Source organism: Patella vulgata, chromosome 2 (genome assembly GCF_932274485.2).
Source record: "Patella vulgata chromosome 2, xgPatVulg1.2, whole genome shotgun sequence".
Taxonomy (NCBI): Eukaryota; Metazoa; Mollusca; class Gastropoda; family Patellidae; genus Patella; species Patella vulgata.
The window spans coordinates 53,133,194-53,204,931 of record NC_065880.2 but is presented as its reverse complement, the minus strand read 5'-3'; the positions used below and the strand labels follow the sequence as shown (position 1 = coordinate 53,204,931).

General features: G+C 34.1%; 1 protein-coding gene across 1 annotated transcript; it reads right to left on the bottom strand.

Annotated features, from left to right (window-relative positions):
* Nucleotides 1–18,109: 18,109 nt before the first annotated feature.
* On the bottom strand, nt 18,110–43,818 carry LOC126812355 (protein lin-28 homolog). The gene is made up of 4 exons (XM_050538722.2): nt 43,498–43,818; nt 26,784–26,890; nt 23,153–23,325; nt 18,110–22,173 (listed from the first exon to the last, which is right to left on the bottom strand). The coding sequence occupies exons 1-4, from the start codon at nt 43,514–43,516 to the stop codon at nt 21,972–21,974; spliced, it is 501 nt and encodes a 166-aa protein (XP_050394679.1). The 5' UTR covers nt 43,517–43,818; the 3' UTR covers nt 18,110–21,971.
* Nucleotides 43,819–71,738: the final 27,920 nt, after the last annotated feature.

Here is a 71,738-nt window from a genome sequence, read left to right as displayed (position 1 = left end):
GTAATTTGACAGAAATTTTTAATACTTCAATTTTCATTATCTATTTTTGAACAATTTTAGCAAGAACAACCAGTTCTTTCTCTAAATGGCGCATAATGTGTCTTTAAAAAGCGTTGAATTATGATCATTATTGGTAGACGGTTGCCGCCTTAGGGGCATCCTCCCACACCCCAGCGCCAGAGCCGCTCAAATAAAACAACGGCATCTGTGTGTTCGTGAGAAAATTGGTGGGGTTGACAAAGATATAAATCGAGACGCTGGCCAAATCCACAACCGACTTATATTGTATCTATTGATAAAAGGATACAAAGTGTTTTCTTTTTAACTTATGACAATTCCAATTCTGGCGATCTTTTTTTAAACCGACAGATGAGTCAAAGATCCAAAGGCATCTGAAAATCGTCGGCACGCGAACTACACGCGACCGGAGTTTGACCCCCACTAGAACACCTGTCTAAACAGTTAGAGAAAGGAGAAAATATTATCTTCAGTAAAGAAAGTCTTTGTGTGCATACATGTCCGTCCACGCCATTAAAATCTAATAAAGATTGTATTTTCTCTTATTGACATATTGTATACTGTGTATCAATAATCCATATCCTTTTTTTTGCAATTGTTGACATGCATGGTGATATCGTGGCTTTTATTTTCCTTAACAGCTTGTCTGTAACTTTACTTTGTGTTAGGAAAAGTAAAACTTGGGTATGTTTGAAACTAAAGTTTATTTTTTAAGCATAGTGTGCTCTTTGATATAAAATCAAAATATTAAAAGAGAAACTGATCTAACTTAAAATTTGTTATTCCTTCTACTTGAGAAGCATAATAATATATGCCTGAGTAAAATAGATGCAGTTGGTCAAATTATTTGATAATTTTAATTTGACATTATTAAGTGTACTTAACTGTTTGACAAATTGATGTATATAAAAAAAATCACTTATGTCCTATCAATAAATTTTTAAAAAAAATTGTTGTAATTAATGTTCCAAAGATAGCAATGACGATGTTATAGACACATGTTACATTATAGAAGATATACTTCCATTTGTATCCAAAGCACTGAGAATCTAATTTTCCCTCTCAAATATACCGCTAAAGTCTCCAAGTTATATTCCTTAAATTCTGGACGGACAGTTGTGAGCTGGTCCAAACACAAATTAGCTTTCGGGAGGATTCTTCAGGTAAACAATATTTCAGCTGTACTTTTACATTGCTTGATATCGCAAAATGAAAATAAATCGATAAATAAATCTTCATGGGGAAACGGGCACACCCTCGTTCACACTGTTTGGTTTATTTTCCAGCAAAGGCCAAATATTATTGACCATATAATGATAAATATTTAGTTCCTTAGGAAGGTTTCCGAGGGTTGCCGAAGAGGGTGAAATATGAGTTGTTAGTGGAAAATAGAATTTAAGCAATATTAGAGAAAAATGTGGTCTACTGATGGCCTGGGTGCAATTGCAGAGGAAGTTTAACAGAAAAGCGACTTTAAAATCGCAAAAGATTTCAGGAACTCACTGACTATATAATGATAAATATTTGGTTCCTTAGGTTTTCGATCCAGGCGTTGGTCGAGAAAGTTCCTCAGGGATTTTTATCCTGGTTTCCCTTGTCAGTAAGGGACAGAATCAAGTCGTTCGGGTGGGACGAAAACATTGGCCTGCACGTAAAAGAACCCTTGGAAGTAATTGGAATTCGAGTAGGACAAAATCTCCATCATAGGACACTGCATGGCGTATGCTCGGTTTAAGAAAAATAAGACGTTAAAACCCATTTCGTTTCGCTGCCTAGGCAACCAAAGGATGCATCTGCTGATAGCTAAGGATAGAACTGCAAACAATTCTAACAGCAAACTTTTGGCCACGCTCCCTTGACCCCAAGCTGTTTTACCCGTGACCTGCTGTTACAAATTCCTGTCCCCGTCCTCTTTGCAATGATGTCTGATAATGTGGCGAATTTGGAATCAACGCTATAGGTATCATAAATCCCCGATAACAATGCTTAATATTCTATTTCTGGATAAATAATGTTTCTTATCCTTCTATTTCTTTCATCTATTATATCTATTAAACCGTGGTTAATTAAACTTGTTAATTTTTAACAGACTGTGGCTGATAATTTTCACATATTTCAGGCCACATCACCACAAAATCTTTCTTAAATTGAACTTAAATTGGTGTGTTTCAATGTATTCACTTATACTTTTTGAAATCATTCATCATTTGTCTTTGAATAAGAATACAGCGTGGTCGTTATAGTCTGTTGTTAGTAATAGACTTGTAGCTTGTATATAACAGCTTTTATTGCATAGCAAGTCACGCCACTGTAAAGTGAATGCTAGAAACACTTCCATGGCAACCAGAATATAAGAATTAGATGGAAATAAAAGCTTTTATCACTTCGTGTAAAAATAGCGTGTCTCCATTGATCCCGCCTTTTTGCTGGCAGTAAATCCCGCCCTTTCTTCTGGCTGTTGTCCTGGGTTTATCGATTTTTGGCGCCAGGTCGTTACATCTTAGTTGTGATTGGCAGACGAGTATCTATCACATAACGTACAATCACGGTCACTATACTAGCCTTGCTGTTGCCTATCTTAATGTCCATATATTGTAGCTTCTAATCCCGATCACTTGAGACAAGAAAAAATTTAATCTCTAGTCCGCATATAACCTTGGGTTATTTCTCTAATTACTCCAGTGTCACCAGATACGTGGAGATCCACGGGAATCTCTAATAATCTATCGTTTCTACATTTTTGACAGAAAAAGTATAATATATATATATATTTATACGTAAAAGTAAACGTGTCCATTCTAGATAATTATTTTATTACTGACATGTTTCACATAATTTTCAAAGTAATGTAGGTACACATTACTTTGGAAATTATGTGAAACATGCCAGTAATAAAATAATTATCTAGAATGGACGCATTTACTTAATTTTACGTATATTATCTACTTCTAATAGAATTTTCTAACTACTTCTACATATATATATATATACATATAGATATAGACAGATACTGCCGCCTTGTCTTTAAACTTTCTGATTTGTATGAGTATGAATCTGTTTATGTTCAAAACGTGATTTGAACATTACTGTAGCTTTTAATCCCAATAATTCTTAAGGAGTTGGTCAATATTCAGCTTATGTTGTCCTTTCTCGGAATGGACCTAAAATTATAGAAAGCAAAGCCAAAGCCCCACTTCATTGCTTGACATTTACATATAAATTTACTTGATAAAGTTGAGGCTTATTTTTCTGTCTCGATTATGCTTTGTCTAATATCTTATATAATCTATGTAGAAATTAAATAGCCAATAAACCCATCATTTGATCATTCTGAAATGTATGTTTCAGGTTCAAAGTAATATATACCCGCCAAGTATATGCAACTTTTAGTATAATGTTATCCAACTGGTGTTTAGATATATCGAATTAATAGGTCTTGTATTCTTCCACCAATGGGATCTATATAAAACACAGAATTAAGATTTAAAACAATTGAATAAAAGAACCCATATGGCAAGAAAAACCGCAACATTTCTTCTAACAAGATGAAGAATTTGAGACAATTTTCTTGTAGTATTTAAGTAAGTCTTGTAAATTGTAGATTGATTGTTCGTTTCTAGATATATATCTAACTATCTGTCTTCTGTCTAGAATGGTGACAGTATAATAAGCCAAATGGCTGTCCACGGAGCTTCTGGAAAATCTCTTCAATCTGTTACTTGCCCCAGTTTACTCTGGAAACGTCTTTCATTATCGATTAGTCACACTGTGTCCAGGCAATGACCATTTATATCCAGGTCAAGCGGTCAGTGGCCGCGCATTGGTCTTGAAATAAACATACCGGGGCCTCATTTGCATAAAGGTCCTGGAAGGACGTGCAGTTCTCGGAACATATATTCTTACTCGTAAAATACGTTATCAAATATCATCACTATAGATTGAAGAAAATCGCAGACATCTGGGATTGAATTGCATCTATAATTAATAGCAACAGATATATTATATTAACTTAATTGAGGAATATGATTCCATTAATTATCTATAGATTATATTGTAATATCCTTACAACGGTTTGATATCATTAAAGACTCTTACTATGGAACGAGAATTTTTGTTGACGAATATGACATGTATCGAAATGTTATAAATAGTTTTAGAAATTAAACTGGATCACAAGTAGATCCCTTTTTCTAATCCAATCAAATCATTTTTAACAAATCATTTAAGACGAACTATAAAAAAACACTTTTAACACACTCGAAAATCAAAGAATATTGCAATATAGCATAATCAAAATTAAAATACTCTTGGGAGGGTTTTATTTCTTTTTTTGCGAATAATTATTTTTAAAAGAAACTCTAACACAGAAACAAATATTTTTTGGGAACGAACAAAAGAAACCTCCACAGTATAGATCTCTTAATTGTATTTCGTGGACGCTGGTCAATGGCTAAAATCGACTAAATCTCTCGTTGCCCGATTTAACCAAGGCTATATCTATTGTTTCAAACCAACTGACCTACAGTAATTGTTTCCGGTAAAAGCCGAACACAGTGGACATGGGACGTGAAGTGATAACAATATGTACAGGAATTCGTCAACATGTTGCTGATTTCCACACATTTGTGTACGTGTTGGATTTTACAACCAGGATTTATTAAATTCCTTTTTGATTCTAAAAATTTTAAATCCAGTTATTTATTGAGATATATCAAAAATTTATATCATATTCTTAGTAATTAATTCGTTTTGTGAGCGAAAAATATTTCTTAAAAAATATTCACCAGTACATAAATATTGAAAAAGAGACCATTTAAATGCCTGCATAAATTATTGAAAAATAATTTTGTCATTTATATGAAAATTTAGATAAATTACCTAGGTCGTTACACGCCCTTTCCAGGTACAGTGTATATTGAATCTTTATGTACGCTCATATTTCATCTAAATATGTAATTATATAGATCTGTAAATAGAACTAACGATTTTCTAGCAGTTTAAATGACGTGTTTGTGGAAATAGACGGGATTTATAATACATATATGAATAAGTTTAGGCATGTCAAAAAGCAATGTGAAGATTTACAAACACAAACCCTGAAACCATTGAAAAGGCTAATGAAGGGTTTGGGCTGTTGGATAGGTCTTCGTGGGAATATGATAGCTGTGTTCCTCTCATTGGAAACATTGGCCGCCAAATGACCCTTGCCGTTCAATGAAAAGTGGACTATACACAGGCTAGCCAAAAAGTTTTTAATGACAACTGTTCACACGATGGCTTTGAAAATAGCTAAACCTCAAATTCTCCTCTCACACTATTTATAAGATTGTTCGGACATTGTATGAAATTTGGTGTAGAATTGGGCAGGCTATGTTAAGTACTAATTGAACACAGTCTGTAGAGTAAGTGCCGTTAAATTGGGAGTTAATTGGTTGTATGAATTATTAATAGAAAACAAGATATATCAGACGCATCAGTGTGAAATTTGTATACCAGCGTAAATTAAAAAAACATACGTTATATAAATAATTGGACGTCTGTTTATTTGTTGTTGTTTTAAAAAAAAAACCAAAAAAAAACCCCCAAACAAACGTGTGCAAATAAACGAAAGTCAGCGTTTTGTAATATTCGAAAGAATTCTTAATAAATAATATTGTAGCTTTGACATTCTTATTACATATTAAATATAAAACATATCATAGTTGTATTATTATTCAGAATAGGAATAACCCGATAAACGAAAGTCAGCGTGTTGTAATATTCGAAAGAATTCTTAATAAATAATATTGTAGCTTTGACACTCTTATTACATATTAAATATAAAACATATCATAGTTGTATTATTATTCAGAATAGGAATAAACCGATGGAAATTGTGTATATTTTATTATAAACGTATTTAATTTAGAGATGAAAAGTCTCGTCGTGTAGATGGTATTATTATTTAAATGTTATGAACTAATATAAGAATGCTGTCTACGACAATTTTCTATGATATGGATACAGTTTTGGTTCGTCCAGACAAATTTTTACTGCGAAACAAACATAATATGTTCAAATTAGCACGTTTGCTTAAATCTCCGAAGTAGCTTTTCCAAGCCCTAAAACCTGATAAATCGCGAATCCATTAAAAATCTAACTTTTAGGCCTACAGCTTGACCAATGAGACTATTGTATTCGGAATAATGGGCATAATTTAGCAATGATTCTATGATTTATGTTGGTTATGCTCTTATCACACGGGGAAAGATGTCACCATGGTGTGGTATAATGAAGGTCATTAGCAATGCTGCTGATAGAAAAGAATTATTACATAGCGTCTAGACGTGCACATACCGCCGCCTAGTGGTCAAGCTCAGTAATATTATGTCCATTTCTATGGCAACCTGAGGATAAACGATGAGAAATGATGACACAAATTCCTTAACTCAATTTCCACAGATGTTAATGAAGCCATGTCCAGTTCTAAGTAATATCCAGTCCGATTTGAGTGATGGGGTGAGAATACCATAGTAATTGTTCATATATTCCATTCCCTAGCCCGCCGCGTGTTTTACCATATGCCATTGGCATTCCATGGTTTCACGTTTTGATTTAAGTTTGATGGTAAAAGCGTTGAAAGTATGAAGAGATTCTAGACACTTTTTTGGTATTTAGAACGGCTAATTTGTAACATTCTTCAGCCAACTGACCTTTGCTACGGTCCAGAGAGTGTAAATATGTACACAGAGATGACCTGTTTATGAATGGAATGCCCTTCATTGGATGCAGGTTGCACACATGGTTCACTTCTACGATCGAAAGAAAAGAATGTACAGATTTCGCTTTTAACCTTTTAGTATTTAAGTAGTTGCAGGTATAAACCCAGCATATGCTCAACGCATGCACAATCTAATCCAGGTTCTAATATCATCTAGCATATTATAGAACTTACGTGGCATACACAAATACTTAGGCTTATTTTAACGAAATGGCTTTAAGATATTTTACAAATTTTAAGAGAACGGTTGCGTGTTTGCCTTCTTAGGAACTTAATGCACAAGCCAAACATTTTATTAATTGGCGATTTAAAATTTATCAATTTTTAAAAAATCTGCTTTGGACTAGATAAATATAATGCATTTGCATAACCCTGAATTATATTAAGTTGTGAAATGTAGATATAAAGGGTGTGCAGGGATGCGGTGTGATTGTGCTGAAAACCAAAGTGGTAAATCTGAAAATAGTTCATTAGTTAATAGTAATCCATTGATATTGAAATTGAAATTTTCTGGGTTAGGAATCTATGCAGTTAATTAGCCCAGAGATCTATAAACTCTAAACAATGAAGCCCCACAATCCTGGTGAATATTGATTAGAAAACATGAAAAAAAAATATGAATCATAAAAGCTGTAATTTTTTCTAAAGAACCGTCCACAAAGACTACAGAAAAAATTGTCACGAAAGATGTTAAAATTATCCAATCATGAATTATTTATTCTCGTTTCTTTAGACAAAATAATGAACTAGTTTTGCTTACTGACGGTAAAGATCAATATATTGTAGAGTGCGAGTAGGTGTAGATGAGATGTAATGGTCGTAGATGACTTGCTAGAGATTACAGAGCTTGGCCAATAATGCTGCTCAAATGGTCAATAGGTCAAGGGTCAAGTAAGTGAAGTAAACTATTTACCTCACACACTGACTATTGTTGATCAAATATTTTCTTTTCCTCGGGATATTTTCCACTTAACGAACAATTTCAAGCTAATTAATTTAGGCCAAATTAATGATAACTTTAACTGTTTTAATATGCAATATATAAGTCTGATGAGACCTTAAGTTGATCAGTAATAATTTGTGACTATTTTAGGATCCTGTACTTTGAAATCAAAATCCCGAGGGAAAGAATTTTAGGGATTTCGAAGGCAAACACTCAGTAGGACTAAAATGAATGAATGAAATGGGGTTTAATATCTACTTTTATGGCGGGGTAATGTAGACCAGGCCTAAAATGAGTGTTATTGATTCGGCGTAGAACCTCATAAATATGTTTTTGTCGCACAACGTATAAATATCGTCTTATTAGCCGTATCCATTGGAAAATAAATGATAGATTAATTGAGCTTATTCAGTAAGATGGAGTTTGATTAATGGCAAAGCACAACATGGAGGGTAACTTTATCCAAAACAGACTTGTGAACTCTACATGACCTCTCTATTATTAGTCCAAATGACCGGAAGTCGTTAGGCAATATGGCGATGAAGGGCTAATGCAGACGATTCACTGAATGCAGATAAAGGCTATGACAACATGGCCGATTGTCAGTTTTATCTTACGTCTTCAGATTTCTCGTACATACATTTTAAATTTAAAAGCTTTAATGATAAAAAAAAACTATTTTTGGAATTATTCTATTGCCTAGATATTTTGAAAAATATGATAAACTCCATCCCTCTCAAATTAATTTCCAGGTCAGTTCATAATTCATTTCCCCTTCAGCCAATCCTCATTCGATCCCTGTAATGTAATCGATCGTTATTCGAACTTTAGACACAATTGTCGTAAGTGTGGAATGTCTCAGGTTCGAATACAAGTAGCAATTGCCCAATGCTTCGTAACTTTGAAAACGTTTTGGTTACTGTCCATGTGCAAGTAGACCCCTCTTTATTTGGCCCTGTTGTTTGGAAAAAAATTTGCCCGTGATGTCACCAAAACTTCTAATCAGTATATGGTATTTCAATATCCACTATCAATGTTCTGTCAGAATAATAGCTGGAATATTACAGATGTAGACAAAAATGCGTCTACAAATTGCGCAACACCAACTAATGACATAGTGATTAACGATAATACAGATACAGGTATTTAGAATTTAACCTTTCGAAATAAGCGAAGTTAATGGTCATCTCTGTTTAATTTGTATAAACTTATTATATGGATTATAAGATCGGGTTATGTAAGACAGTTTAAAACACATTTGTACAGGTAAGTCATAAAAAAACATTCGTTTCGTGGGAATATTTCAGGTGAGAAATTTTAAAAAAAAAACTCCCCCATGCACAAGAGTGGGCCTTGCTCTCATTCATGGCAGGCATCCGACAAGAATCGGATTTATTGCAAAAAGTGATCAAGGAAAGATATGTTATAGATATGCATACATCATAGGCCTGTCCAATATTTAGCTTCTTGTCGGGATTAGTAGGTCCCATATGTAGCGAAATGTTAGACTTGAATTTCAGACGCGGTAGACAGTAGCCCAGGGCAACCAGGCCAGTGGTTTAAACACAAGCACAACAATTTGTTAACTACTTAGAATCATCAAACGATAAATAACCCGAACCCGCCTCGTGGACGACACTGTCTACCAAATTTGTTTGAAATGCATCTAGAGATTCGGAAGAAATGTCTAAATTTGTCACTTTCTATTAAACTGGTTCTCCTGGTGTCTCAGCTCAATGTCTACTTTGCAGACTTCAAAACATCTTGATGGTCAAATGTTGAAGTAATTAATTAAGACGATTGCATAGGTAACCGACTACAGCTGGGACCAACGGGGGAGTGTGAAATCCAAAATGGACGTGTCATTTAAAATAGTTTATGATAATGGTGTTATATTTTTTGAACAAAAGTTAAAACCAGCTCTTTATTTCTATACACTTTCTAGCCGATCAAAGTCCCCTGTCCTACGTTAGCTGAACACATGTTCGAGAGAAACAATCAAACAGAAAACACATAAGGAAGTGGATAAATGGACAAGAATCAAGCGAAAAATATATTTCAACCAAAGGCGGGATTATTTTCCTTAATAAACCTTTTTCTGTGAAGTATATTTGGGTAGTAATGTTGGTGGGATCTACCATTTTGACTGTTTCAGAGACTCGGTCCATGGTCACTAACAGCATACCGTCCACAAGCAGTGGCTGCTTCAGCTTGACACGGAGAGAATGTTGACGTTCAGTGAAAAGTGTAGACTCGGTCGTATCCGTCAACAAAGGAAAGGAAACACATCCACCACACACTAAGAGAAAACTGATCTTTGTCAATATCTTACAACCCTGAACTGCCGTAAACTTGGTCTCTCAGTGAACCTTACACACCAACCCAGTGTAAGGTCCAGGTACAGACATAGTGTAATAATGTGCTGAAAGACGAAGTCACCATTCCCACTGTGTCTCCGAAACAAAAGGAGAGGGTCATAACCAGGGACGTTACTGCCCGATGCGAACCAAACTCGAACTCATCTAAGATCTGTTGATCCTTAATATATAGACAGTACACAGCCTTGGTATATGCATTAATGCTTTGACACTACTTGTAAAGAGGAGTACAATTTCCACCCAAATCGGACGCATTCGCGAATTTTGTGTAATATTTTTAAAGTTTATTCAAACTCGAATAAAAAATGTTACGTCTAGAGGGCCAAAAAGAAAATTGTGTGATTTTCGTGCAATATTCGAGAAAGTTACTGTCTGTTTTCTGTAAAAATCGAACCCATCCAAGATCTGTGGGATACAAAAATTTCATCAAAATCGGATGGAAATGGTGACCTCTGTGAACGGGTGGATGGACAGGGGCGACGACATAACACGTCCACGTGAATATGTGGGCGTATAACAATTTATATCTAAAATATTTCAGATAATATTTCAATGATTTTAAAAGTGAAAGTCTTAACACAGAATTCTCTATTGATTTAAACTCACGGGATAATAATTATTCTTACAAAACATTAATCTTGTGTGTGCCACTAAAACTTGGATGGCTAGCCAAGAATGAATTTTAATTGTGATGTACTACGAATGACATATTATTTTATTATTTTGTATAAGATTACATAGATATGAAGCAACTGTTTATATTTTCGGTTTCGTGAACTTGCCAATACTGTGATTAATATATTAAATGTTATTTTTACCATTAATGGTTTTATTTCTTATGAAATGCTTGTTTATATCAACGCTTGTTCTCGACAAGTGCGTAGAGGTAATTCCATTCTAGATAAATGTTATTGTACATTGAAACGAGTCTTTTAGGTCTTCCCGACTTCGTTAGCATTAGGTAAGCCCTACTGGTCAGTTATGCGTGGTCCTATAATTGTTTCGTGTTTCAAGCATTAATCACTGAAGCAACCTTTCAGGCTCTTATAATATATCCGAAGGACAACTCGGTGCAATGAAAAACCTAATTGAAATTTGTTAAAAGTAATACCCCATTGATTCTCCACGATTTTTAATGATGTCTCAGGAATAAATACCCTGTCATACGTAGCCTCAGAGAAACCGAAAGTTGAAACTTGAATAATAGGGGTTGGTGTGACAGATTCGATCCCTGTGTTGGCAGAGAAGGTTGCGGTGTGGTTTACTTTTGTTAGTGGCGGAGGGCCTGGCGAACAACACCATCTAATCGTTTGCCCAATCGTCATTAATCAAAATTCGACTGGGTTCATTCTTGTCCCAAACTGTTAAACTGTGGTGTGAAATTATACAATAGTCACTTATTAGCAGGTGTGTAACTAGCTGTAACTTCCAAATCAATTACATCATCGAAGCATTCAGAGATTTCATATGGTTCTTACTTATACCACAATCCCGCCAAGTTTAAGTTTTTATAAATTCCACATTTTTTCTTATCGTTTGCCCAATCGTCATTAATCAAAATTCGACTGGGTTCATTCTTGTCCCAAACTGTTAAACTGTCTCGCGGGTTGTTCCAAACAATTCCATCAATAAATTTCCCCGCATCGTAATCACTAGATTTCGTGAATTGAAAGTCAATGGGGCATACATTTGCTATAGTAAAATTCCAAATTTCGATAGGGTTCCTCCTCTGATCCAAATGAACAATACCTTCAAGTTTTAAAAAAGCAATTTCTGAACTTTGTCATGCCTCGCGTTCACAAGCTTTAAAAGTCAAAATATAAGCGGAATGACAAACCGGTAAAGCGCGTTCGAACATAAATCATGAGATAAATCTGAAATGTGCCATCGAAATAATATGATTTCGGGTTGAGTTATTTCTTACGATCAAATGAATAGCTCTTGCGAATTAGAAGAAAAATCATCCAAAAGAAAATTTATATTGACAAACATACGATTCTTCCACAATGTAGAATATATAAAAAGGTGCGATGGTAACAATGGCTCGTAAAAGCGTTCATTAAAAAATTGTAAAATGACCAAGGGGCAAGAAATAATGAAATTCCGATAGGTTTGGAAAAAATAAAAGACGATGGAAACTTCCAGATCAGATGAAAAATCAGGGACGATTGGTTGTTTGTTTGTGATACGGGTCCGCCACCTCAGGCAGGCTTTATTGGACCATATTGAAGTTGCTGTATTCAACGGTTGAAATAGCAGGAAAACGCGTTTGCGACAGTTAAATTGTCAAACTTTTCTCCCGACGGTACCCCACCTCCGTGAACTGTAAACGATTGATTGGTTGATGAGCTAGGCTGGTTATTCCACTTTGAAGTTGTTGTATTATTCACGAGCTGGAGTGGGGGGGGGGGGGTCAGTCATCGAGCCTGTACGCCTGTGACCAGGGAAATAGAGATAAAGAACTATCATCAAATGTATCGCCGCCGGAGAAACATATGAATAATTTTTATCCAGAGAAAAGAGTTGAGCTTTACCGTAAAATAGCCTTGCTACAAAACCTCCACCTTGACGTGAGCGGAATGTTCCTCAAGATTGGCCTCTTTGTTCGCATCTAAACAGAGGCCTTATTAAAATGCCAGTTGATGTATTACGGTTTCTTATAAATTGTTTGATTCTTCAGATAGATATAATATTGAACAAAAATATTAAATACTAGTAAACAACGAGATGAATGTTACAAAAAATTTCAACTGTTAGAATGACAGTAGTCTTGCTTCCTGATGAGCGCTTGACAGAAACGGTAGGAATATTCTTATTAAAGATATATTGAGGGCATAAAATTGTTGTTTGGTTTTGTTTTTTCATTTCGGTGCATTTTACAATCCGCAAATTATAACATAGTGGCCATTATGCAGAATACACCCAAGATGGTGAAAGGATGGACACTAACCAGCGACTATTGTAGAAAGGTTTGTTAGGTACGTAAATGAGAAGTGGTGTCAAGTTTCCAGAAAGACTAGGCAAACCCTTCTTGGTTCAAGAAACCCGTTTGGTTCATAATTAGATTTTTCCTGTCCATAAGTAATATACTGTCAGATAAAAATAAGTTTTGTGGGTCGAATATATGACCGAATTATGTTCGAAGGAATATATCTTAAAATGTAACATTTTTGAATCAAGAATATTCATCGGGTTTTTCTTTATTATTTTCCAAGGACAGGATACGTTTAATGCTGCGTATAAACACCAACATGTGAAGAAATTGGCTATCTACGTTCCAGCCTAGACTTTAATGGACGAAGAAAAGGGGTAATTAAACCCACATGCCGATGGAGAGCCACCGTAGCTCAATAAGTAAGAAACTGGCTCACTAGCCAATAAAATCCGTGGCTTGATAACAGTGTAAGCTAAAAAAGGTTCCACGATTCATCAATTATTCGCGATGTTGTTGGCTTGTTACCCTGTCAATAATAAAGATGAACGCCTTTTTCATCTACCATTGTTAGCCAATCTGAATGACACTTTGATGTGTAGCTTCAAATTATTACAGTACATGATATCGCGGATAAGTTAGTCACATAGTTATTGTTCTTGATCAAAACCAAGATATCTTGTGAACGTGTTTGGATATTGTACAGTTATTGCCCTTAATTTCTACGTCAGAGGGCCTTTGCTACACAATCTTGGCTATCCAGACAATGTGATCTGAATCGAATTGATCATATCTGGGACATTCTTGGGTGTAAATTCCTTCAGGGGGGTGGGGGCTATCAGTGTAGAATCTTGAAGTTTTAGAACAGGTACTTAACCACGAATGGAACAGATTTAGGCAGGTTCTGATCTTGCATCTCATTCCGTCAGCAGACTGACCGAGGCTACACCAGATTTTGATTTGTTCATTGTTTTGACGACTCTATGGACAACTTGAACATGAAATGAAATGAACCGAACTGTAAGATTTCCTATTGACCTGTACCAACCATAGTTTTCCGCTTCTAGTTTTGAACTCGACAGATGAGATTAAATGTGCTTCTTCAACGCAAGTGTTTGTCTTTCTTTGCTGGTTCAATACTTCTCCGAGGTCGTTCGAGAAGACGGGATACCTCCCAGAACAAAATGACGTATTATACCAGCCTATAAACGGGATCCCGCAGTTCCGTTCCGTCAAAAATACATAAGGTGTTACTGTGGACAAGAAAACCATCTTTGAATAGAACAGACAAATTCATTTTCGTATACAAACTTGCAGTGATTAATCGACATTAAAAATTCGAAGAGGAAAAGACAAAAAACGTCGATGCCCGGGTAAATTGTTCTTGATTGCGTTCAAAGTAAATTGATGAAATATAAACTACATCCCTTTCCCTTCCGTTGGACCAGCAGATAGTCCGGTCGCGGTGGGCGTTAGACCTAACCTAACAAGCACCAGATACCATAGTTTAATAATACGTCGCATATGGTAGTTCCTCAATTCGATTTATCAGATGATACATCCTTTTATAAATTTCTTAAATAAAACTTGGAGAAAAGAAACATATTTATTGACGTTTACTGATTACTGACTGTGGTAATAGTGTCAGATCTGAAGTTTACTTCAAGAATCCGATCAATAAAGATCTATAGAATTCCAACTAATCCTTGAATACATCTATAGATTCTGAGTCATAACCCTTTCATGTATGACTTATTTGCTGCTAAAGTAAAACAGAAAGATCATTTACAATTACTTTACACTAAACGCATGTGAATATTAAATTCCATTTAGGGTAAAAGCATAGTAAGAATTTTTTTGGACACTATTGGTGTAATTGCAAAATTGCAATAAACAGATTAGTTACACTTATTATCGTAAGTCAACTGGAGAAATATCAATTTTTTTAATGTATTACAAAAAATGAATTTACTTGAAATGATAAATATAGACTGTAGAGTGTTCACAAGAAATTGTGGACGACAAACTGACGGACGAGAGCGACGGCAATATACGACAGCATTTCAATGTGGGCGTATAAATATGAAAACCCCGAACTTTGGGCACTCCCCTGCAAAGACACTATGTCTTACCCAAATCAAACTGGACCAAACCTATCTCCTATGGCTTCCTCTGGTAAGTTTCTTAGGAAACACCTGTCTACGATATCACCCATGGTGGAAGTGGACGTAAAACTCTAGGAACGAACGAACGAACCAGGTGCGTACATATCGATTTTGTTTGAGACCGACTGATGCACAGGCCCTTAATACGAGTGACTCAGCCACGAGCCGAGCACGACAGATGCGAGCTTTCTAGGGGAGTCCGAGGGGCATGCTGCCCCAGAGAAATGTTTGGTTCTAGAATCCCTGAAATGCCATTTCCTGGATATTTGGGGAAGATTTTGCAGAATTCTGATGGTCAGAAAATACTTCTTACATGAGCAAAATTGAGTACTACGCATGGGAATGCATGCTATTAATAAGAATTTTGCAAGAACGTATCAACAAAGATATGAGCCATGTCACCATATTATATTTTCATCAAGCATCCACGCTAAGTCAAGTTTGACCACCGATCGGCGATTTTGTCAAGATCCATAATGTCCGTCATTGATGCGTTCCTGTTTCATTACTGAACGCATAACAGTTTTGACTAATTTGAGCTTTGAAAATCTGGTGCGTATTGTAACATCGAATTAATGCAATCATAGGTATACACAGATATATTCATACATATATTAAGTATTTGGGATTTTCCCTTTTATTTTGGTATTTCTTGTTTACCCCATTAATTCAATTAGTCGCTATTTTTTTCTACACCCCCACATTTACGCCCCTGCCCCCAAACCGACCAGTGGTAGCAAGTTTTAGCTTAACCAGTAACAGTACAAGCAATACGTTGACGGCAACATGGTTTGTGATGCATAAGGTACTGTGCATCCATGATCAGCTCATCCAGAACGCACAGTCACCGCAATTAACATCGACTAAAATTACAATATTTTTTAGATCCCCTTAAGCAGTCAGAATTGTGCCAAGAAACCATGTTCAGAAAGTAACGTTAGTCCTACTAATACCTCATTTTCTGTCGCGACAGAGCCCATGGACGTCAAGATGATATACATTCGAATCCCAAATTTCATTAAATATTCCCATTCAGTTGCCGTATCAGTTGAAATTTGAGTTGTACTTTTGCAGTGTATTCCAAGGTTTGAAAGTCCAAATGCTGTCGGTAGAATTACCATGTATATGGTTCCTTCATAATTATATACCGTAGTTTATGGGCCGTTATCTTGGATGTGCTTCTATTTTAAGATGCCAGGTGGGAACTTAAATGTAATCAACAAGAGTAGTAGGCGGGATTATATGGTTATATATACATCACAAAATTGCTTCATTTACAAATATCACTTAAGCTGTTTAAATTTACAAGTGTACTTTAGAAGATTTGTGGGCTTAATGAATGTTTTAATATCACCTACCAGATGTTAATCTGTGCATGATTTGATTGTATAGAAAGAAAATACTAGGTCTATTATTATGACTAATTGTTTTAATCTTAATATTTTCCAGAATGGCAATATGAAACGCTAAAATCTATTTATAAATAGCTGACTGTTGGTGTCCAGTTGGTAAACATTTCAACAAAACACCCGTCCTACGAGACCTTCTAGCTGCCAAAAGACTCGTATTTTTCTACTTTCAGTTTAACCTGCTTTCAACTTTTATAACATTAATAACATCAGAGTGCATTGCATGTGGGAATAAGTTACTTGCTTAAAGTGGGGGATCACTCAAGTTATTTTTTTTAACAATATTGAAAGGTTTCGTTGAAAACGATATTAATATCTTCTGTTATAGTACATTATTTTGTTAGATCAAAATTACTATAGTTTCCTTCTTATAAGAAACGTCTTTCTAGCATCCATAACTCCAGATAAAATTGAAGGCAAATAGATATTCCACTAAATCCTAGTACCCACTGGAATCAGTCCAAACAAATACCAATAGATCGAGGTACGCCAACTAGATCGAATAAAACACTAATAGTTTGACGGTAACATTGTTAGCTCGAACGAAATTGTTGACGATTGCTTATAATGTATAATGATATGGCATCATTTGCCTTTCCAATTTTTTTCAAAAAACATTGTAAGCACGTGTGCTTTTATGTGTAAATCAGTTCTAAAATAAGACAAATGACATTATTTTAGTTCTGTAAATTATTTTGATGCACTGCATGACCATCAGCTCTATTAATTAATAAGCCCCATTATGTATAACCTTCAGTAGTGCGATTCGGTATTCGGTTTGCCGGATCTAGATGGAACGTCTAAAACATGATTTCTAATTGCACCAATCCAGTGGAATTCGGCTTTGGTCGAACGTTATCGCTTTGGTTCCATTGGCATTTTGTATGGCGAATATTTATTTTATCCGATCGCCACTAAGCAAGTTAATACAGTTTTCTCATTGAAACTGGACATCTTAAAAGGAGCGACATTAGTCACAGTGAGGGTAACATCTCAAGGTCGGACTAGCATCACACCCAGTCCAACACACTTTGCATTGTGGCAATTACACAAGATTTGATAAAGGACCATAACTCCGACAGTAATTATCGACATCGTGGAAAATCAACGAGTTTCAGCAGATAGGATGATAACTTTTTTTCACAAGTCTACAAAGTAAAGAAGGTCAACAAGCAATTGACGGCAGTTATTCTGTAGAGTGTTCACAAGAAAATGTGGACTAGCATTCGGTTGTATGAATGTTAACATATAAAATGTCGGGAGATGACTCTGTCCTTTATTTTTTAACGTCTGCATCTTGGTAATTTTCATACGTTGATATGCCTGTAGCCACCAAGCAATTTACACTGGATACTTTGGGCCTAAATGCTTACACTAGACAAGCGTACATTGGTGATCGTTTCTTCGAGAAAATGTCCATGGTCATTTTGACTGCTTGACGAAATCATAACCCTATCAATTACTTTTTAAAATATAAGAATAAGACACCATTCTAGCTATTTTACACTTTAATAGACAACTCGCATTGTTTTAAATATACAACCAGTAATTTGCCAATAATAAGACTAGGGTGGGGACCTATAATAATTATAATAATAATCATATCAAATAATTGGTATAATTAAAATAGTATAATTGATAATGTAAAATAGTAAGGTGTGAACAAATTGTTTCCAAATCAGTGGTCCAAAACTTTAAAGATTCAACGCCTTATGGTTCATTTTAATATTATTTGTTGAATATAGAGAATTAACTGATTTATGATGCGAATAAAAATACACCCACAATACATAAACAACGCTAATTAAATGACACGTCACGTTTTCTTAAAATTATGTCAATTCATGCATTCAATGATAATTTTATATATCTATGTAAGTATAATAGTATGTATGTATTTAATAATAAAAATATAATATATATCATGTAACATTTATTATTACACGCATATGATAATCCAAAATATTTTTAGATAAAAAAATTGATAAAATTTGATATATATGTAGTGATCAAATAATGGCTTTCAAATTAGTTCTTAATAAAGCAGCCAGTCAATTCGATAATTTCGTTGAAATAATACAGTTTTGTGTGCGTGAATATGTCACAAGCTAAAAACTAAAGTTTAAAAAATGACAATATAGAAAAATCAAAAATGATATAGGATATAAAATAATATTTGATATGATACTTGAAAGTAATAATTTATGGGAGGCATGAAATAAACTACTTCATCTAATTCTAGTCTTGCAAGTACCATTAAGTTGATTTTTAAGTATACGTGGAATATAATGATTTTAATTTTATTTGATGCATTCATGCATTGGTTATAAATTCAGTAAAATAAAAAAAACGATCATGCAATAAGCTAGTAATAAAAAGGGGTAATAAAAAGAATATTATAATATTGGTAGTAGTAATGTTTTGGGATCCCCACCACAGTCTAAAGTGACATGGAAATGTACATATACTTAATGCTCCCTGAGGTGTGGTTTCGCCTTTAACAACAAGCAACATCTTTCAATGAATGAACTTTAGGTTTCGCCGTAGACAATTATTACATAACTCATATCTCCAATGCCCATTTTTATGCTAAACACACAAGACATGGCAAAGTGCCGACGATAGTAAAATTTAGAATAAATGGCTATAGCCCACTAGGGAAAACTCTATCATTCTATTTAAATTAAGAAATTGTATGATCGTGTTTGATGCCTATGTAAATGACCAGACTAGTTAGTATTAAGAAACCAATATATCAATTTACAGAAATGATTAATCGACAGTTATATAAAACAACTGTGCTAGGTAAAATTTTGTTGGATCTTTGCTATCGTCAACACTTGTCCACTTAATAGAAAGTAGAGTTTAAGAACGCCATAAAAGATCTACTAGATTAACTACATATACAAATAATATAATCTTTCTTTTGCTGGGTCTTTTTATATTTTTTTTCATAAAAAAAACTAGAATTATTAAAATTAGACTCCTGACTACTCGTCACAACCCGTTGTTAGTAACATTTCCTCCGCGACATTATTTAATAATATCCTTAAAACCCGTTTGTCCTTGATAACAGCCTTTCTTGATTTATTCGCATTAAATGTATTCCTACTCAGATATTCAAAACTGTAAACTGGCTTTTCGAAAAACAAAATAAAACCCCCCAAAACACGAAAAGACTCCGAATATGTTCAGCTGTTATCAGAATGAATGTGTCGTTTTGTGCGCTTTAATTCCGAATGTTTAAGTGGGTGTACTTTGGTCTCAAATAACAAACATGGAGAGGACAAACGGATTTTAATTTCTCCTCAGTTTGACTGATATTGCAAAATTTTCAATGATGGTGTGATTTGCTGCTCGCGTTTTCTATGACTGAAGTAATACGCCTGGTCGCAAATGTATTAGTATGTCATAAGTACAAAATATGAGTAATGTTTGGTAAAAGTTTTGAACATACATACAAATGACGTAATCGTAGGATGAAATTGACCGGAAATATGTATAATCAATATAATCGACCTCGGTGACACTCTTCTTCTTAATTGTAATTGGTGGATTTTAAATCTCTATGGTCACAATGACCCATGTTAGTGTATGTGTGTGTGTATAAAAATATCAAGACTTCCATATATGGAGGTAGCTTTCATCTTTTTAGAGGTATTTGTATATTTTAACAACTTACAACAAAAAATGAAAAATAAAATTACTCTTGTTTCAAGATCTTCGCCATTATACTCCCTTAAGGTGGATAATACACAACGTAAAATACAGTCTTCAGAAGACGTCGCCAAAACGTTAGTACAACCTAACGTTCTCAAGATAACTCCGTTCAAGTTCAATTTACAATTTTATTATGAATTATTGAGATAACATGCTCAGTTTATCTCCGGTTACTTTTTAATGACATTTTTTTGAGATAACCTACTCAATATATCTCCATTTTTCACCGAGATAAGATTCACGTGTGATTCAAAATTTCGACAATGAACGACATTAATACGATGTAATAATTTGAGATCAAGTTGATTTTTAAGAAAAAGAAATATAAAAAAAATTTAACTTCTCGTTGCGGAAGACAATTTTTGTTCAAATACGCGAGGGACTTTAATTTTTTGTGGTTCTGTGGGATATTTAATATTGTATTTGGTATCCAGCTTCGTACTCATACAACTTTCTCTGTCGTCCACTAATGTAAAATATTTCCACTTACACAATTAGTTATATATTGTAGCAATGACAGAAACCTAAATAAAAAAGCACATAAAAACAAATGGTCTCAGTTGATTAAGAAAACAAACGAGCTCACTGAATAATTACACCCGACATTCACATGACAAAGTTTTGGCATTAAAAATAATTAAGGTATTTATGGTAATTAAGATGTTAATTTGGGAGAATTTTCTTTAACTCAATATGTGCCCAGGAAATACGACATGGTCGTAGTTATTCATATAAGTAGACACGCATTATCAAAAATACATAGAATTTTTAATACATAAACACAAATTAAAGTGAAAACTAGAGGTAGGGAAAAGTGGGGATGGAGCAACTAACTAAGGCGAACATTGCAACGGTGCAACCATTTTTGTAATTGCAAATTCAGTACCATTTTGACTAGGGGAAATAAATGTACATGTTATTTTTTTTTTTTTTAAAAATACAGCGACACCACCACAGGACGCCACTACAAGTATCACTACATTATAACAAAATTTATTTCAAAATAAAAATAATACGATATTGTCCTAATTAACACAAAATGGTTATTATTGTTTAATGAAAAATGACCACGGTCATACTAAAACTGCAATTTGGGTGCTGGAACTGTTAAAACTGTACCTGATACAGATAAAGAGGTATTCTGTGGTATTTATGTCACAATTATACGTCATACTAATGCTCACGCTCTTACAATGGACTTAATAACGAAATATAAGAAGGGGAAAAATCAGATAAACAATGGCCAACCATTAAAAATATCACTTGATCGGTGCTGAGCTTAGTGAGGTAGATCGCCATCCCGTTATGCCTTTGGCGCACGAGACAATGAGGAAGTGACGTCACTGTAAATGAAGTCCCTGTTAAGCTCAAGAAGAGCTCTTCGCTGGTTCGTTCCAACAATGTTAACAGGAAGACAGCTAATATCCTTTTACAAAAAAAAACACCATATCAAGAGAAAAATTCGAACAGTCTATCTCTAAATGATAATCGCACAAACGTTTTGTGACGTTTCACGTCAGTCCTATAAAACACAGTGACACATGAATATGACGCCGAAGCAGGCCGCAATCTCATGACGGATTGTCCAGAATCATGCCTTTATCCTGCCCATGTTTTGTCCAAAATTTCCCACAATTGCGATTGCGTCAGATTGGTCCTAAGCCATCGTTATCTGTTCCATTGGTTTCACTCCCCTTGCTGCCGTTGTTGCTGTCAGTGCGACTTTTGCGCATAGGGCAATCGGCTATCAAATGACCCGAAGACTTGCAGTTATGACATCGTTTTGGTAAGGGTCCATGCGGGCATTTCACAGCAAGGTGAGTTCCAAAATCTCCACAATTATAACATCTGAAATTCAGATAATATCACATTTTTTAATCCAAAAATATGTATATTTCAATATATAGATCAATTTTAAATGCATTGTGGGCATTGGTTTCATTTTGTGAAATAATATATTAAATATATTTAAGTTTAGGAAGCCGTGATCTGATTTAACATTGGCCAATAAAAGTAGCAGAAATATCTTGTGTGCTGAGGTGTCTGTTGACCATGTCAAGACAGCCACGGCTAAGAAATCCAATAATTATATAGACTCTCTCGTAGAGTTTTCCAATATCTTTAGTTCATGATATATCAGAAAAACACCGAGAAAAGGTCATATTGGACAGAAGCTTTTCATCTCTCAATCAAATTATAGTCTGTGTCCAATAGAAATATCGTTTAAAGCATGTGATGGGATAAAAAGAAAAGCCACGAAGAAAATGTTAATAGATATCTCGATTGGTCAGCAATGACTTCTTAAATGACATATAGCTCTAAAAGCAGCAAATCACGGATCGACCCAGTGGTCATTTTTGGACAAGGAGGAAATCTACAAGGAGATTCTATTATTAACTTTCCCATTATAACTGGTCAAGCAGATCGCTGAAGGCCCCCTAATCAAAACAGCCAGTTTGTCCGGATTCATTACATAGATTGATTGGGTGACCGGGCTTCTTAAAGTTGCCATGGTTACTTTTGGCTCCCTTGCGCAAGTGTCGTGAGCATTACTACATATATACACGGGTTTCTTTGTTGACCCATGGTCAGCTTTTAGAGTCGGTAAATGACTGTGTGCTAATAACTTGGCCAGGTGCAAGGCTATGACTGATTTATTTACTCTCATGTTCAAATAATCAAGCTAGACACTATTTTTGACGACATGACGTTATTCTAACGGATTGACAACATGGCAACAAAAGATCAAAAAGCTCTCCCCCATGCACTCTCTCGGCCTGGTCCGGTAACCTATTAAAATATATTGTTTACACATTAAGTCAACTACCTTATTTTGCGGAATTTCTTCCTTGACATAGGTCTTCGGTCACTTCCTTTACATTCTCCACCACTTGGACCCGTTACAAAAGTCGCTTCAACACCCTTTCCAGAAGGCTTAGCTTCAAATTCAACCTCTTCTCCTTCACCAAGACTTCGAAATCCTGATTTGTACACCACAGACTGAAAATAAACAAAACATTTAATTTCTTATTCAGGTAGAATTCAATAAATAACCTATAGCAAAAATGATATTTCTTTTTTTTTATAAAAATGGTGAAATGAATAGGTACTACTCCTTACCGAGAAAATTTCAGCATCATGCAATGGCAATCCTCATAAAATATCGGTAGGTCAATGACTAAACAGTTAAATTTAACAGATCTATCCTAATCACTAAGGTCAGATTATACTTCTTAGATTATACTTCGTTTGCGTAGCAGTAAAACCTTTAGTTTGTCTTGTTTCAATATTTTAGTCAATACAACAATTATGTAATTTATTTTCTAACTGCAATTGTTGTTTATTTCCAAATCAGTATCATTTCAAGTTTATGTATATCTCATCAGAAGTTCAACGTTCTACAAGAAAGTGCCATAGATGTCCAAATAAAGGAAGGTGCCAAAAGTTACTATCTGGGGAATGAACTCATCACGCTGTTTATTCCTATCACCTATTCCACCATGAAAGATCAGGTAATCTATATTGTCTGTTTTCGTTGTCATGGTAATACCCGATCCATAATTAGCCGTTACCGTCCATCAAATTTAAGAGATTCTAAAATTAACTTTTTCGATCCGTTTACACATCACAGTTTATTTTAGGAAGAGAAAACACAACCTGTATAACTTTCATTAAAATATCTTTAATCTGTACCATAAGAGATTCTAGAAATAACTGTCTGGTGAAATGTATTTGAGTTGAGAATAAACCATCAATTAAAAGACGAGGTCTGCCTTTTTGTGATCTTTTAATTAATGGATTATATCAAGCATGTTGCTATTTATATATTTTTGATTTTGAATATAATTCAAGTATGACACTCTCATAGATTGTATATGAACAGCCTAGAATGCTCTTTTCCTTTTCAATTAAAATTATCGGGGTCATCTTCGACTAGAACGGAAAGAAAAAGATATAACTATCTGTTTAAAGGGGGTTAATATCAAAATTCCTTCTTTATGATAAATGGGTACAAATGTGGCCAAAAGAACCTATGGGGTCCTTGTGTATGACCACTCCTATACCTTACTATTGCAAGCGATCAATGGCCGAAAATATACAATGGACCCTTGACCTTTGGCCCACGTGTGATGCGAAATTCCCTTTAAAGTCGGTACGTGGATACCCCGTCCCTAACATCATCGATTAAGCAAGATGTTACTATGCTACAAGAGTGTGGTCATTGGTTGAAAATAGGGTTATTATAGTGGGATCATCCTGTAGAATAATATTTGATATAACCGGGTTAATAGTTTTCAACCTTTCACGCTCTATTCAAATTTTCCCCCTACTTCCATATTGCTTACTGATTATTATACAGTTTATTTAAATGTTTCATAAATTATTAAGAGAAGTTTCCTTTTTGACTCTAGTTACTTCTGGTTTAAGTGGGTCACACATGCTGGGCTAAATTCCAGCTTATTCATTATAGTATTTTGCACCTTGACGACTGCGGTTTTTACGGGAGTAATTGGATGTAAAATGTAGCACTAACATTTAAATATTATCTGAAATCCCAACAAAAGACAATATTCTCGGCATATCACGGACGTTTGAAATTATTATATCTCAATTGAGGTTTTATTTTAAGAAATGGTTATGCCACACCTGTGTCAATTATTAACATTTTGTGAAAGTGATTAAAGGTATAATATTTTCTTTTAAAAAAAAAGCATTATATCTTCTTTTTTTAAAAAAAATAAATGTCGGTTTGGCGATATTTATCATCATAACATCATGGACAGAATTAATAGCAAACTATATTTTTTTTTGTCTCGTAATGTTTTCATTAATTGTTGTATTCAACTGTTTAAAAGGAGTGTATGAAAAAGAAGCAGAATTAGTGTTACTATATTTGTCTAAGAGGAAGACACATCGAGGTATAAAACCAATAGAAACCAACGGAAACTTAACTAATCGATTTAAATAATATCTGGGCTTTAAATAAAAGTAACCCTTCGGGTTGTGTATATGGTTTTAAATCAAATACTTAACTTTAATTCTAGTATGTTTGAAATACATTGAAATACAGAACTGCACATCCTATAGGTTAACAAATGATTAATGCAAGCATTAATCAGAAGAAAGGCGTGCCATTTATTATTGGGTGCACACGATAAAATAACTGCACGCCAACGGGTCAATAATCGCTCAGATTCGGGAGGAGTTACGAACTGTAAAATCAACACAACGCAGCTATTGTGCAGCTGCATCGTAAATGCACATCGGTTTAACGCGTGCACCTGCTAACTTTTATATGATAATCAAAGCATCTCTCGCAAACACGTCAACTCCTGGTGTCTTAACAGGAAAAGCGTTGACTTATGTGAAGATTATGACATGAGATATTCGGACAATTATGTTCAATAATCAATAAATAATTGACTTTTTCACGCTGAAACGTTAGAAAGATATTATACGTTTGTTTAAATACCCCAAGCCCAACAATTTCCAAAGCACGAGTGCCGTACTTCACTGGTTGATGAATGTTTACACGAAAATCTGAAGAAATGATAACTGTATTTTTTCTTGGTTAACCAAGAGAGAGTTGGTTTCAGAGAATGATGAGAACCACAATACAGACTTTGCTAGTTTAGTTTATAATAATCTTATTGTTCGAGACACTGTCGCCTCGGGCTGTCTATGATTACTTTCTTCTAATTTAATCCATCGCCACTATTGGCTACTAGCGAATTTATTAAATATTTATTGAAGTCCACCATGAGATAATTTTATCCTTCAGTTAGTGTATACCTTAACCAGTCGGAACTATAGGGGTAAAATAGTTAAACAAGGATCAAGAGCTGTTCTAAAGACAGTAATTGGTATATAGGACATCTGCAGCGTATAAAATGATATCGTTGGCAATTTAAAATAATTAATTTTAGTAGGCAGATCAAAGATTATATATGATCATCACATTAATAGTATTTTACTAATAATATTAACCCTTTTTTTCTAAAATATTTATTCAAGCCCTTTCTCATATTTTTAGGTAGTTCATTCATAAATTTCACTTTAATGGTTCAATAAATATCCTTTGGTAGAACTACAATTTTTATGTCACGCCCAATTAAAATTAGATAATAAAAAATGTTCTTGTGTGTATCAAAAACCCCTTGAAAACAGAAAATAAAAACACATGCGAAGGCTTAAAATGAATGGAAACTTTTGAATCGAATTAAAGACCTTCAATGAGTCGATTAAAAAAAATATCGTTTGGAATAATGTCTAGAGTTGGACAATAAAAACAGTCCATTGTAGAACTGACAATTTAGGGCTAAAGACAACAATATTAAAAGACAACTGGTCAAACTAAACGTCTAGCTTATCTGCGTATTTATTATAGGAATATATACAGCGATTTCCTAAGAAAAAATTACAAATTGTTTCTCTAAGCTAATAATAAAGAATTTTACCTGGTGTACAAATACGTCTTGTGTTCCATCGTCAGGTGTAATAAATCCCCAACCTTTGGCTACATTAAACCACTTACAATGTCCTCTCTTTCGGCCTCCTCCCCCTCCTTAAAAGAGAAGAAATATAAAATCTATTATTAATATCCTAAGCCAAATTAAAATAAATAACAAAAATACGCAAATCAATGCGAATTGAATATTCTGAATACTTCATTGAATTTTAAAAAGGTAAACAAGTATATTTTTTTTAAGTTTTATGAACAAAAAATATCTATATCGGTTTCAGAGGAGAAATGAGAGAATTATTTTTTTCTCAGAAAATATGAAACTAATCTGTTAATTAATTTACAACTAGAAATATGCGACTGCTAATACATGACCCCGGCCCTTTGAAATTAACAACTATCAATTTCAAAACGTATTTCCGCATTGCGTAGGTAGGTAGATCAATGATAGGTATAGTTTATATTAAATGGTAGACTATAATGACTTCTAAGTACTACCTATATCACCATATAAGATTAGTTTCGTCCGTTGGGCTTTAACAGATCTGCAATCACTCTTTATCTTTACGTAAATAAAATTATTCTAGCAATGAAACGGTTTATGTTTCGTTAATCAGTAAAAGGCATGTGGAATTCTCTGTTAAACAGACCATTGGCAATGAAGTTATGTTAATGAAAAATATTTCACAAAAAAAAAATGTATAGCGGAAATAGCCTGCCAACAACAAAAACGCCGGAAATCTAATATATAGCTTTATTCTCGGGAAAATAAACAATACAACACTATTTGACCGAAAAATAACCTTTCAGCTAGCAGCTTAAGTTGGCCATTGTCCAGTTCAGACCCTGGTCTGGTCAAAATAGCATTTAGGATACAATGACCACATGTATGGTATCTGAGTGTAACAACCATATAGAAAGCTTTTCTTTATTATCAAAGAATTTATTCTAGGCACTTCCCATGGTAGTAATTGACAGTTTTTAAAATAAAATATTTCTGTTTTGATGATCCATAAAAATACCAAATGCAATCTATGGTAACTTGCTGAATAAATAGAGTACACTATTAATTAAGTCAATTTTGATTAAAATACGCGTAAAATGCTGAATAAATTATAACCAGCACAGATTAACTAATGAACCAAATCCATTAAAACACAAATATATAATCTCTAAAAGGGATTAAATAACAAAACCTTGTGAATTCAAATAACTTGCCACAATAAATTGTTCAAAAATTTAAAAATTGATTAAGTGAACCATGTACTGAAAACAGTTCAATAATACCAAATATTCTATTTTAAAAAGAAGACATATGTAGTTTAGAAGTGAAAAAATTAAAAATCTTACTGGGAAAAGTATTGAATATAGGATCGTCCGTGAACATCGAACTACGACTTAAAACAGGGTATAGTACATTCTGATTGAAATATCGATAATAAAGTTGGTTGTGTGTACGGCGTTAAATAAATTCAAAATGGCTCTCAAGGGAGCCGCCATTGGCCTAAAGAACCGAGTTCTGAATATGCAGTATTGGATTCACAAGATAGATCTCGGATAGCGTGCTATAGATGTAAAACTCGTCTAACTAATATGTGCTGAAGCTGAACCATACTTCTTTTTATTAAGATGAAAGTCCACATATTGTTGGATGAGAAAATGGCGCGATTGTTTCCAGGCGTGACTAACAAATTCGTCAATTAGCAGGTGTACTTCAAAATTATGATATTGAATCTATAATGTTTTATATGATTGTATTGAGAATTTAATTTTACAATTCTTGGACCTATTTTAATCCTCATATGTTACAATTGAAAGTTTAACTTAATTGGCATTAATACACATTCATACTTGCGCATAAAATAATTTCACAGATAAGAATGGAAAAATGATTCCAACGATTCAATTATTATTTTGCAAATTTTGCAAATAAATCTCACACTTTATATTGTAGCCGGCACCACTATGAGGGCTATTGTAGCACCAACCTACGTTAAATTAGTGGTTTTTTTAACAAGTCTTTATTCACCTCAATATAATATTTATCTATTAGATAAGTTAATTTTAATATTCTATATAGACATACAAACATGCATATTGCAAATTAAACTTTACAATGGTAATACGTGTATTTTCCCCCTTTTTATTCGATTATATAAATCTGGAAAAATAAGACCTAAACCGACACTATTTGAATGTTTTCTAAATAACTATATTTATAGGTAATTATTCAAACCCCAACATATTGTTAAACTATAATAATTCTTATTTTGATAACTATTCAAGAATTTAAACAATTATTTGAATATTATATTGTTCCCACATATGCTCAGTACAATGACAATAATATTAGCTATATATTATTATCAGTCAGATTCCTTCAAGGATCGGGGTTTAACATTAGAAGTTATCTTACAGTATTAACCTCCAGGAAAGTATTCATCGTATAATATTTGGATACTCCTAGGAGAACAATTCGGGCACTATTTTCTGAAATTATATGCTAATTTTCTTTTATTTATTCGATCGAGGATATTATTCGTAGGAAGGAAATGTTGAACGGGTTTATATCTTCCGAGATATCGATTTTCCCTCAACCCGCGCAAAGTCTAAAATAAACACAGTTCTATCATAACCTATATATGTAACGTAACATAAATTCAGGTGTAAAAACTGATCACTGATCAGCATCTTATCAAGTGATCTTCACATTATTACATGTAAAACTAACATATATCACATTATCCCATCTAATACTAATATTGCCACACCATGTATTCACAAGAAGTATAAACATAAATCAATTCTAGCCAACCCAAAATAACATATAGTTATTAAATCGTATCATAAGCGTTTATTAATATCGATTCAAAATAATATACCCAGAAAACGTCATAGAATAAAATAAGACAAGGGACACAGTAACTTACATTATAAAAATAATCATTCAATCGATTAAATTTCAAAACGGAAAAAGTATTGCTATAGTATGAATATACTGCAGTTAAAAACTAATGCGATAAGATCCATATTTAAAAAAATATATAATCAATTGATCTTCTGAAAGCAGCGCATTATCCATTTAATCATTCAAAGAAATACAATTGGTCGATTTAAAACATTTAATCCAAACCGACACTGCTGTAACCAAATTGTGTAGTTGATGATAATACGTGTAATAATAAATTAAACATTGAGAATATTGGTGATATTACTAACTACCTGGACACTCAATATTACAAGTATACAGACTATCGATTATTCACTTTCCATAAATATTGATCAAAAGATAAATATTTACAATTTTAGATTTTTAAACCCACCATTAAGGAACAAGAGCTAATGTTCTTATTTTAGGCAAGTCTGAAAGCATCATTCTCAACAATTTTGATTTAATATAACTACCACAAATTAAAACTGGGATCGATCAATAACTCAATAAAGGCAAGAAGGGTAACATCCCTGAAAAGGGAGTTAATATATGAGCTGAATCCTAGCTGGGGGCATGTCACTACAAAAGCATAACAATGGCCATTAAATAGGTCAAACTGGCCTAATTCTAATGACCGGCGTACGTGCCGAGTGGTTGGACGGCATTAGTGCCAATAATGGCTTAGCATGTGGAGCACATGCAGTAAGTGATTAATATAATTATTAACGACAATCTTAGTGGACAGTGGCTAAATGTATCTTCCTCATGCTTCAATGACACACAGTGATTTTTAGGGATTTGTTTTAATTTGACTGTCAGCGCTGAAACTAGTTGGCTTTGTCATAATGTCTCATCTTAACTCATGACACGTTAGTCTGGCATCAAAACTTATTGTTCGGGCATGTTGCAGACCATCACATTAAACAATTAAAAAAAAGAATAATGAAACCATCATGTGGGACGAATTCATGTTAAATGAGATAGAGCACTACCATCATGTTAAACCTATTCGAAAGTTAGTTGACCTTTGTCCAAACAAGACGACGTGCCCGTACACGACAGAACCTTTTCGATACCCCTATTCGCCAACTGTTCTTGTTCTGAAAAGCCTTTAAATATTAAATGTTATAAATTGAAATCTCTGATAGGATATCTTTACTAGGTAGAATTCAGTTTCTATGAAATCCAGGCCAAAACATTTCCCCAGATAGCTTAAGTAGTCACGGTTGTCGTGCAAAAGGCATGATACGTTATCACAGCTCCCATATTTTTTTATAATGTTTTCTAAAATACAGTTATTTACATAGAACATCAATTATTATTGCAGAAAACTAGCAGCTAAATCCCATTTGTATCTTAAATCAGTGTGTACATTGATCTTACATATCAATGGAGTTCATAACATTTTTGCCACAATACGATCTAATAAGACAGACAATTTACAATATTTAAAATAAAGATATTAATCAACTCTAAATCAGTGTTTGCCTTATCAAAAAGACATAGCAGGGAGCCTTGTAAAAAATACTATGTTCTACTATGCAAAAATACAATAAAATATGTTATTAAATCAAAAGTGGTATCAGGTATTCTACAAAAGGTACACCGCGTACATATCATCAAAACAATACACAACGTACTGGGTTATAAGGATGCTTTACTGCATCACTCATTCTGATAAATTTGTGGAGGGTGAGTGGGAAGGTGTATCTTTAAATGAGCACCGATGTACGTGTACCCACACCCCTGCGCTATAAAAATTTATCATAGCTAATGAGTACTTCCTACCAACGTGTCAATACCTCACAAATATATACATTTTTACACACATACGATATTATTAACATACGTTAAGTATTTCAATTTACTAAATTTAAAAAGACATCAGTTTTGGCCAGTACATGGTTGTCAAACTTGTAATGAAAACTCATCGAAGATATATGATGATAAAGTGCAATGTACCTGCTCTATAAGTGACTGAAGACATCATACCGAAAGACAAGAGTTGCCATTATACTTTCCTTACATATGAAACATCTTTACATAAGACGCCATAAGCTGATTGAAATTCCTGGAGATTGTAGACGCTAGGATATTGATTGATTTTTAAGACTCGTTTCTTCTGCTTCCAAAGCACACTTTCGGACAAAATGTCTCAGACGGGGCGGGGCTTCTTTGTCGCAAAATCCAAATGAAAATGGTGACATCACACTGAAGACGTACACCTTGAAATGAATTTACAAAACAAATTAACTTGAGGTCAGAACTAAAATATTACATACCATTACCTACATGAATATAGTCAATGACCTTCACAAAACAGTAACTGTTATTAAATGAAGACGAAATTCTTACACACATGAAACTGAACAGTTTTTAAGATAAATTATGAAATTGAGAAACTATACCCTTTGTACTACCGTTGACCAAAAACACATCCTATATACCAATAACCACCATAATTCGGTGTTGTACAAGACCCATTTCGGACATGCGCCATGGATAAAATAAACATGCATTGTCGTGAAGACAATTACTGATAATATATTTTGGTTATATATATGGACCTACAACTACAAAACATAATGTCGGCATAAATAATTCTTAATACTGACATGAGCTGCCAATATCTAAAGTCTAGACGGGTTAGGTGTTTCAAGGTCAACTTCCTTTTCTAACAAAAAGAAGCTGACAACCCAAAATGACTTCTGCCATGTGATTTTGTCCAACACTTGAAAGTATGCGACTGTTAGATACTTCTGCGTGTGCCTAGACGTTTGTGTATTAAATGCCCTCTTTAGTTATAGCTAGATAACAATTGTCAAATACACAAAATGCAATGGCTGTTTTTGTTTCGATATAGGTATTTTACAAAACGCAAAACAGTATTCTCCATTACACGACAAGGATTGCTTTATTATATTGGCATAATAATTGAACGAAATATACGATAACATGAAAAACAAACCGGCTACAATACACAACTTGTTAACGTTAGCTGCATTAATTGCCCAAAAAAGAAGAGTTGTCAAGTTCCAGAAAAACTGTTTTTAACACAATCTTACTGTAAATTGATATTCTAAACTAAGGGTTCCACAGCTACATTTAATCTAAGTTGTTTAGCGTTATTAACCATAAACTAAACTAAATTTACAAAATATATGATATAAGAACTATGTCTTATTGGGATCTGGGTTCATTAAAATGTAAAGATAATTTGAGGAGCACAGCTTAGTTTGCCATTAATTTTTTAGCTCCTAAAACCCAAAACAGTCCTAGGTTCTGCTAAATAATTGAGGACATGGGCATAATATAGTTTTTCCAATTACTCTATTCAAAATTAGCAATCTAAATCTAGACCTAGCTGAGATTCCCTTCAAATAAAACTTTATCAGAACAACATCTTACAGGTATTGCAAAGTTTGCAGAATTAGAAGAATGTTATACCAAGATTTACTAAAAGCTTTGTTAATAAGAAAGAATGCAATGTTTAAGGGGGTACATCATAATACATCTATTACACATCATAACACATCAGTTTATAATACCAGGGTCTACATCCCCTCATAAATTTAACATGACATTACAGCATTAACAGTCTATAACTTTGGAAGATTTTGAGAAAAAACACTGATGATGAACACAAACAAGAATTACTAGTCAAATGTCTGGAACTATTTGGGGTAAATTTGATTAACTTTGGTCCATTATTTGTGTTCTTCTTGACCCCTAAGAGCCCCTCTAATTCCCTTCATCATCCAAACATTTGAATGGTCATCACCACTTTCACCCGTTCTCATTGTTATTAAAATATAGTCCAGTTTTGGAACAATATCCCCCTATTGTTTTCCTGACAGGATGACAACAATGTGTGTCCACCCAGTTGTCAACCCAGTGGACAGAACAAGAATGGAATAATCTTATCTGAATTTGGGAAACCAATTTCATATTTCTTCACTGTATCAAGATTGGGGATGGGGAGGCCAGGTATCCAAAAACATTACTAATACCAGAAATCTAGCTAGAATTTTATGAGTATTCACTACCAATGAAAGTAAAAAATGTTAGTCCCCAAAGTATGCCACAAATCTAGCTAGAATTCTGCCAGTATACACTACCAAAGTATTAAAAAATATTAGAGATGCCAACATAATATCGGTAGAATTCTATCAGAATTTACTAAAATGAAAAAATATGAAAACATAAGTCCCCAAAGTATTCAAAAACATCAGTGATGCCACAAATCTAGCTAAAATACTATCAGTATTCACTACCAGGAAAAAATAAAAATTTAAGTACCCAAAGTATTCAAAAATATTAGTGATGTCACAATCTATCAGTATCAACTGCCAGAAAAAAATTTAAGTCACCAAAGTCTCCGATAGCTATTTTATATTTGCCAACTTCCTTTGCTTTAACATTTATTTATGTATCTACATGTAAGTGCATGTACTTGAAGTAAAATCGGTCTTATAAATCTCAAAGTTACAGTTCAATAAATAAGGTTTTGTGGATAATAAATATAAATCATTATAGTTCAACTATAAGCTTGTTCAGTTAGTAATAACGGTAATGAGCCATATGATTTTAGATAAGAGACTTTGGAATTACACAGACTAATACATGTAGCAAATGAATGCCCTTCTAAAAGCAGTGGTTGTTTTATCAGAAAAGTTAACATACAATTGCGATGGAGACGAACAGTATGGACTCCGTACTCATACTGACTTAGAAGAGGTCCGGCGAACTATACTGACATACTAGTTCACCCCATAAGACACCTACCTGTGCCCATCCCTGTTATTGTATTAGACGTTGGTTTACTACACTACATCTAAGTCAATGAACTCGCATTTACCACATGTCTACCGCCAACAAACAACCACGACTTATATTGGAATAACCCAAGGAAGCGATTGCAAAGCGCCACCTTGGTTGCTATCTAATACATCGTTCCATTATTACCATTCTCGTGTCCAATGATCATTTTAGTACACGGACAGGCTGTAATAAGGTGAAGAACCTCAGAGGAACAATGACTTGGTTTCCGCGAAAGGACGACATACGATGAGCGTTGCGTGCTCGGTCGTGTATGTAGCTCAATATCTCCAGAACACGGGCTAATCACAGGCTTATGAAATTTATGACGAAAAGAATGCTATAGTTTTTATGCGACGAAACCGAGGTTCATCTGGGTACCACAAAGCATCTGATCAGCTAAGTGACGATGATCTCGTTCTTCTTGTCAAGACGCGAAATTGTGCCGAGAAGTAAAACGGATACATGTATTTAGTGTTCATCATTGATTTTCTTTACATTGCCTAGTATACGTTATGTTAATTACCCTATGTAAGCATGAATACAATACGTGTACTACAAGCTAGGTACATAAGTATTGCTATCGATTGCCATAACAATCCAAAGACACAAACGTATATTTGATTTTCAAGATAAACACTGGGCTCTTAAAATATACCAATAACTCATTTATCCAGAGATTCTCAACCAGTGTGCCGCGACACACAGGTGTGCCGCGAGATCTTCCTAAGTGTGCCGCGAAATTTTGAACGGCACACTAAGAAAATGCGAAAAACCATGTGATCCCAATTGAGTATTCACTGGTGTCTACTGGTAACTTCATAGCTGTGTTTTTCTTTATTTAGTTTGAGTCATTCTATGTGTCTATGACTAGTCTCTGTCTACGGATCTATGCCGTATATGACTTGCCATGTTTTTATTTTGCAAAATTCAAATATTTTTCATATATATTTAGCCAGGTGTGCCGCTATTTTTTCATGTGTTCCAAGGTATGCCGTTGGCAAAAAAAAAAGGTTGAGAACCACTGCATTAATCAGACAATAATACACATTAAAAAGAATTAGTCAACGCCACTTCGAACTTTCAAACCGGATTAAAATCGAGTATTTTATTTAGAAAACTACCAATTCCAAAACAAGAAGAAGACATGCGCTCTCTAAAATCTGGCGCCTCAGCCAAACCTAGACGATACATAGATCATCATTATGTAATCTACTTGAAGTAACATTGATTTTTCTCCTTTTTAATCAATGGTTGAGCATGGTTACTTAAACATATCCTATTAATACAGAATATAGCTTATAATGGTACGGTTAACTGTGTCAACCAACATTAACATCATCCTAATTATGGTTATTAATATAAAAAGGGGTTCATTGTACAATCCAAATGGCGCAGGGGTACTAACACGGTATTGCTTTTCGACACACCGACATGCATTTTTATTCAATCTATACATATCATGCGGAAAGGGTTGCACCTGATACTACTATCATATAGGGCAGCGAAACGTAAATAATTAATTGTCCGTAAGGTGACGGTACGCTCAGAGCACAACTACCAAATTATATAAGAGTCAAACAATGGTCAGAAACAAAAGAACTGCAAATTTAATAGCCGTGAAATTATCATTGGAAATAATTCACTGATTTATAACCACGCGTATTGAGACTTCACAGAAATTGTAATCTAGGTAATTAGTCGTAGTACATGTAGTTTGTGCGTTTATAATATTCTTAGTTCAACACCTGGCTTAATTACAAATCGTCACCTGTCACCACTTGGACACATATAGATACACTTTTTAGGTTCTGGTTGTAAAAAAGAACAAATAAAGGTTCGATTCAATGTTATTTTCTTTTTTTAACTAAGAAAATGTCATGAAATATACGAAGTGAATATTCGTCGAAAGAGATGTTCTTTTTCTATATTTCAAGCAAGCTTATAAAAACGAAAATATAAAAACTAGTTTCAATTATAATGGATAGCAAAGAAATATAATATTCAAGCATGCTTAATGTCTATAGAAATAAAAGAAGCAAACTTTAACATTTTCGATAACCTTCATAACGTATTTTTCCATAGTTTTTCCAGCTGTGGTGACTAGGCTTCAGGTCGATCCATTAAATGATGCGCCCATAAAAGATTTTATTTACTATCAGTGTTAACAGGCAAGTGATAACTTGAGTACCAAAGAAAATGTTATTTTAGCGGAAACGTGGTAAATACAAGGTATTCGTCGAGATCTATAATCGTTGGATTTGGATAGAGCCATTTTCAAGAATCGAAGACTTGGCGTCCCAAATAGTACATTGGGTTTGGGGTGTTGCTTTCTTTTGTAGTTATAGAGTTCCGGTTACATTATAGATTATGTTTCTTAGTTTTTAAGTCCATGGTGATTGTGTTACTTTTAACCATAACAATTTTTGCTGCACTTTATGTGGTATATGTATAAAAGTGTTTGTGGGTGCGGTGGGGGTGGGGGTCTTGTTTTGGTTTTGAGGTGTTTCTGTTGCTTAGGTTTTGGTGTTATGATTATGGTGTTTATGTCGCCTTATTTTTGGTGTATGGTGTTTTTATGTTGCTTTGTGTTTCTAGTGTTGTGGTGTTATGGTGCTTATGTGTCTTTGTTTGGGGGTTATGGAATTACGTTGCCTTGTTTTGGGGAATTACTGTTCTTTGTGTTAATGCTACCCTGTAACATATCCTGTGTTTCAAGTCAGTGGTATCATTTACTATATTATTTTGGTGTTATTTTGTTTGTTTCACTGTCACTGTGTGTCATCTAGTTATTACTGATACTAAGTAATATAATTATATTGCACACTGATGTTGATTTGCTTCTGTGCATACCTATTTTAATCACGTGCATATCACACTGATTTAGTGTTTTGTAGTACTTTACTTGTTTTAGGATTGTAACAAATGTTTTAAAATACAATTATTGTAAAACTACTTGCTCATCTCTTGGTGCTATGGCACATGTTTCCGGTCAAGAGGTGTGTCAATCTGCAAGTTCCGTAGGGTGCTATAGCCATTTTGGAGTATTATTCTAATGTATTGAGTACCCAGCTTTGTTTACTTCCTCTTGTTTTACCATTTTGTTTGGGTTTTGGGGGGTTATTTGGAGGGGGGGGTGGGGTTGTTTTTGTTTTTTGTTTTGTTTTTTTTTATGTGTTTTTTTGTTGTTGTTGGGTTTTTTCAAACTTGGTCTATATCCAATCAATATCCAGATATAATTCTCTGCAAAATACATGATTTACGCGTCGATTACTTAGTGCAAGGCCTGTGTGTATCTTGTCGTGTAGTTCCTGAATTGTTATTTTCGGAATTTTAAATTTTCGGGATCATGTTGCCGTTATTTGTGTGTGCCCCTCGCGGTGTAACTTGTTTTTTTTTTCAGATACATGTGGAATATAAAAATCATCACGATCTTTTTAGCATGCAAGGTTTCAACATTTCGTATTTATTTCGTTAATCTTTACAATTAAAAAAAAATACCCACACAAACATATAGTTACTATACCTACAGGACACTAGTTTAATAGACTAATAGAACATATTTTTAAAAATTAAATACCTATTTTTTATTCTATTACTTTAATTACATTGTATATCAATAATACAATCGTCTCTATTAACTTATAATGTTGAATATAATGAACATCACTTTCGAATTAAGACATCACAAAAAAATCAATTTCAATATAAATTTGTACACTCTAACAAAACGAATCATAGAGAAATAATGTGAAAAAATATGTATATACTTCATTATTTCTGACAATCATTGCTTGTAAAATTATTGATTTTTAAAATATATATAACATCTACTGATATTTGAAATATTTATACCTATAGCCAGTAAATAATAAATGGCTTATTGATAATCTAATACCTTATATTTACTTGTTATACGCTGAAGTAACCCAGACCAAATACAATCAAGAAATGTAATTATTTATATAACCTACTGCTTTCTTTCTTTTTTCTTATTCCTAGAAGGTTAGCCTAGTTTACTGTTTAGTAGAGAAGAAGTTGTAAGGACAATGGCCAATAAGCTCTCGCATTGTTTACAAAAGTAGCCGGAAGCCAATGTCCGCCATTACTGGATTGACCAGCTGTTTTTGCGATGCCCCAGTTGTCGCATGGTCTCTGCTAATGGCCAAAGTTGTTATTTTAAAATAAAATTTACTTTATGCCTGTTAGATGATATCTTCAAGATGTCATACATGTTGACCATTTCAAAACAGAAATTCGTTTGACAGCTACCAAAACAAAAATAATGTGAAACCCACAGAAAATCGCCATTTTTGTTTTATCCAAGTACAACTACAAAACATCATTTGATAGTCAAAGAATTAGGCCACAGTGGTCTAAATATATAGAAGGTTACTGGTACAGTTTATCTTATTTACCAATAATTAATGTCAGAACAGGGTTTCTGTTCTATATATATTTAAAAGTTCTTAATAGTCTAATAGATTGGGTAATTTATTCTCATATGGAATATTTTATCTTAATGGAAGAAGGGAAAACAGACTGAATGATTTTAATGACAGAAAGGAAACAACCACACAAAACACATCAAAAACTTAATAATAACTTTAACAACAGTAAGTACATAAACCTATACATTTATTACTATTAATATTTGTCAAAATATGCCAGATTTCTAAATATGACACAATTTTAAGTTTAAATTATTACTATTTCTTTATACAGATCATTTAAGAAATATAATTTAATAACTCATTACATGGTACCATAAAGAGTTTTTATACACTGACATGTAACAAAATATTCAGCAGTTCAATTTTATTTTCAAATCAAAACTATATACAAACACTATTTTTCGGTAAGATTTATTATTCAATTTGTATTGTTTTGTAACAAATAATGAAAACACAAACACGTTACGGTGTGTCAATATGGTGTTTTGAAAAACAAAAAAGTAAAAAGAGTACAAGCTGATATAATTAAGTAATGGGATAACAAAAAAAGGTAAATTTAATAAATAAATACATTGTGATCAAAAAAAGAGGAACATGGGTGTTGTTTCTTGAAATGAAATAATATATTATGAATAGCTAGAACGTACAAATAAATTGGGTTGACCTCTGAATATATTATTTATATGAGCGTAAACGCGTGAAATAGGTGTTCTTTTACGGTCATTTGACGTTTCATTCATGTAACATTGGTCAGGTGTATAGGGGGCCAATGAGCCACCTTTGCTTAATATTTATAAATAGATTGAAACTATCCAATGATATTGAAGTTGGTACAGGTATCTATCATAGAAGTCGTGGAGTATAAAGGAAGGTTTAATGCTATTAGTCAACAGGAAAACACGCCATTTATTGTCTATTTATTTCTATATTACTACAATTTTAAACTCCAGTAGATCTGAAACATTAAAATACTGGATTGGCCTAATTATCGTAATCGTTTAGATTAAGAATGCATTGGTCCTGCATTTTATATATTATTGCATGTTTTTCTTATTGCATATTCCTTAAGAATCAAATTACTTTTTTATATGTATTAATAGTCATATATCGTAAATATTTGACAGTAATAAATTTTGTTTAATGGGAAATACAATGTGATGGAAAATACTATTAAGGATACAAATATTCTAGAAGCAACTGACCTATATATTCAATGATATTCTTTTATGTCTATTACTATTTTTCTATCTCAGCAGCTTAAACATTTTACTATATGGTGTAATGTTGTCTTTCCAGAATATCCATTTGGCGAATTACTGGGAGGAGAATTATCATATTCAATAATTGGTTATTTTTTTATGTGTATATGTTGTTGTAAATAATCATTTAATCAATCTAAACATAATATTCCATTAAATAGTTTGTTGTTTGCTATATTATCGTTATTAAATATTTATAAATATTTTGTAATCTGTACATTTTGAAATTAAAAATAAACATAATATCTAAGAATTGCAAATTTTAATAGATATTGTGTAACAATACAACTGCCTGTTTTAAGTATAGATACTTATTTACTTATAAAACCTTTGCAAAATGTATTACAAAACAATATTATTATTACTTCATTTATATCAATTACAATACTTTGGAAATTTGGAAGATTTTTGTCCAACATACTCCTTGTAATATGACCTACTTTCACTGTTATTCATTTATGTTCATAACATATCGTTTTTTCTTAATTATTTTAATGATATTTCTCTTGAAGGCCTTCCAATATATCATGTTGTTAATTAAATGTAAGAAATTTGACTTTAGAGGTATAAATTTGGGAAATAAAGTAATATATTAAAACCAAAACATTAGTCTGGTTCATTAACATAATTTATGGCGGAAACAAGAAGTCCTCAATAATACCCTAAAAACAAGCTGTACTCTAGCAAATTTCACCAAGCTCTTACATATTAAAGATATGAAAGGGCTTCTATTACAAAAATTAATTATACTAGATAAATAAATACGATCGGTATTATTTTAAGAATAACAATATGGATATTTTGAATGCCATGAAACTTTACATTTTAAAATGAAAAATATTGGTTAAGATATGAACGTTTAAAATACAAATGAAACCCAAGAATGGAAAAGTAATCAACTCGCATATTTATCTGAAGTTTATTTTTAGGAGAAATTGTGATTTTATTATATTTTATACTAATTGTATAATACAGATGATGTACAATCTACTCCCACACCTCCCTCAATTGCCTGTTTTTAAATTAACTTTCATTGTATTTCTCCTACTGTCTAAAGTTTTTTTTACAGTGCTATATATCCTTTCAACATCCATGAAACAAAATATAGATATAGCCTAGGTTTAGTAGAACTGAGTGGGAGTTTACAGTAAACATCTTAATAGTAGAGCACATTTTTATAGGCCTACACTTCCAGTTAAGAGGAGTGACTTTTGCCTTAGCCTAGATAGTTTGTGTACAGTTATCGAACTACATAATCTTTATTTTATATGTTTATACGGATATTTCATATTGTATATTCCTAATAATAATAACAATGATCAGTTAGTGTTTAAGATATATATTTACATAAAATTTTACAAAAATGGCCTAATCATTAAAATATTTTAAGCTATTATTGTAGGTTAAATATAAAATATACCAAAGGCTTGTGCTTCTATTTTCATTCATTATTATATGATGCCAGAAATAGATTACTTTGTAATTGTTTATATTTACTACAAGGATATTTAGATTATATGATGCCAGAAATAGAGCCTCTTGTTATTTTATATATTTAATACAAAGATATTTACTATTACATGTATCTAAATTCTTATATGGTGCAAGAAATAAATCACCTTTTTATTTTTTGTTTATTTCGTACAAATACATTTACTATTACTCTTAGATAATCTAGATTATTATTTTTTAGTCATTCATGGTTAAGAGGTTGTGGTTAATTGATACACTATCGGTAAGTTAAAGGTATATATTTAAATGAATAATAATAACCTGTACATTAATTTAGCTATCAATCTACACTAATATATCATGTAAACATTTCTCTTTAACATGGTTAGTTTTGTGACTCATGAAATAATGCCAGGTTGAAGATATTGTGAAATAGTATTTGTGATTTATAATCTGCAAATTCATATACAACCTTATTCTTGTATGAACTGCCAATTAACTATTTAACATATCCTCTCAGTTAAAAGTTTTATTGTTGTCTATTTCATAACAAGTATGATTTAACAGTAGCTTTTAATTTGAAGCAAATAAGACATAATGTTCATGTTTTACAACCAAGGCCCCATGAAGTAGAGAAGATTCTCTTGTAAATGTTTTAGTTTCCTAAATACGAAATGAGGTCAACAATGGATGAACCCACCCTATAAGTCATCCCTTATACCAGGCTCATTGCTTACAATAAACTAAAAACATATCTTCCATAGTTTACATACTTGATGGCAATAAGAACAACAGTAACGATTTCAAATGATTGGGTCAGCCATGGGCACCCAATGGGCACCCCACTTTGCAAAGCAAGTGGTGGTTGGTACTTATGTCTTATTTACAACATGTGGTATAAAAATACTTACAAATGTAGAAGAAAAAATGTGTATATTTCCTCTCTGCTAGCTGGCCAGTAAATAAGTCACAAATACTTAGGAGTAAGAGCGAGGTTAGCCATGTGCTCAAGACGGTAGGTAATGGCTCAAGATAACCTATTGTCGCCACCATGACAATAGCTTTACATTCAACTAAACAAAGCCTAGTCCATCGACCATTGTTTGAGATTTTTTTTATTAAAGTCCACTGACAGCTGTGGACGGACACAGGGCTTCTAACAAAGACGGTCTCAATTTTCAAATTTTAAATTCATGACAATTAATGTTTGCTAGCTTCAAAGAAGACTCGTATTTGAACCACAATCAATTAAATTTTATCCAGATTTGTAAAGGAAACATACTAGAGAGAAATTTGCGTATATTTAGTATGATGTCATTAAGATTGCTTTGGTGATAAATAGTAGTAACTGCTTTCCATAATAGTTTCAAAATTAGTGTCAAACTTGGTTGATAGCCAGTCAAGGGTATGCATCGGTCAACAGGTCAAACGACCACTAGACTTTAAATTTTGGGGTGAAACGTGGTCAAATAGGAACATTACATGCCCTGCACTTGTGACAGGGGCTATTGATGAGTGCGATTTGGCTAACGAATCTTACTTATGCATATATACTAAAATGGAGTCTAGTATGTTCGCCTTAACTGCGTAATACACTGATGGGTATTCACATGGGTTTGACTGACAATGAATTAGAACATTTTCGAAAGGCAATCATGATGCTTTACATGTAAATATCTTGCACGTAAATAATAGTGTGAGTATTTTGAGGGTCAAGATTCACGATGGACTAGAATGCTAGTTCACCGCCTGACTTGAGCTACGAGAGCGCCATCGCATAATACGGGGTCGTACCTCGGGACGAACTGGCCATGGAGGACTGGGTGGATGTCCACTATATCTCTTCACACGTTGAATCAACACCTGTTGTCCTTGGCTACCACACCGGCATGATCTACTCGGCTCTATATCTTCAAAGTTCAGCACAAACAGCAAGATCGGTGGCCCCACACTTCGGAGCTGCCTGTCCATGTGCTACAGTCTCGATTTCCGTTTCGAAAAGGAGCGCCATCAAATGGCTGTTGAACGAGCCAAGGAAATTATGTCCGCTGCCTTTCGATTTTTTTATGTTGATATTATCGGTACATCCACTTCATGTATTAGTTGTAGTTCAATCGTGCTTTATGCCTGTGACAGTGCTACTCTTATTATCCCATAGCCTCGTTATACAAAGGTTTTTGGAGCTAACACGAGGGGTCGGTTCTATTCACACAAGCATACACCATCTACATATATATATATATATTTATATATATATATATATAAGTGTAAGACTGTTAGCATCAGCTGACACGGTGAAAGCTGATCTCTGCTCCCTTGACTGTCGTTTCTTTATACACATTGACTTCTGGCATCATATTCACTTACGAACACCCATACTTATAACATATACTTTAACCATTTTCTATTTAAATCCTATTGTTTATTTCATCAAAGAAACCGGTCCCGTTGCTTAGCGAGAAGAAAATCAATGGACACTGCTAAATATTCATTATAGAGATCATTATAATATCCAATGTCAACATCCGTAGCCTTACATCGTGGTTAGCGCGTGCCAGATCAATCAGAGGACCAATAGTCAAATCAAAACTCTTATTATTAATTAACTTTTTATCGGGTCCTAACTGACGATTGTAGCTCATATAAGCAAACAAAAAGATCTATATGAACTGGTATCTGAGATACGGCATTGTGTAACTTTCTATTGCAAAACGCGATTGTTAATCGGTGCCCATTTTTGTGACGTAGGACTAAAGACATCAAAAATCGATGACGTAAATGCGGTTGGTGTGCTATGATGTGGTGATTTTTTTTAACACTGGGGAGGAGATACCCCTGCTGAAGTACTACAAAATCGGGAGTTAGGGTAGATGTATAATACATGGCTCGTGACATCAGCTGATTAAAACGAGGTCATATATTTTACCCCATGCTCGCATCCGGTCTCAAGAAGGAAAAAAAGAGGTCAAAACTATATATTTAGAGCGTGGTGGGTCGATTTCGGGTGCAAATATCAACACGGTGGTCAGCAGGTAAGCTGGGCTCAAACAGGTCCACAGTTGAAATCATAAAAGTAAACTACAAACTCAAGTCCACAAGGCGCGCTTGAAAGACATGGCATAAAGAAAACGCAATTATTAAGTTGATCTACCTCAGTGTTGGCACAAGTTACTGAATACAAACGGGAAGAAAACACTTTATTAAACGACTAGTTATATGAATTTTGAACCATTCTCATTTTTCTGAAAGACTGAATCGTCTCGCTTGTAAAAGAATTCTGTCCGTATATATAGGTTGAATAATTCAACATCGTGTGCTATCAGCTACAACAATGGTGTCAGAGTGTGGGTGGTAATACATTGCTACAACGTTAACTGAAAAGGGGGGTCTCGTGTACCCTTCTGTGTACCTCGAGCTGACAAATTGCACCCCCCAGCAACAAGAAATAACGAGATGCTAGCATACTATAACTTTCATACAACTTCACAGTAAAAGTATGCTTCAATTGCCCGCCCTTATTATCCATGTATATAAGAAAAGAAATTACATAGAGGCACTACTAACACATGATGCAAATTAGAAGGATGGAACTAAACTAACCTGAGGCCATACTAGAATGAATTGTAGTGTTACTTTGCTACTCCTCTTCTGTGTAGTAAACCCATATCTAGCGTACTACTGGTCTTTACTCGTGGACACATTACCCATACTGGCCTGAGTGGGCACGACCACGTGACCTCAATTACATGACTCTGAACTAATGACAATAATCCACTTTTTATCGCCGAATTTCGGACCAATCAGGTAAGAGTACAAGCCGTCACCGTGTGAGAAAAAGCTATGTGAATAATGCAAACTATATCGAGCTCTAGTGACCCTTACATATTTTAAATAAACTCCTGCAAGTTCTCGTAATAATTATTAGCATTTATAATCACCCTTTTTAAAATAAAAGTATGGATCACCTTTAACGAAAGACTAAATTTCATCAAATTTTTACCATAGGCGTGGTTTAATAAATGCCATGGGTGGAGCCTAGTATGTTTACTACTGTGATATATTGGAAACATGTAGGTCATAGGTCAAATAGATATCAAATGCTTTTATCGCCTTGTGGACTGCCAATAAGCTGGTATGTAACTATGTATGCTCAAATGGAGGCAAATAACTCCTGTTAATACGCGTTAAGAATTAGAGCCTTTTGGGATGGCACTTTGTACAGAAGCATAATTGCAAGCGTGCCTCTATTGAGAAGTTTTGTAGTCTATATACAATTAGGTGGTCTATATACAGAGGTGCGGCCCTGTTCTGCAAGATTATGTAAGATGCCACCCAAGACTGGTAGTGATGTACTATGAATCAACGGGAAGAAAGGGGATAGTAACGCGGGTGTACAGAACATGAGTAATGTAAGCGTGACGCATTCATTGAGAAGATTTCGGGAACACTTTTGCCTTGATACCGGGATGTGTAAATTGAGACGGGGTAACGATTCTGAAGTTGTCACACTAGCAATATAAATCATAGAAATCTTGTGTAACAGAGAAGGCTAATGTAGGAGGTGTGGATCTAGGCAACCCGAATACATTCACATGGAAACAACAGATGTAGAAAAACTAGAGCAAAAGTAAAAAATATCAGTGTTTCGCGCCGACCTTGTACAATTTACTCCATGCACTGTATGTAGTTTAAGCCTACCATTGTCATTATCAAAAAAGCGCGCGAAATTTTCTGCTTCTGCGTTCATTGGAACATACCAGTTTTGTCTCTACATAGCAAGAAGAAAATCGATACTACCATCTTTAAGAAACTAACTAATTCAAATTGTCACGGGCATTTTTGTTTTTTAAAAAAATAAACGAAACACATACCCGTTTCTATAGGATTGTAATCAGCCATTAATTTAGGTAACGTCATTTAATAATAGACACCGAAAAACAGCACTTTATGTTTCCGCCGTGAGTATCTGTATAAATTAATTGCGCCATGTCATAGCAATAACATGATATTCCAAAATAGTTCCTTAGTAATTATAAGTTGCAAGCATCAATAGTTTCCGGGTTCACAATGTCATCATATGATTATAATTTTTAGAAGTCGGATAAATATAATGATATATTGTATATACGTACATCAATATGCCATCTGCTCATTTAATCATACCTAACCTATGTTCAAAATCTCAGACGCACTAAACTCGATAAACCAGTGTTCTCTGTCAGCTGCTCGAAGTCTCAACCAAGTGTAGCAATCAATTATATTAAGACAATATGACAAATTATTCAGACATTATGATTTGTTCTAAAACGTAAACCTCCCATTTTATCAATTCGTGTGGATTAAAAGTTCGTTCCCATTACTCATGAGCGGATATCAAAGAATGATTCACATTCTGCGCAGTTAGAAATTCTTGCACAGGAATAGTTGCAGGAATCGATTGTCTTCGTCAAAACATAGCTGAATTCTTTGAATCCTCTGTTCTATTTAATAGTTTATGTTTTTATGCCCTTGTTTGGTAATATACTCCGAACGTTTGACTCCCTCGGGTGCAGAATGACTGTCTGTATCTAAAGTGCATACACAAAGGTGCAAATGTCGACCCGTCATTATTGACTATCTTAAAGAGCATTCGGTACACATATTATTATTGTTTAATTTCAAAATAGATTCCCAGACGTTTATAAATCGATTTCTAAAACAACTCAAGAACTTAAAATGGTAAATACTATCCTGTTTCTGCAATAGGGTTTTTTTAAAAATAGGGAAAGGGGAATAACTCCATTTAAAAAAAATAGGTCGGTTTTCTGGAAACGTGTAATTATTGGAGATTTTTTTTCTGTCTTTAAAGAAACTACAGGTTTCATTTGTAAAGATTTCCATGTTTTCTTATTGATCCCAGTATATTATTTTTTAAAAATTCCATTTACCAGCCACTAAAATAACTAATACCCCTTCAAACCTACACATCAGCCTTGAAATCAGATCTATCGAAACGGTGCATAATATTGTAATATTGGCCGGGTTCCATGTCGGCGTTATGGCTTCTATAGAACTGCGTGTAATATAATAGCCGATATTTCATGTCGCTTGTTAAAATAGTAAAGCCATATCAATTCTAAGAATACAGCACTGCGTAAATGAGAATAACTTTAAATAAATAAATTCTATCGAAATGAATCAGATAGGAAAGCTTCAAATAGTAGCTTACGTAATCACACAATCAATAGAATGTAAACAAGTATAACTGGTACACTGTTTCAATGGCATTTAGTAATTGAACTAGAGTATACAGGTCACAATTCTATGGAATACAGTAATTGTATTCCATAGAATTGTGACCTGTATATAACTGGTACATTTGAAATGGTGGCCTTGCTACCACAACCAGTCGTTCTATCAGAGGACAAGGGCTATGGTCCGAACTTAAAATTGGATCATATCCAAAACTGTGGGCATCTAAAACACATTTACTTTAAAACCTTTTTTTATTTTATAAATTGGTGTGTGTGTGGGGGGGGGGGGCAATGTATCCTTAGACATAGTACATTAAATGGGTTCATGGCTCTGACACAACTGTGCCACTTGCATTCCATTTACAGTAGACACATTAATCGGGAGTGTTCCGCTGTGGAATCATTAAGCGAAATATAAAATTAATATTATTAATAAAAAAAAGCCGACTTCGGCTTTATGTTTTGAAACAAACATTTTAATCGCACAGAGCGTGTCTTATTACTTAATCAAAATAACTCATCAGGCCAACCTAATTCAAAATTGTATTTGACCTAAATGAACGAAGCTTAGTTTAATTGTGTTATAGACCACATCGTATGACAGTAACTTGGCTTCTCCACTGCAGACGCGAGTATGGGTCATTAACATGGACAATGGGTACATGATGGTGTTCCATATATTTCTCAACGATATACGCCGTGGGAAAATATACGACTTTAAGGCAACTTTACTTTAATGCTACATCTATATCGTGCACTTTTCGGGCCGAAAACCAACCAATGATGTTTGCTTGATTACCACACAACAAGATAACTAATTCTAAGGTAAATATTTGTAATGAAATCAAATGGCATGCTCAAACTCTTGACCTTCAAAATGGCTGCATAATTAAACAAGTTGGCCTGGATATTTAACTCTTTTTTCAAGATGAAATCTAAATTTGCCACGTGGTTTATTTCACGACTATTGTAAAGTCTGTCGCTGACATGCCCCGGGGCTGTAAAATACCCTTTTATTAAAATACAACGTAGGCCTATACCTATCCGTGTTGCTTTGTGTCTTTACTCCGGTCTGTTTTAAAACAAAATAATTTCAAGAATGTGACTTTGTAATGTTTATTTCATTAGCATTATTGTACGTCAGGAATAGCTTTTGGCGGGAATCTATCATTTTCTTTTAACTAAGGGGGATAACTCTGGGTACGTCCACTCATCTGCAGAAATGAGGATCAAATTTCTTGCAGCTGGTTACGGTTGAGTAAATTGAAAGTCACGATTGCATCGAGGCGTGAACAAAATGGGCTGAGTACAACCCAGTTGGAAGAAACATAAAAGAGGCGTATAAATTTCATTTGTAAATAATACCTTAGAAAATTTCCGGATTATATACATTTTAGACACGATTACCGCGTCAAGTAGTCGATAAGATGTTTCAATTAGACTTACTATTTGTAGATAACTTTGCCCATAATGACATACAATTACGTCAATTGTAAAGGAAGTGTATAGGCAGTGACGGATTTACCATTGTGCTTAGGTGTGCCTAAGCACAGGGACACGTTGTCGGTGGGGGTGGGGGCATCATTCTTCCAAATAATTCAAAATTCTGCCTAAAACTTGTTGAAAATAATGATTGATCGAATGTAGCATAATATTTTAACTAGGCTACTCCTAAATTTTCTGGGCGTGTATGCTGGACTGCGTGTAGACATGTCGGGCTTACCTCCTTCAGGGCCCAAATTAAGGGGCCTCATACTAGAACAAGAGTTCATTTGTCCTAAACCCGGCACTGTATATAGGTTATCTACATGTAATTAATTTCTTTTTAATGGTTCGTTGCTTGCAGTTCTCTAATTAGTCACGTTATTTTTAGATCATTATATTAGTTATCGCATTTTAAAATTTATTTAGGTCTACTTAAGACCTAAGAGAAAATTGTTTCTACATTTGTTTAGGTTACACATTTATTAATTCATCTCAGCTATAAGACAAAATAATCATGGCTAAGACCATGAACGTTATGTTGTGTTCACAATATACTGGAAAATCAAACTTCCAAAACATTTTAGCTGGGGAATGAAGAAAATTGTACTGAAACACCGCAAAATTCGCCCCTGCATTGCACAGCATATAACCGTAAGTGTAATATTCTAAATAAATAGTTCTAAAAATTATGTCTTTGAATAATGACTTTTTATCATCGGGTTGTTATAATTTCGAAATAACGCCCGCCATCCCAGGGCAATGATTACGCTTGATTCTCGTACATTAATTATTGACGGTCAACCGTCCACGTCATTCTACCTGTTTTGTCTAACCTGATTAATTTTAATAATTTGTTAATGTGATTGTCTATCCACTTAAAACCTACATTTATTTTATTAACATAACAATAACATAACCATTTCTTTTTCGCGCTTATATGTCTGTAAATTAACATTAACCTTTTTATAATATTATATTTAAAAAGGCCGTCTCGTATTTCTAGGCTAGTTATCTTTAATCCAATAAAAGTTGTATTTAGATTGATTCTTTTTTTTTACTGTAATTACGATAATATACTCTTGTTGGTTCTTGTTTTATAGTAATCAGTAGTCCAGATTGAATCGATTGTGTGTTCAGGGCCATAGTTGTAAATACACTACCTGGTTGTACGGTTTTACCTCTATTTTGGTTGGCGGTTGTCCAAAGAGAAAATACCATTTTCTGCCGAATCCATAGTTAAGATATTGGCAGGCGACGGGCCAAGATGTCAATGTGCTGTAGAAATACTAGATGACGATTTATGTGTTGGATGTGCTGACAGGTAGATTCGGGATTAAGACGAAGTATTGCTTATCTAACCAGCAACCAGTTAATTAAACACAAAAACCACCACGACCCTACAGTAATCGAAGTTAACCATCAAATATATCACTAGCGAATAGCTATTTATCTTCCCTTAACAGCCTTCCATGAATCACATCTGAAGGTGCGTGTCTTAATAATTACACGTTTCTTTTAAACTTCTAACGTTTAAAATATCAAGAATAAAGCTGTCTTTCCTTAAAAATAGATGGTGAAATCATCGCTTTTTTCCCCTATGGGTGAATGCAATTTCAGTTTCAAGAATTGGCACGAAACGCGTCTCATCCTTTAATAATTCTGATAAAAAGCTTTGTCAGCAAAACAAACCAATCGTAATAGGTATAAACAAAAACTTTTTCCTGGAAAAGATGATTGCATAAAATGTTCACGCCATTTTGTCCAAAGTTGCGTTTTTGTGTATTTCATATTATCATCTTTTGCTTAGGGATTCATGTTTATAAATTAGTAAAACGTAATTGCCTTAGATCTTAAATAAATGTTTGTCTAGCGTGATAAAGATATTATTCTCTGAAAACACAAATGATTACTATTTAGAATACGTATAGTAATGCAGAGGTCGGCAGTTATCGATCGAATTGGATCTTGGGATATATCTATATCGCAGGCCTGTGTGATAATAATGACCGCCACGTCACAACCTCATCAAACATCCAGTCCTCTTGCGTAAATATTATTCCTGTAATGTGTTGGGGATTGATCGAGAAGTTAATTTATTATTAACCATTCGATTAGTGGCTTACAATGTGAGTTATAAAAACACTAGGTTTATTGGTCATAAAAATAACTAATTATTTTATGCTAACAAATATAACGTCCATTTCCTAATATCAGTTTACAAACTAATATTCGTTGTCTTTGGTAAAATAAAACCTGAATTTCGTATAGAATCTATACCAGAAACTATTAACCTTACATAAATATACACGCCATTATTTATATTAATAATTTACAAAATGTACCTACATAAAGGTTAATATAAATCCTGATTTGTGAAATTGCTATCCATGTTATAACGGTGTATATACAGGCAATGTTAATGAGTATGTAATCATCATGGTATTTAACGGAATTAATTTTTATTTTAGTATTATTAATGCTTTTAATTTTGCGCGCATTTATTGGATAGTAACTGGGTTAATAGATCATGGTCACCTACTTTGGTATTGTTTACTGTTATGTTAGTACTTTGTAATGTATGTTGTCAAAGTATATCTACCAAAATAACAATACGATATAAGTTGAGGAACCCAAACAAACATGTATGTAAACAAAAGTAACGTCAGTACAACCATGTTGATTTCATTCTTCAGACATGATGAGATGAGTGCCCGAATTGCCTAGCAACGGCAATAATTGATGCACAATCATGTAGATATGCACAGAACGTGTACACATGTGAAACAGTAATTTATTTACTATTGTATCTATGTATATTAAATGCGCAGTATGCTATCATCGAATTATACAATATAAGATGCGCAATTTTAATTTCTAAAATTACCATTCCTATAACATAGGCGGACATAAAATGTCTGAGAAGTGTTTCGAACCCTTTTCATATTTTGCATGTGAATTGCCACCCTTTTTGGTATTTTATTTTCGGATTAAGTGAATATCGTGTTATACAGCACACTGCATGCGCTTGATTTGATAATACTTGTATATTTTTTGTCTCGTCCGCGTGTTTGGTTTCTGGGTTTCTGGTTGGATGTTATGCGTGGTGCGGTTCTTCTGGTAAGATGACCCCCTTTAGATTATAAAACCCATTTAATCACTCCAAAAATAGCCGTTGCGCTCATATTTAAAACAAATAAAATCTCTCCATTTTAGTTTTTCAAATCGAACTACCCACATATTCTTTAATTTTTATGGCTATAAACTTCAGATATATAGCCGAATGAAAAAAAGTTTTAAACGCAAAGTCTGTCGTACAGGAGATGAATACAGTATGTCAAACCTGACATTGTCGTTTGAAAATTTTGATTATAGTTGCTCTACCGAACACAGTTTGACCATTGCTTTCGTCTTTCCCTTTTTGTCGTCGCATAACCGTATTTGGATCAGTAACAAACATCTTTGACCGTATTTTTTTCTTTTTTTGGTGTGTGCAGACACATTTGCATTGACGAATTTGACTGCAGTTTCCACGTTAATAATGTTGTTTGAAACACAAAAGTTATCAGTTTAATTCTGCCAATATTAGCGCTCACAAAAACCTCCCAGTCGGAGGTCGTTATAAATCTATATAGTCCTAATGTATTTTCCATAAATTTTATCCGATATATTCAACTGTTTTTGCCACAGACAATTTGGAATTATTTTAACATGCAAATCTAGAACTCTAGAATTCCCTTAAATGATGGTTTGCCATAGATGTTGATAAAAACTTTAAGTCGATGAGCAAATACTGGAAATTGTCCTGATTGACTTTATCCCTGATTGTTAATTACATTAATCAAGGGAGAGAAAGTGATATCTTTATAAACTTTTAAAAACATTAATGGAGGAATGAGTGTGTTCATACTTTCTTCGATTCTCACACTATATACTTACCATCCTTAATGGAACCCTGCAATGGATCTATTAAACACCTTAATTTCCTTTTCTTGTGGAACTACTCCACTATAAAGTCTATATTTAAAACTATTACATTCGGGAAATTGTATAACACTGCACCCGAAATTCCTTCACTTTTTATCTCTTCGTTTTGATGAAACTAATTATGACCTATCAATTATAATCCATCCTTAAAATTCTAAATAATGTTTCTATCCCTTTAAAAAAGAAAATTTGAAGATAAGATTTGTAATAATTCAGCATGAGAATTTCAAGTAAATCACTGTTAAATAATGAATTATGTTTATAGGTAATAATAGGAAAATTCTCTTCTGAAATGCTGTTTATGTGGGACTATTACTTTCTTTCATTTTTTTTAAAAGTAAATTAAACCCTCCGAAATGTCACCCAATTTTGGAAATTTTCATACACGGGAATATTGGGTTAATGTAGATAATTTATGGATACAGAAATCATTTAATATTTTGTGACGGATAATTAATTAATTACCCAGTTTATTGAAATTGGGGGTTATTTTTAAAATGCAGACTTTGAAAAGGTTAGGGGTTTTGTGCTATATTTGAAATTTGGTCCTCTCGAGTTAAAACCCAATACAATCAGAAAAAGATGAGATTTTATGATTGTTCGGCCCATACCAATCATTTTTCAGGCAACCAGAGCAGGCGCATTTCTGATTGTTTTCGTCATTACCTTTTTTTTGACACTAAAAAACTTAGGCCTAGCTTATTAACATTTTCCCAAACGTTGTTCAAATTTTATTTTACGACTTATTACGTATCTACAGTGATTATCATGTTAGTTTTTTTTTTATAAAAGTAAAGTTTGTAAAATACCTATAAAATACACAGATTTTTATCAATTTTAATTTGAAAAAGTGTATTATTCATGTTTTTTTTTATTATTACTTTAAAGGCATATAATATGTTACGGAAAATTTGTATGCCTCGTATACCCGCCATATGTGGATTTGTCTTTCAGGCAATTAGTTAAATAATGAAATTTGAATCGACTAGCCTAGCTAGAAATATCTTGAACCGTTTTACACCTATGATACAAATTGATTTCTACCAAAATTATCTTTCACAAAAAATAATCTTTGGAGTTTTTTGTATTGTTACAATAAGAATAAAATGCGCAAAACTAAATCTATCTTTCGCTATGTTATTAATTTTTTTAAAAATTTTTAAAAAAAACGAGTACGCCTACAAATTCATGAAAATTAATTCTAAACAAAAATGTAATTGTAAGAACTCTGTTGATTTAAATGAATAACATGAAAATAAAACCGAAAATGCGCTTATCTAGATAAAATATGTGAATCGTTCTAGGGTGTTTTTTCGCCAAGTATGTTAAGAAACGTAAAGAAATGAAATATTTACCCAAAGTCATCATTTTGTAGAACTCCGCTTGAGTGAATTTCTTATCTCCGGAGATGTTGTACTAAAAGACGGGAAGATTCCCTTTTTGCTCCTTGCTTTCAAGATGGAGTCTCCGAGTATAAATATACATGCGGCCAGGCGGATTGTACACGCGGGTCCAACTCACAAAGCCGATTCCATCACACGAGATGGAGTAGATTTGCATTTGGAAAATTGTGCCTACGTTTTAATGCATTTTATTCAAAATTCTCCAAATCGCAGTTTGCAGTAAACGGCGCACGAGATGCAGGGCTTTATCAACTGCAGCTGCACAAAATTAAAAGTAAACGATTTTTCTGGGATTTGCTGCTCTACGTGTTGCAATGATGACGATAATGCGATTTTATGTACAATTAGGAACATGAATAATTAATTTCCACATGAAGATTGACGACGTCTGGTGTTAGTCACGTGGTTTTATAGTAAGTTGATAACTAAGTGTATTTAGAAAGTGTAAATATATTTAGTAGACATATATAACAAGTTATGATATATGTATGCCCAGGTGTTAGAAGAGAAAGAAAGCAAAAAACAAAATCAATCACAATGTCTTCCATGCTCCAAAATGATGATAAATCCGCTGCGTATTGGGGCTGAAACTTCCGTTGTACGCAAATATGGGTTCATGCAGAGATTTGTCAATACTGTTTTTGGAACTAGGTACCTTAACAATTTCCATCTGATAAGGTTGCATTATAATGTCAGCTCTTGGTGGTTGGTTTTCTTGCTGGGAGCTTTATCTCATTTTACTAGCAAGCGTAAACAAAGTGGGATAAATATTGAGATCTCCTGGTGAAAGTTTGGCACCTTGTCAAAGGTAGTAATACATTGGATACTATAAATTGTATTTTATACTACCAACTTTGGCAGCTACCCTGAGCACATGTGAATTGGGTATGATTTCCAATAATATGCAGACAGATCGCAGTTTAATAGCACTGGACCCTAAAAGTAAGGATCTGGACGGTTGATACCTATCTCGATAATAATCTGCACACCATTTCTAATTTTATTTGCCAAAAAAGAAGATTTCTACAAATTATTTGACAAAATATAAATAAATTATTAAACTAATGTTTCCATATAAAATCACTAATGAGACTGGTAGTTTAAAGTTCCCAAGAAGGTAACTTCGCTCAGAAAAACACCAACATTAACGGCATGTTTCAACATGCTCGAAGGTTGCTACTTTAAAAGTAGCGTCCTTTCTGCGTAATGCAAGGGTGAAACCTGGGTTAGGTCAAACTGACCCAGAAAATAAACATTACAATTATCTTCGAAATTTCGCCTCAAAAACTAGAAAAAAAACTATATGCATTGCCGCTATACCCTTATATCCATTTTACTCGAAAAATAAATTGAAAAATCGAATTATTTACCTGTATTTTGCGCCATTTCTACAGAGAAGTAAGGTATCCACACTACACGCCTAATCCGAACAAAGACTCATGGCTATTGCTTGACCACTGCAAACTAAATATCCCCTCAGGGCATCGCGGCCAAGCAGGCCAAGTCGGATGGACAAAGCACGCACTCTCACGCCAACTGAAAATGACGCTTAGTGGTCAGTTAATGGTCAAGTGTTACGTAATATCTAGACGTCGTAATGACGTAGTGGAGGTTTTTGGAGCATGTTGCTTCTATGACGTAACTTCCCATGATCGTGTTTTTGATGACTCCTGCCTAAAGGCTGGCTATTATCAGGGGTTAATCTGGTGTTTTATTCGACTTAACAAGGCGCATTTACATACTGATAGCAATAAATAATTTTTTTTATTGTTCTACTAATTACTATCCGGTATACTTGGAGTTTTAGTAGGGTTAAGCTCCACTTCAGCTTGCGGCCATGATGGTGTTAAATTTTGATCATGAACGCGTAGGGAGGGTTTAAGAGTTAATATCTTTTGGTGTCGAATCCTAAACTGATTTGATTCTCTTCTATCTGACAAGTAATCGGAGACATTGTTAACAGCAGCCACAGCTACAACATCTAAGCTTCTAGACAAGCATTTAAAAAGTTATAAAACTTCGTGTTGGTTCTCGGAAGGTCCCGGTGGTGGACGGAATAGTATTGGACAGTGTTTTTATAAATGTCGGATAGGTTTTGGGAGCTTATGAAAACGACAATACATTTTTAAAATTCGTTTAAAAGACATTTCCCTTTTTTCAAGAATTAACCTACGATAGACTTAAAAGAAGACTTGTGATTTTCGGAAGCCGGAAAGCTGTGGGGGTTACAGGCAAGACTTGAACGGGTCATTATCTGATTTCAAATTGAATTCAAAACCTCGGGCATATTGATCCGCCATATTTGAATCGCGTCAATGGAACTTAATGGTCATAGTGACCTTGTTCAGATGGTTGTAAACATCTTGTTGACCAGTGATCACGTCATAAATCTTCTAAACATATAACATCTTAGTTTTATATGGCTATGAACTCTAGTTCGATAGTCGGGGTTTGGCCTATATTTAGATTGGAAAGAGGCTGTACTTTATCAAACTCTTTAGTTTGATGTTAAATTTTATTATCATTAAATTGACTTACAGTAACCTAGGGTCATAGGAAAACTAGGTCTACTCCTGATAAGATGTGAGAAATAAAGTCAAATACAGCTACTCATGACTATAATCAATCAAGGAGCCTGAATGAGTTAAACGTCTTACTCTTCTGTTCCATCCAGGCTAATGAAGATAATATATTAAAATCCTCTAATTTTTTCAGTGATAACTGTAATATGAAGGTAATTGAAGTTTACGTTATTTTTATTACGTCTGTGTTATTACTGGGGGTGGGGGGTGTAAGAAGAAGAAAAACCAGTGCCCTTTATACAGACCTGCTTAAAATATGGGTAGCTAAACGAACATAATAACGAAATATTTTCTAAATATGCCAATTATATATACAGGGAATACAGCTGAGTGTTTGATGGTAAAATAAAAAGGTGGGTCGTTCGGCTCGGGGTACTTCCCGGTATCTGCTTGATAACTGCCGAGGAAATGTGTCTATAAATAGAGTCTAAATGACTTTAATGAAAGACAAAAATAACAGAATTCTGAAACGAGTTGTATTCAATGACCTAACTATCTAAAAATGAAACATCTCTATATCTTTCAGTCTAATTGGATCCAGAAAAACATGATTTGTTTTGGACCCAGAAATATCTTTCATGTTTTCTAGTGTGAGCTCCGAATGCATTGTAACACATATATCTTCAAAACATAATGCGAAATCATCTTTTCACAAGTTGGACATCCAGTTTTTGTACGGTTCAAATTTGTAACTTATCTTTAATACATCGATGAAAGTTTTGTCATCTCCCTATACGTCGTGATGGACTTTACCTTTCTTATGGCATCTAACATTTAATACATTCCCTGGAAACAGTCGACGGACTAATGCCACACTTCACTTTTTTTTTACATCGCATGTTTATAGTATAGTTCTTAAGCGACATAACATATATTTGAAAAATGAGAAATACAAGTTGCTTTTCCTCTCGTATATTTTTATTTTGATCTAATTTCGTATGATAATATACTATATATTTTTGTGGGTATTTAGCATTTTTTGCCACTTGTAATAATGGGAAAGACAGAAATTCCAGTATCCGTATATAGCCTGATGAAACTTAAATGGCTTTATCAATAATATGCAGGAAATAATTAGAATTATTGGAAGGGTAATAATTACAGAGATAAGGTCTATTATTGATTCCAAAACCATTTTTGCTTGAAATTCCTGTAATACGCCAAGGGTGTTATGAAAAGTCGAGTTCAAGTGTTTCCTTGGTAAATAGGGTTAAGAGATCTACAGATTTTAATGTGAAATGTTCTTAATCGTGTTCTATCGGAATAAACAGCAAACTATAAGAACTGTGGCCAGTTTATTATGACCATACAGCTCATTTAACATTATATACTCATAATTATAGACACTCTGATATTTGTCGGCTACCCACAATCAAATTTCATTAATTTCAAATCGATAATTTAATTTAATCTTAAAAGCCTTTATCTCGACAAATACAAAATGATGACATGAACATAATAATATGTTTAAATTATAACAATTAATTTAATTTTTTCTTTTGATAAGCTTTGAACAGATTCCGTTATACGCATATATAAGGTCAGTGAATTTTTATCTGTTTGAACTTCAATATGATATATTCAGTATCAAAAATCTTCCATCGTTTATGCAGAGTCTAAATAACACCTGCATATTTTGAAATACAGTCATTCGGTATCTCACCTGTTTTGAATACCTATATTTATATGTGTGTTTAACATGGTAGGCATACATTTTCATATGTAGATAAATTATAATTATATTTAACTGCATGGTAATTTCCTAGCTATATATGTCCAGCTCTTTTTAGGGTCAGTCAGAAATCTCTAGTCATTTATTATTCTGTTACATTTTAATAATGAACAAATAAAAATAATCTGCATAACAAAGAGGTAAACGGCAAACATTAACGTATATCTATAGTATATTATTATCGTAACAATGAAATATGCTAATTAGCATGTTCATTCACATGTCTGTAAAGATAAATTATGACAAATAAAATTTGCTAATAAAAGTTCACCGATTTGTACATCTGCCCTCTAATCTCTATACACCATAATGTTAATAACATTGTTATTAAAACCTCATTTTTACAGAATTTAAATAATAATTTATAAAATTACGGACACAATTAGTTTCTCTAATTTAAAGTAAACATTCCATATTTTCTTTTCAATATGGTCCTTTATGTTTAATGTAAATTGCCATCTTTTTATTATCATACTTGAGATTATTCTTCGCATTGTTAATGCCGAAATAAAACGTATACATTTTTAGTATATTTTAGTATATCGAAGGTCTATATTTCAAATCCTGTGTTATTTGGCAAAGAATTTTGCCAGAATAGCTTCGGGTAGCATAAGAATTATTTATATCAAAATCAGTCATTTTGGTTCTTTCTTGATTAGAAGTTAGAAATATATCTAATAAAGTAGCTGAATTACATTGAATGCTACATGCTTCACTGGTATGTGCTATTGTTTGAACCCGTCTTCACTAGTCCAGAACAGTTTGGACGTTAAACCCCGTTGCATTTCATATTCTTTGGACTTTTAAATAAATTAAATCTATGTTTTTCTGATGATATGCTTCTACGCCAGAATTTTTAACAGTCATGGGATTAACCTGCTGTGACTATTTTTTGATATTTGGGAAATTAGAGGATTAAAGGATTAATTTCAAACAGAGGTTTGGAAGTTCCCTTTGTTTGCATGGATAAAGGAACGATAGATCAAGTCCAATCTCTATGTGTTTATGTGAAACACACAGATGTTTAGCAACTTAATTCCATATAAAACAAAGATATTCATAGAAATTTGATCTTCACCAGAGTCCTTTAATTAACTTGTCATGTGTGTTTCTGTTCATTTATTTCGTTATAAAATGCGGGTTAAAGGGTTTATGTGGATTGATTTTTTTTCTTGGTTATATTTTGAAACATCTGTTTAAAATAATTTTCCAGGACTGTATATTTACTTATATCTTTCATACAAGTTTAAAATAATTTTAAGGAGTATTTATTTGTTAATTGTTCGATTGTTTATTTTGTGTTTTTGTATGTTTTAATTTTTCTTTTTTTGCGTCGTCATTATCGATTTAATTAATTAAACAAACATTATGCAAGAGCTAAATCTGCAGGTGTTTCTTTAGGTCTGAAATGTTACCATAATCAACACTCGATGGCATCGCTAGCCTGCGATTTTTATTGGATTAGGTTCCGATTTGCTGTTCGACTTCCATTCATAATTTAATCAAAAAATGGATAATCGAGACTATGTTTTTTTAATCTACCGACTTTAGTAATGATTATCGAGGCTAGGTCGAAAATTCAATCGCTAAAATCTCGGTTCAGAGTGGATCAATTTAACTGAAATATTCACCAAATTCCATTTACATTATCTAGTTTTTAACTATTATAGTGAGAACTGTCAGCTCTTTATCTAATCTCCCATAATGCATCTTTAATTAGTTTATGCAATTCCTTTCGATAATGGGCACTTTTAGATGGTTCTAGAAGCTACACATAGACCTGTTCTATATCCAATTCTTTAGTTTCACCATAAATTCGTATTAATTATACTTTTAGACATATCCGGTGTAAACATGGAACCGATTTTGGCATTACTAAATTTGTAACAACAAACTAGAAATGAATATCATTATCATAAAAAAAAACTACAAGACAAATAACAAGGAGTGAAAGATAAATGTGAAAGAAGTATTACATATGAAAGTGGCAGCCTACGTTATTCGTTTGTAAATGTGGAAGTGGCACGGTATTCGTAGTTAAATGTAAAAAGAATTACGGTACTTGTAGACCTATCTAATTGTATAAAGTGGTACGGTATTCGTTGTTAAATGGGGTTCTACTAATCAATGACAAGGACCGACAAGGATGTTTGATTTGTCAATAGCGGCCAAAGTATTGCTAAAAAGGACCGACAATGAAAGATGTTATAGATATGCACATTCTACACATCATATCCATAAATTAAATAAATTTCATAAAAAATTGTCAAAATTATGGATAATTGAAATATTTCCAAAAATTGTCCTAATTATCACCGACGAGCTCGTTCTGTGGTCAGCAGCGCCCAATGTATTGCAAAAGTGACCGACATGGAAGGATATGTTATATAGATATCCCAAATTTAAAAGATTTCATTTCTGTTACGTCTTTTTTGTATTCCTGATTGTTTTTCAAATTCGAGTGAAGTCTCTGTCACCACAGGCCTGGGACTGTACAGCGCAGTGGACGCTTACGGCTGGCCTCTGGATCAATTCACTTGATTTGATATTTGTTGCAATGTCTATTTTCTGTCTTGTCCGCGGGCTTATCTTGTAGATTTTTGTTTTGCGTGTAGTGCGGTCCTCCTGCACTTACTAATAAAGAATTGAAGAAATTATGTATGATTGAAATGTTGACATAAATGGTCTTGCTAACACACCTACAAGGTTTTTTTTCTTAGTTTGTCAATAACACATCTTTCCTTTTTGCAACACGATATTGAAAAACAAAAATGCTCTTGTCGGTGATTACTCCGATCGGTTAAATGTAAACGAGCTTCAGTATTTGTGGAATATTATAAAAGGGTTACGGCGATGTAAATGTAAAAGTGGCACGACATTCGTAAATAAATGTAAAACGAGATGCGGTACTCGTAGTTAAAATAATGTAAAATAGTTACGGTATTCGTAGTATAGTTAAATAAGTGACATGGTATTTGTATTGCTAAATGTAAAAGTGGCATGGTATTCTTAGATAAATGTAAAAGAGGTAAGGTATTCGTAGCTAGATATAAAAATGGGACATCTTTCGTAGTACGGCATTCCTAAATATAAAAGTGATGCAAAATTCGTAGCTAAATTTAAAAGAGACACTGAAATCGTACCCAAAAATAAAAGTAATACGTGATACGGTATTCGTAGCTAAATACAAAAGGAAAACAAAGAGATACGGTATTCGTATATAGCTAAATGTAAAAGGAAAACACAATGCAGCAGTTTTGTCGAAAAACTACTACAACTACCATGACTACAAACCCCATTTCATTTCACCACTGCTACTACTACTACTACTACTACTACTAGGGGTTTACGTCGGCGTCTACCTAGGAGGATATCGCAGATATGTTGGCTACTAAACCGATTTAGCTTTTATTGTACCATGTTTATCACTGTTTATCGCAGAAGTGAAAATGTGTGAGCTAGACAATGTTATCATATGCTTTTGAATGTAACCAGTATGGAAAACCAAACAGCTACTTATTTAGTGCTCTTAGTTCTTAGTTCTTAATTCATAGTCCTTAATTCTTATTTCTTCATTTGTTGTCATATTTCGACATTTGTACACTACAATAATTAACATCTGTATCAATATTATTGTATTACAAATCAGACATTTCTCATATCAGATCTGTAAAATGAATTTTTGTTTAACAATACAAAACAACGGAAATGCACGGCTGTTTTTATTAGAGGTAACCAGTGTATGTTAATAACAGGCCAATTGTCTACACATGAACATAAACAGTTCATATGGGCGGCTTATCTGACGTCCCCATTTCACTGTCAAATACACTGTCAAAAGTGAAAATGGACGTTTTTGATTTTTGTCTTAATAATCAGTAATTGCTCCACCAATCCTCAGTCATTCAGCAATTCGTCGTGGCATGCTCCTAATCAACCATCCAATCAAGATTTGGGCCAATCTGACCCACTCCTCTTGCAGTGCCACGGCCAATTCTTGCAGTGTTGTCCGTTGACGTCGACGAACACGTCTCCCGATCAAATTCAACGTAACACACTAAAGCAAAGACACGCTAAACAGTAAATCGTATGCAAGAACCGATAGAAATGCTACCATGGATAGATAAACCAGCACGCGGCAGTTTTCATCAACCACGTGTATGGCGCTATTGCGTGCAGCTCAGTGGTTCTGTTGGGGCGATAAGTTCTTCATCTGTGAACATGTCATCAAAGCATGTCAAGTGTCCATGACTATTCATCATATCACAACCTGCATAGGCATTTGCATTTCAATATCCCCTACGTTTTTTGAAGAGTATATTTTAATATAGAGATAAAATTTATTTAAAAAAACAAAAAAAATAGCCTACATTTACATTTCATCAGAGAAATACAACGAAAAACAAATCTCGAACAACAAATTTGCAAATACAAATCTCCAAATACAAATCTTGCAAAACATTTCTCTAAAAACATTTCTCCAAAAATATTTCTCCAAAAACATTTGTTGAAATTCATCAAGCCGGAACATTATGACGACGTGAACGGAAATCAAACTGGCATACAATGATAAGTCACCATACAATAATGGAGAATCGAGCAAGCATACAACAAGAAAAATCGGTCGATGACCGTGACTGTATAGTGAATCCACGTGCGTAGTATGGCTAATCGGGCCGGACCTTCGATCAAGAAAATAAAGAGCGAGAGAGAGAGAGAGAAAGAGAGAGAGAGAGAGAGAGAGAGAGGGGGGGTAACGTCCACTCGACACAAACTAGGTCATTTCGGGACTAACATATTGTTTAATTTTATTTCAATAATTCGCTTGCGCGTAGGAAACCGGAGGACCCAGAGAAACCCCACGAAGTAGTTAGTTAAATAATTAACCCGGGACCGCCCCTGTCATCGATATGCAATAGGCTACATACATTATGCAAGAGCTAAATCTGTCTATTGCAAGTCTTTCTTTAGGCCTGAAATGTTATCTACATTAATTAACCTATCCAGACCATAATCAACTCTAGATAGCATCGCTAGCATGCGATCTTTGGTGGATTAGGTACCGATTTACTGCATAACTTTATTCACGATTTAACGACTATATGGATAATCGAGACTATGGACTATGCTGTTTATCGTACTGGCTTTAGTAATGATGATCGAGGCTAGGCGGAAATTTCAATCGCTTAGTTCTCGGTTCATAGTGGATCGATTTGAATGGAATCTTTAGCAAATTACCTTGGCTTTACATTATCTAGTTTTTAACCATTATAGTTAGAACTGCCAACTCGTTATCGAATCTCCCCTAATTTATCTTTAATTCAAACCTCGTGTTTTTGTTTCCGCTGACCGCTTCTAAGTCGTAATAAGAAAGCTGGTAAGTGATTGAGTTGTGGTGGTTGTCAGAAAATTTGTTAGAAGAGAGAGAGAGACAGAGAGACAGACAGACAGAAAGAGAGCGAGAGAGAGAGAGAGAGAGGGGGGGGGGGGGTAACGTCCACTCGACACAAACAAGGCCATTTCGGGACTAGTACACGGTTCAACTTTATTTCAATAATTCGCTTGTGCGTAGGTGTCTTTAGCAGTCGGGGGGTAACCGGGGGACCCGGAGAAAATCCACGAGGTTGAACAGGCGACCCTACTCCTTTTCACGCCAGTTGACTCAATGACAGACCTTATGATACAGCGCGCACGCACTAACCATTCGGCCGTCCAACCCCTATGTTAGAATAGAGAAACGAATCTCTGGCGAAAAAATATACATGGCATGTAATGTCATCTTCATCAATCGCCCAAATAGTCCGAGAACGATATTCTTCAATTTCTTCATTCATTCATCCTGGTCTTTTGACTATTGGTTTGTCCGAACGTCAAATTTACACAAACTAGGTTATTTCTGTCGATAACATAATGTTAAAGCATTGAATTGTAATTGTTGCCCTGCTGCGCTCGACGCACCATTATTAGGATACTCTGGCGTAGTTCCACGTTCCACCGCGGGTGGTTATACAGAATAAGTGCAGAATAAGTTTGAATATCAAAGTTATATATTGTATGCAAAGGTTTCAACAAGTTTTTAATAAAATGTGCACTGTCGCAACCCGTTTGGTTATAGTCCACAACTGGTTCTAACTAGTTGTAACTAGTTTGTAACCTGACCGCTCCGTTCAGAGACAGTTCAACTCGTCCTCATCTCGTTCTTAGTGCGTTCGAACGCGCTCCTATTGCTTGTGCAATCCCGTCCTGGCTCGAGGGCTATAAAAACCCAGCTCGTTCTTGCAATTCCTCCTGTGTTTCATCATGCCTCCAAAGAAAAGTGCCAGAAGGACTGCCCATGGGAAAGCAGCAACTGGTACTTCCCGAGATCCACAAACTTTAGGGCCTCTGAAGGCCAGCCAGGTAGATCTCCACACTCTAGAGATGGAGAGCAGCAGAAGTCCTCTAATTGATGCTCGACCACGTCACGTTGTAACACGTCCCTACTAGGATCGAAGTGCGGCTATTCCATATGGCCATCTCGTTGTCACTCCGTCTAATTCCAGGACGGGCAAACTTTTGACCAGGCTCAAATATCTAGAGCACCCTTTCCGTCCACAAGCCAATCCAAACCCGTCCACTAAGTTCTTAAACAGATCATTAACTTTTGACCAGGCTCAAATATCTAGAGCACCCTTTCCGTCCACAAGCCAATCCAAACCCGTCCACCAAGTTCTGAAACAGATCATTAACAGTTGCTACTACGTTCACCCCGTTCGTCCAAGATTTTCCAGAACGTAGTGAGAAGTAGTTTGGTGTGATGGTGGCTTTAGCAGATGTGTTTACGTTACAATCCGTTATTTAAAACTATGTAAATATAACAATAAAAATGACATGAGAAATTAAAGAAGTATATATACACTACATTAGATTAAAACAAATGTACAAAAGAATAAAATAAATACAGGATTAAAGTCGGTTCATGCCGTAAACATAGTCAGGCAGTGGCAGATTGTGTGGGTTGTCCAGTTTAAATTGACTAAGTTATAAAAATATACAATTTAGGGATAATTACACAACGATAGGATCTATTGGACATTCCATAAAACATAATGCAGTTTTTTTAACCATCTTAGATCAGCACACTCTTAGTTTTAGTGCAGTATAAGAATAATGAAGATAGACTGTCAGATATCAAAACCGCAAGGTTTGAAGTTTTGAAAATAATTTCAAGTTAAGTTTGAGGGAGACAAATCTAAGATGTTTTGATGCTAAGGAAAATAGCTTCAAATATATTTGATTAAGGACTCTTTTACTTTCCTTTGCTTATACTCTTTTGTAAAATTTGTTGTCAGTAAATAAATAGAGAGATCTATATCACCAACATGCTGTCGAAACTAATTCGAAAATATTTTGAAGAATAAGAAGTTCGGTGTAGGTTTTGGCCCAATCACTTCCGTCTGAAATGGTAAGAAACAGAAACATCTGCCCCAACAATTCTTCATAAACAGAGGTTGGGGGAAATAGTTGATTCAATTATTGTGGGATTGTTGTCAAGTTTGTGATATATCTTATCACTTCGGTATTTAATTCATTATTTTGTCATGTCCCTTTGCATCTTAATTAAGGGATATTCTGCATACACTAAGCACGTGTAACTGTATCAATCGAAAAGATATAAAAAAAATTATGCAACAGAAACAGTAAGAAAACTGTCTTCATTTTGTGAGATCTGTGCGAGATTTGAGTTATACCTATACCGTCAACCCCCGCCCCCTTTCCCACCCCCCGTCGGATTCATTTGATACTGCTAAAACAAAATGCTTATTCCATTAAATACATATATGGCTAGCAATGTCCGTTTTTTTATTTTGTATGAAAGCATATGTATGAATATAGTGATTTAAACGCCTATTGTGATTCATGCGATTAATATAATACGCAAATACACCTACAATAATATTATGTGGATAGTCGTAATATGCGCCCAACAAAATAAAATCTTACGTCCACATTATCAGATGCACCGCCCACCAGTCTTGTTACATTATTTATTTTAAGCCCCACCTACCTCATGAATATTTATATGTAACAAATCGCTGGATATTTCTTTTGTTAATACTTGCTAGGTCGAGCCGTTAAGGGGTTAAGGTTACACAAGCGGTTCTTACTGTCATGGTATAATAATATAGAAGATGCCGGGTGTTCTGACGTGCATCGCATACTTCATCATGAAGCTATTGCGCCAAGAACAAAGGCAGTTACACACATGGAAACTAACCTAGTTTGCAAAGATTTGTAAAAAAAGAAAAAAAAGGTCGACCTTTAAGGGGCCTTGAGTGCAGTTCAATTCAAGTTTAGAATATAGGTCACTGGAATGGTGTATGTATATTGGTTACATTGTAAAAAGATGTCATAGTTCTTACATAACAAAATGCAATTTAACATAAATATTCGTTGAGTTTTTTTAAAAATTGAGAATGCAAATCATCGGCAGCCCTTACACGAGACACTTTTTAATAAATAGTCCTGATTTATTACATCTTTCTGTTTTAAAATTATCCACTTTCAAAATCTAGGACAACAACCTCTTTCACGATTTGTAAACTTTAAAATACTAAAGTATAGGAATGTGACCTGGTCTATATTATAAACCAATCAAATCCCCCGACCCAAAAAGTGAAAATCTTTAGCAACTCATTCACGATGCCTAAGATCATTCATAGAGTAAACGTGACGTCATTATTGTTAAACTAATTTGCATGAAAATATGTCCGCGTGGCTTTGCAAGGAAACTTTTTCGGCGTGTGCTTGGTGCATTGTTCCATGACGATTTTGAAATATAACTGATTTGTAGCTGTTTGGCACAGATTTAAGCTAGAATGTTATAATACATCAAAGGGAAAAGGTGCATTGCTTGGCTCGATTTGAGAAGAATTGGGGCCACGCGAATTGAAACACGCGACCCGCTGAGGAAATGAGAGTTGTTCTCGCTCGGCTATAATATCTTAGCTATACATGTATGACAAAAAAAAATGAGATCATAGCATTTATATACTGTTTATATAAAATCATAAAATATGAACAATATCAAAACCCGAAAAACTACAGCATTCCGGTGAAATAGGTAGTAAATATGCTTAAAATTGTAGGCCTAAGGAATTCAAACGAACCTTCAGCTCTGGCCTTTGTAGATTGGTGGTAAGAATGCAACTAGAATTTACGATAAATAAAGATAAATATCAATATCCGTCTTTTAGTCAAAGAAAAACATATACATATATATCAGATAGTGGTATCTGTACCGTGACTATAATTTAAATAACATCCTTGGTGTGATACAGAACACTAAACTTATTGGCATGTAGCTGTTACATCCCCATATAGTTACGCAATGTAATTGACAAAAGTAAAAATGGGTTAATCTATTCATATATTTTAGAACATTTCAAAGTACATGAATGTAATTTGACACAGTACGCTGGTACGTTTTGGAATGTTGATCGGTGTACAATGGGATAATACAAGGTTCAGCCTTGTTCACCGTCGCTTTCAGTGTGAGAGTTGTAACCTATATTAATTTAGCGATATTGAATTGAAGTTTTTTTGGTTTTTTTAACTTAAATTATCTTGTATTAATGTTATAATGTTGAGGATCAAACATTCAGTCGTAATCTGAGGTTTAAGAAACACCAACCAGTCATTCTCATTCAGATGCTCATTGAACCGATTATATCCATTGTCACCAGAAAAAAATCGCTAAGACCAACACCATCTCCATCATAAATGTTAACGTTGAGATTATCCTCACCAGTTTACAAAGCTTTTATCTTACATTGCACGTACATATTATGTATATCTGTATTTATTTGCTTTCGTTGTTTGGAAAGCTACAGAAATAAAGCAGATCTTCAGAATACGGGGCTAAACCAACAATCTTTTGACGAAAATAATTGGGTTGGGTACGAATAGGGATCGGGTGATCTGGTCTCAATATGTTCACCCCTCCACATGAACAGCAAAATTTATATGATGGGTATTACTTTCATTATGATGCTAAATGTCTAGTGTTACATTGCCGACTCTGGTGTAACATTTTATACACCAACATTTCGATTTTCAGCGTTTAGCGACCTTCCTTTACACTATCCTTTTCTGAAAACCCTGCTAACACAATCGAGGCTGTAGTTTTTAACCGCCTTCCGCGACCACCACCTTTCCAAAAACCTTGCAAACGCGATAGAGATAACAGTTTTTTATGGATTTATTTCAAACTGTATACGCCCACGTTTCGATTTCCACTGTTCCGAGACCTTCGGTTTCGGAGTTAAATACCCCTTTTCCGTTTTCCGAAAACCATTATGAAGCATTGTCGTCATGAGGAGACGAATCCTATTGGCTTACAGCATTATGCAACCTATCTTTCCGTAGTTGATTTTTTTTTTCAAATCTGGTGTAAAGGACTTGTAGAGAATAAACCTTATTGATCTTCAAATTTAGTGTGAAACAGTGGGATCGGAGATGGTGAACCCTGTTTATTTTCAGTATTCTTGTTCAATCTGTAAGAAACATACTAGTGTTGATTTAGTTAAAACATATCTTAAAGGGCCGTTCTACCGGAGGGGGTCCCATCGACTAACCCTATAAATGAAAAGGTAAGACCGTTGACACGTTCTATTACGGAATTGCAATGTGTGACATTGAATACTTTTTAATCTGGTAGACTGGCCCTTTAAACCGAAATTTGTTCGATTAACGCGGAACATTCTAGTGTCCATTCAGTTAAAACATATTTAAATTCTATGGAACGGCTATTGCGCAATGTGTTACAGTTTTATATTTGTTTGGGTTTGTTTCGCGGGGGGGGGGGGGGGTGCACCCAATATACGATGAATTATCATACCACTATTCGACTGGTAGAATCGTATACAATTTCAATCATTCCGTTTATTACTTCAGGAGTTTGTTTGTTTCGCTGGGGGGGGGGGGGGGTGCACCCAATATACGATGAATTATCATACCACTATTCGACTGGTAGAATCGTATACAATTTCAATCATTTCCGTTTATTACTTCAGGAGTTATGGTCCTTGTTCACTTTGTAAAATCTTGTGAACACGTCACTCTAGTGCAAAAGTGATCGTTCGGCCTGTTTATAAATTCCATTCAATATGAGTGAAACCATCACAATTGCAGTAGACAACTAAATGTGTGGGTGGCGATCAAACTTGGTCGAGTGACGATATCTTTTAAATTTTATCGAAATAGTAACATTAGCACGTGAACAAGATCTATAACCTAATCAAGGATAATAACTCTGTAAATAGTTATCAGAAATTGTTGTAATAATTATTTATTGCAATAATCAAAATAAAGAACGTGAATTTTTAAAGTAGATTGATCAGAAAAATGTCTTTCGCCATTAAAGCGTTAAACAGTTTCTGCAAAGCGATCAAAGGTCGTAACTTCTTTCGTTTCGCCATTTTAAACAATATATATTATAATCTCAATCAGATCGTACTGACAACCTGGGGTGCGGAAACTTCTAATTCCAGCCCTGAATATGGGGTGTATGTGTTTGTCAATGTCAAGGTTAATAATTATTCTGCTTGTTAGGTATTCCAAGTATGACTAAAAGATACATTATGTAAGATTTAGATAAAGAGCTGACCATTCTTGCTACAATAGCTCAAAAATAGATATGATGTAAAATGAAAATATTGAAAATTTCATTCAGATTATTTCATTCTGAGCCAAGTTAATACTGTTTGTAGTTTTGACAAGATGTGTAGGCCTACATAGTGGTAACCAGGGCACTGGTATATTCGAGACTTAACCCCGTTCCCATTTTTATACGCCCACATTTTCATGTGGACGTATATTGTCGTCGCCCCTGTCCGTCCGTCCACAATTTGTTTGTAGACACTATACAGGTCACAATTCTTATCCGATTTTGACGAAACTTGAAATATAGGTTTATCGCCAAAAGATCTCGGCTGCTTTCGATATTGGCATGTATCGGATCGAAACTTCATGGATTATGGCCCCTGTTTGTACGAAAAATCACGTTTTTAGCTTGTGGACCCTATAGAGGTTACAATTTTTTTCCGATTTTGTTGAAACTTGAAATGTTAGTTTATAATCCAAACATCTCGGTCCCTTTCGATATTCGCGCATATCGGACCGTAACTTCCTGAATTATGGCCCCTGATTGTACGAAAAATCACGTTTTAAGCTTGTGGACCCTATAGAGGTCGTAATTTTTATCCGATTTAAAAAAAACGTATTATTATATCACCGGTACACACTAAGGATGGCTGAGTTCGAATTTCGTGAAAATCGGCCCAAAATTGACAGACAAAATGGCCGCCATTCGTTCTCAACTAGCGTAAAAATATGGTATATCAAGGTTGTGGACCCTATAGAGGTCACAATTTTTATCCGATTTTCTTGAAACTTGAAATGTAAGTTTATAACCCAAAGATCTCGGTTCCTTACGATATTCGCGCATATCGAACCATAACTTCCTGAATTATGGCCCCTGATTGTACGAAAAAATCGCGTTTTTAGCTTGTGGACCCTATAGAGGTCATAATTTTTATCCGATTTAAAAAAAACGTATTATTATATCACCGTTACA

What these genes read in the sequence shown, in the direction of transcription:
- LOC126812355 (XM_050538722.2), bottom strand. An exon ending in AAGACGTATTTGTACACCAG is followed by an intron (nt 23,326 to 26,783) that starts GTAAAATTCTTT and finishes GTTTATTTTCAG; the next exon opens with TCTGTGGTGTACAAATCAGG. An exon ending in AAGAAATTCCGCAAAATAAG is followed by an intron (nt 22,174 to 23,152) that starts GTAGTTGACTTA and finishes TCTGAATTTCAG; the next exon opens with ATGTTATAATTGTGGAGATT.